We start from the raw sequence: 72,089 nt of genomic DNA, 5'->3' as shown, positions 1-72,089 counted from the left end.
TCAAGCAAATATTTTCTTTGAAATTGTTTTCTAATGAAATCCAAATTTCTTTAGCATTTTTGCATGAAGAAACTTTTTCAAATAGATGTGAGGGCAAGGAGCAATATAAGGAAATCATGGCTTTTGAGTTAGGAAAAAATAATCTTTTATCATAATCACTAATTCTCTTAGATTTGGAATTTAAAACAAAGCCATTTTCAATTGATTTAAGCAAGTCTTTATCTAGACTCTTTAAATAAGACCTCATATGGATCGACCAAGATCCATAGTTGGTTCCATCAAAACAAGGAAGTCTAGAAGCCATTAGGTTGCCAATATAGATCTTTTCTCTTGAAGAAATTTGAAAGTTCAAAAATCTATATAAGAGCCTTTAGCTCTGATACCAAGTGAAATCCCACTAGGCAACCCAAGAGGGGGGTGAATTGGGTTTCTTTAAAAAACTTATTCTCTTTAAAAACTCTTTACCAAAATTATCCTAGTTTTAACTTTTCTCAATTAAGTTAGTTTGATTAATGAAGCTTAATAGTAATGATGTAAACTTTATTCCCTAGTTGATTTTATAACTTGATTAGAATGATGAGAGGCTTAATTAGCAAGAGATGAATATGCAATTTCAACTTAAGTGCTAATCACTCACTCAAGCAAGGATATGAATATTAAAGCACATACAAGAGAGAGTAAGAGAGATGTGTACCAATCACCAACTAAGAGGAGGTAGAGAGACAAGAAGCTTTGATATAATGGCTTTTATAGTGGTTCGGTCTTAAACCTAAGACCTACTCCACTCTTCTCAAGTTTGCTCTCCTTGAGGTATCCACTATCTTCCAAGGAACTTAAATACGGCGTTCCTTTCGCCTTGTACAATCCGAGCGTCCAAGCTCCAAAGGTCTTAAATACGGCGCCCTTTGTTGCCAAATACAATGAAGAGAAGAAGATGTTGCTCACTTGCCTCTAGATAGGCTAATACAAAGTAAAGCTCACAATGCACTCTCAAAGATGATTACAAGTAATGCCTAAACCAATCTCAAATGATTTTCTCAAATCAAGGCACAAGAGGTTGGTGAGAGAAAATTAACCCAAAAATAGTTTCAAGTAGTTTTCTAGGGTTCTTTAGAGTTGGAGCATATTCATGTTTTGTTTTGGACCCTTTGAATGGGTATATATGAAGTCCCAACTCCATGTGACCGTTTGGGGGGCAAAACAGTCAAAACTGGGTCAAATAGTCAACTAGCCGTTGGCTCTCCAACGACTATATTTTCTTGAACAAATACACTGCTCGGAGTTCCGAGCTCGGAGCTCCGAGGGTATTCTTGGAGTTCCGAGAAACCAAACAGAGATTTAATTTTAAGAGCCTGGAGCATTTCTCGGAGCTCCGACAATTTTCTCAGAGTTCCGGGCTCGGAGCTCCGAGAATAATTCTCGGTGTTCCGAGACTGGATTTCCAACAATCAGTGTCCAACTTCAAAAATTCATATCTCCTTCGTTTCTCGTCGGATTTCAACGTTCTTATACTCTACGGATATGGAAAAATGAGAGCTATCTGTTAAAAAGATTTTCAAAAATATTTGAAAATATTTTAAACAAGTTATGATACGATTTAGTTGCTGGTCCAGGTTGTTCACTTGGAACTCTGTTTTGTTCAATGTTGTGTTGAATGCCATATGGGACCCAACATATTGGTGCACCACCATGGCCATTCACTTATCTATTTAAGTCCTTAAAGGGTGTGTTAGTGTCTTTGAAAAATATCTTTTTACGGGTTTTAAGGTGTGCCTTGATCAAGAAAAAATACAAGAGAGAAAGGTGATACATACTACCATTCTAAGTACTCTCTTGTTCTCTTGAGCCAATCTTCATTTGATCTTCAATGGTGTGCTTGGCTTGCTTTGGGATCTTCAAGGTTGAGCTTCTTTGCTTGACACCTTCAAAGGATGATGCCACCATTTGGTTCAAGCTCATTTGCAAGTTGTTGATCCACAAGCTTTGGCCTTCATTGATCTTCCTTTGTTTGTTCAATGCTTTGAGATGGTTGTGTGGAACTTCTCCTTGGTTGATCCTCCAAGGTATGGTTTGTCCAAATATGCTCTAGCTCCTTTGTCCTTTGTTTGGTTCATATTCAAGCATAGGCTATCAATGGTGTGTGCTAGCATGGATTGACATGTGAATTCTCTGTGTATAGCACAACACTCAAGGGAAACAATTAGTCCATAAAAGACTAATCAATTTGTGTTTGTTAATCATTAAAACAAGGTGATTGAATGAACCCATGGGGAACCCTTGGGCTAACACCCCTTGTTCATCTAACTTATTTCTATAGACCCATCTAGTGCCAATCATAGGATGATCTCTAGGTCTAGGAACTAATTTCTAAACTTTATTTCTTTCAAATTGATTTAGCTCATCTTGAATGGCGATAATCCAAAAATCATCTTTCTCCACGTCATCTATACTCTTAGGCTCTATATGTGACAAGAATGCAGCAAACTCACACACATTTCGATACCGAGACCTTGTTTTGACTCCTTGAGAGGTATCACTGATGATCTGAGTGCTTGAGTGACCGGATAGAATCCGTTTCCCTTTCCCTTGATCATCAACCTCTTTAGGAGGACTTTCTAGCTCTAGTGCCTCTAAGGTTTCGCTAAAATTATCAACATGCACTTCATTTTCAATTTCATTTTGGTTTGTGTTTCGGGGGTAACCTCATAATCTTCATTATCATGTGATCTTTTTATTTCTTCACTAAGTTTATCAAATTTTGCATGGATGACTTCTTCAACACATAGTGTTCTTCTATGTAAGACTCTATATGATTTACTTCTAGTTGAGTATCCAAGGAAAATACCTTCATTGGATTTGGCATAAAATTTGTGAAGGTTATCTTTTATATTCAAGATATAACATTTACATCTAAATACCTTAAAATATTTAATATTAGGCTTTCTATCATTCCAAAGCTCATTAGGTGTTTTGTGAGTGTGAGGCCTAATCATGACTCTATTAATGACATAGCAAGCCGTGTTAACGGCTTCCGCCCAAAAGATTCTAGGCACATTTTTGTCATGAAGCATAGACCTAGCCATTTCTTGAATAATCCTATTTTTTCTCTCCACTACACCATTTTGTTGTGGGGTTCTAGGTGTTGAAAAATTGTGATTAATTCCTTGTTCTTTGCAATATGAACTAAAGTGAATGTTTTCAAATTCGGTTCCATGATCAGTCCTAATTTTTGAAATCTTGCAACATTTTTCAACTTGTAATCTATTGCATAAAGTACAAAAATTTTCAAACGGTTCATCTTTTGATGCAAGAAAACAAACCCAAGTAAATAGAGAAAAATTATCAACAATCACAAACACATATCTTCTACCATTAAGACTACATGTTTTCATAGGACCAAACAAATCCATATGCAATAATTGTAATGGTTTAGAAGTAGATATGATATATTTGGGTTTAAATGAATCTTTGTGTTGTTTACCAAGTTGACAACCTCTACATACAATATCATTCTCATATTTCAACTTGGGTAAACCTTTCACAATTTCTTTTGAAGCAAGCTTCGACATTAGATCCATATTCGCATGTCCTAGCCTTTTGTGCCAAGTCCATGAAATGTCTTCCGTAGAGGAAAGACATTTCACATCTTGGTCATCTAGCTCTTCTAGGACCAATGAATATGGGCTTCCGTCTCTAGCCGCTGCAAATTTTATTTACTCTCATTTTCTTTCTTAACTATGCACTTGTTGTTTTTAAACAAAACTTCACAATTAACATCGCATAGTTGGCTATTACTTAACAAATTTTGATGTAGGCCTTCAACAAGAAAAATATTTTTTATGCTAAGACCTTTGAATTTAATAGTACCTTCCGCAATGATTTTTCCTTTGCCAATGTCTCTAAAGGTGACATGTCCTTGATTTCCCATGACAATGCTTGAGAATTTGGCGGGGTCTCCTGTCATATGTGAAATTCCAAGGGTATGTGGATACTTATTTATGCCTCTTAAAATCTAAACTAGGATTGGATCTTTACATTCTAAAACGACTTCGATCTTCAATTGCGATGCTTTAAGTCTTTATGCATCTTGGATCTCCGATGTCTTTGGCCTTCCTAATGCGGTCCAATGAGAGCTTTTTGGCCATAATCCAAGCAATCTTGTCTTATTATAATCATGATCTACAACTTAGACATACAAACACATTAGTGATATAAAATCACTTGTGTATTGGAATCATCAAAAGAAGATGGGAATGCCAAGGTGGGAACCATTGGGCTTACAATCTCCCCCTTTTTGATGATGACAAGCACAAGAGATTTTTCAATAAAAGAATACATATATTTCCTTACACTAGATTTTTCTCCTCCTTTGGCATCAATAAAAAAGATGGGGTAAATCAAAGGGATAAAATTTTCAATTTTAAGCTCCCCCTTTTTCAAGGAAAAAGATAAACATAGAACTCCCCTTATTTAGAGTTTTTATTGAACACAAGAGGGGATATTTAAATAACCATAAAAAGATATTCAATTTTAAGTGCAAGCCCCTAATCTAAACACATATGAAGAGAATCATATAGGGGCTTTGGGAACCCAAGCTTTCTTGGTTCCACCACAATCCCTAATATTAGATGCACATTGGAATTGGTAGTGACCATTGATTCCACAATAATGGCATCTAACATGAGGGTTAGATAGACTAGTCCTATTATAAAATACATGATTAGGTCTATGATTAGCCTTCTTCAAGATTATGTCAATAATTTTATCACCATTTAGGAATCCATGGAGACATAATCTTAACCTTTCATTTTCATTATGAAGATGTGTTATTTGATTTAAAAAATCATTATAGTCATCTTCATAAGATTTGGAAGAGCTTGCCACATTTTGGAGTTTAACAATTTGGCAAGATTTTTCATCCAAACTACCCTTTAGGGTTTCAATCTCAAGTTTAAAATTTTCAATTTTTACTTTAGCTTGAGATTTGGAAGAAGAAGACTCATTTTTCAAAACATCAAGTTCATTTTCTAATTTTGAAATAGATTTTTTAAGAACTTTATTTTTTGAAATTTGACAATGCAAGGTGATGCACAATTCATCATAAGATATGTTTCCACTATCACTACTTGATGAATTACAAGAGGGGATAGAATTTACCTCATCTTCATGGGTGAGTGGCATGAAGCAAAGATCATCCTTATTAGCTTTCCCTTCACTTGAGCTTTTTCCCGAAGTGCTAGAAGCATCCCAAGCGGCTACAAGACCCTTGTTCTTCTTCCAATCCTTCTTCTTTCCCTTGTAATTCGAGGAAGATGAGTTGAGAAGAGGGCACCCCAGTCTTTTGTGTCCCGTCTTCTTACAATTATAGCATCTTATACCACCCTCAACTTCACTTTCTTCTTTCTTCTTGTTTTTATCCTTTTTGTGCTTCTTTCTCCATAAGCTTTTGAATTTTCTCAAAGTTTTTTCTTCATCACTATCCGCCTCACTTGAGGAAGATGAGTCCGCTTTCACCTTGAGTGCTAAGGATCTACTCTCTTTTTCTTTTTCTTTTGGCTTCTTCTCCTCTTGTCGGCTAGTGAGGAGCATCTCATGAGTGATAAGAGATCCTACAAGCTCCTCCATAGTTAGCGTCTTGAGATCCTTTGATTCTTGTATGGCGGTGACCTTTGGATCCCAATGTGGAGGAAGTGACCCAAGCAACTTACCCACAAGCTCATCAGTAGGATAAAATTTACTAAGATTAGCTAATTCATTTGATATTTTAGAAAATCGGGTATACATTTCGAAAATACTTTCATTTTGACCCATTCTAAACATTTCATATTTGCTCTTTAACAAGTTTATTTTGGAATCCTTGACTTGTGATGTTCTTTCATGGGTAACGGCAAGAGTATCCCAAATAACCTTGGCGGAATAAAAAAGAGCTACTCTATTAAACTCCTCCGTAGATAAGGCGCAAAACAAAGAATTTATAGCTTTTTCTCTACAACATTCCATTCTTCAAATGGTTTGGAAGGCAAAGAGTATCCATTTTCAACAATATGCCAAAGCTCCACATCTATAGAGAGAAGATAGATGCGCATCCTTGTCTTCCAATGTCCGTAGCTGGACCCATCAAAGAAAGGAGGTCTAGTTATGGAATGGCCTTCCGGAAGTTCGGTTCCATTTATGTTTGCCATTTCATAATTAGAAAGTTGCCAATGATCTTATGATCTTTTCCTTGTTAAATTTTTTTTAAAACATTTACCAAAGATGTTAAGAAAAGAAAATCTTTTAAGAGCCAAGGCTCTGATACCAAGTGAAATTCCAAGGGTATGTGGATACTTATTTATGCCTCTTAAAATCTAAACTAGGATTGGATCTTTACATTCTAAAACGACTTCGATCTTCAATTGCGATGCTTTAAGTCTTCATGCGTCTTGGATCTCCGATGTCTTTAGCTTCCTAATGCGGTCCAATGAGAGCTTTTTGGCCTTAATCCAAGCAATCTTGTCTTATTATAATCATGATCTACAACTTAGACATACAAACACATTAGTGATATAGAATCACTTGTGTATTGGAATCATCAAAAGAAAATGGGAATGCCAAGGTGGGAACCATTGGGCTTACAATATGCCTTGAGCATCCACTGTCCAGGTACCATCTATCCGTTGTGGCTCTTGAGCTTAAGCACCCATTGAGTTTGGAGGAATCATTTTCCGTGTAGCACACAAAATTGGATTTCTCGTCTCCATTTGATTTGCTATCTGATGTGTCGCTCAGGCCATCCCAATTAGCACTAAAACTCTTCTTCTTCTTGTCATCTTTTCCTTTTCTTCTATCTTCCTTCTTCTTTAATGATGGACAGTGAGTACAAATGTGTCCCTCTTTACCACATTCAAAACACCGAATAGGATCATCATTATTATCTCTTCTTCTCCTGTCTTTATCTCTCTTTGGGGAGGCGCTTCTTCTTGAGCTCCTATTTTTTCGATTGAATTTTTCAAACCTCGAGATCCGTTTGGAGAGGAGAGCCATTTTCAAAGTTAGGTTTTTCATACTTAGCTCTCTCTCACTATCATTTTCTTCACTTTCCACCCTGGCTTTGAAAGCCACATCCTTCTTCCTAGATTCTTCATTCTTTCCTTTTCTTTTGCTTTCCCTCTTATTCATCTTCATCTCATGAGTGATGAGGTTACCCATGAGGTCATTTAGTTCAAGGGTATCCAAGTCTTTTGATTGCTCTACTGCCATGATCATTATATCCCATGAGTCAGGGCAACATCTTAGGAGCCTTTGGACCAGTTCATAATTTGTATAGGTTTTTCCTAAAGCATTCAACTCATTTATAATATTAGTAAACCTTGTGAACATGTTGGAGATAAATTCTCCTTCATGCATCTCAAAGGCTTTAAAATCACTAATAAGCATATTTACTTTGGGTTTCTTCACTTGAGTTGTCCTTCATGGGTTGTCTTAAGTGAGGTCCAAATTTCCCTTGCCGTCTTACAAGTCGAGACTCTATTGAATTCCTCAGGAGAAAGAGCATAAAATAGTAGTGTTACTCCCTTGGCATCCAATGTAGTCTTTCTCTTGTCGGCGGGACTCCATTGCTTCCTATCAGTTGTGGGTTCAATGTACCAATCTTGGACTAACTCCCAAATTTCAAAATCTATGGATTTTAAATAAAAGACCATTTTAATTTTCCAATTCCCGTAGTTTAGTCCATTAAAATACGGAGGTCAATTTGAGGCATGACCCTCAATATACCCCGAGGGAGCTACGGGAGGAGGAAGAGGATTAGATGAGGATGGAGGAGTATTGGTTGCCATGAATCTTTCTCTTATAGATTTTAGGATCTAAAATCTCTATAAGAGCCTTTCGCTTTGATACCAAGTGAAATCCCAAAGTGCAACAACTAAGAAGGGGGTGAATTGGTATTTTCAAATTTTTCTATTTGAAAAGCTAGGACAAGTGAGTTTGGCCTAATTAGTTCTAACCCTTGTTCAAGTTATATTAAAAATAAAAGGGAAAGAGATTACCAACACCACAAGAGAGAGGAGGAAGAGTAAGGAGACCACACGATGATTTATAGTGGTTCGGTCAAAACTTGACCTACTCCACTACCCAAGTACTTCGCCTTTCATTGGGATTTTCTTCACTACGGTGAGACTCCTCAACGCCGCCTCACAAATCCTTTACAAACGATCACCTCCACAAGGGGACACACTGAAATTAAGGTCTATGGAACCAAGAGGGGGTGAATTGGTTTTATCAAAAATTTATCCCATTTTAAAATCAAAGTTTTAACCTAATTCATTTTTTCTTCTCTTGCTTAGTTTTTTTTGGTTAGTTCAAATAATATCAAAGTAAAAGGAAATACTAAACCAAAAATATAAATAAGAGTGCAAGGATAAGAGAAGAAACACACCGATGTATAGTGGTTGGGGCAAAGCCCTACTCTACTCTTCTTGAGATCGTCCTCAAGAATTTCCACTATTTGAGACCTCTACGATGCCCGGCTCCGAAGCGATTACACTCTCAAGGGTATTAAATAAGGATGCCCTCGCCACCTTTACACCGACTCTCCTTCTTCGCCGAGTTCTAAGCGCTACTCCCTAGGGTATTAAGAATAGGATGCCCTAGTCAACTTTACAATGAATGGAAAGAAGATTGCTTGGCCTCACTTGAAGGCTTGATGCACAATGACTGCTCCTTGAATATTCTCCACAAAAGGATTGCAAATAAAAGCCCTAAATCCAAACTCCAATGATTTGCAAGTGCAAGGCAAGTTTGGTGGAGAAGAAAATAAAAGCTTAAGCCAAAAGGGTTTTCAAATGCTTTGAATGCTTAAGGTTGTTTTTCAAATCATTCAAGAGAGGTAGATAAACCTCTTGAATGTGTATTTATAAGCCTTTAAAATGATATGACTCTTTGGGAGTGGATGTATCAAAAAGACCCCAAAAAGCAACTAGCCGTTTGAAATAAAATGACTATTTGTTTTGCTGTCGCGACGTTCTCGGAGTTCCGAGAACATTTCTCGAAGCTCCGAGAAATTCTGGGAGTTCTGAGAAAACTACTAGAAGGCTTTCTGGATTGTTTCTCGGAGTTCCGAGAAATCAAAAAGAACTTTTAAAAAACTTCCTAGAAAGTTTCTCTGAGCTCCGGGAGATTTCTCGGAGTTCTGAGCTCGGAGCTTCGAGAAAATTCTCGGAGTTCCGAGAAGCCTAAAACAATAGTCTTTTCTTGTTTTTGTTGCTAATTAATTTTGAGCTTTTAGAACTCAATTTTAATAAGATAAATGGAATGTTATGAGTGTCCAAAAAAGTTGGTCCACCTCACAAACATTCACTTAACCATTTAAGTCTAATACGGGGGAGTGTTAGTCTTTTTGAAAAAATATTTTGAAAAGTTTGCCTTGACTTAGAAATCCAAAGAGAGAGGATGTACAACAAGTCTAAGTATAATTACACTCCTCTTTAGTCTTGGTCTTCATAGATCTTTTATTCTGTGCTTGCTTTGCTTGAGTGTGTTGAGGTGAGCTCCACATTTATTGTTCTTCCAAGGTAAGTTGTCCCATGTCGTTTCTAGCTTCTTTGACTCTTGTGTGGTACATCTTCAAATGTGTTGTACATCTTCAAACACGACCAAGTGATGTGATGGTTCCTTCTATGATCAACCTATCTTATCACAACACTTCAAGGCAAATTGATTAGTATTTAAAAAACATAATCAATTTAGTTTAGAATCATCAAAACAAGATAGGAGAGTAGACCATTGGGCTTACAATCTCCTCCTTTTTTATGATGATAAATAAAATTGATTATGAGGTGTGTGTGGAGTGACATAATAGGCAAGTGAATGCATGAACTCCCCCTCAACATATGCACCGCATAAAAGATAACAAGTAAAAGCATATAGTGCATATGGAACATAAATAGATAATCAATTTCTAAAATTCTCCCCCTTTTGTCATCGATAAAAAGGCTAATTAATTAAGTTTTAAGCGCATACATGAACAAGGATATATCCGAGAAGTGATTCATGTTGATTAGCTATAAAACTCTCCCTTAAGCTGTTGAATGAGGCAAATGAAGATGTATAGCAAATGGTAGTGAATGTAGCCTAAAAAATCCTCTCTTTAAAAAAAAAAAAAACATAGAATGAGATAGGGTATGAGTGTGAAACTAACATGATAAGCAAGAGTAAATGATGATTGAGTTAGGTACCCCCCCTAAATCAATGCTTATGGTATAAAATATATAGCCAAGTAATGCACATATACCTGTTCATGATCGAGATGCTGGGACAATGTCAAATTGTTAGGTATTTTAATTAAGGTGAAAGTACCTCTCCATCTTAGAGAACTAAGAAGGCTAAGAGTACCAATTGAGTGATTTTTTAAGATTAAGGTTCGACATTTCATTCAAGCAGATACTACAAAACAAGGATGATACATATATATACTATATAGATAAGCAAGTGAAAGGCAAAAAATATTTTTCTGGTAATTTCTTTGACTTGATCTGTACTCCAAATGTTCAAGGCACTTCTGATATAACATATTCTATCATCACTAAGGGATTTTGTAAAGATGTCAGCCAATTGTTCCTCAGTGTTGATGTACTTTAAGCAAATGTCCCCTTTTTGTGAGTGATCTCTAATGAAGTGGTGCCTAATCTCAATATGTTTGGCTCTAAAGTGTTGTATGGGGTTTTTTGTCAAATTTATAGCACTAGTGTTGTCACATTGGATGGGAATATTTTCCAATTTAATTCCATAGTCCATCAACGTGCTTTTCATCCATAGGACTTGTGCACAGCAAGCCCCAGCTGTCACATATTCTGCTTCTGTTGTGGATAGAGCTACTGAATTTTGTTTCTTACTAAACCATGAGACAAGTGATTTGCCCAAGAATTGACAAGTCCCACTAGTGCTTTTCCTATCCACTCTACATCAGGCAAAGTCTGCATCTGAATATCCAGTGAGAGTGAAGTCACTAGATCTTTCATACCATAGTCCCAGACTTTGGGTTCCTCTCAAGTACTTGAAGATCTTCTTGATTGTAGATAGATGAGACTCCTTTGGATTCGATTGAAACCGAGCACAGAGACAGACAGTAAACATAATGTCTGGTCTACTGGCTGTCAAGTAGAGTAGACTACCTATCATACCCCTATACATTTTTTGGTCCACTAATTTGCCAAATTCATCATTTTCTAACTTAGTAGCTGTACTCATTGGAATTCTTGATGTCTTACTGCTATCCATACCATACTTCTTCAGTAACTCCTTTGTAAATTTTTCTTGATTTATAAATATCCCACTTTGGTATTGTTTGATTTGGAGTCCTAAGAAGTTAACTCACCCATCATGCTCATTTCAAATTCAATTTCATTAGAGTTGCAAATTCATCACACATTCTTTGATTAGTCGAGCCACAGATGGTGTCATCTACATAAATTTGGACAAGGAGGATATTTTTATTTTCTCTTTTGATAAACAATGTCTTATCCACTTTCCCCATCTCAAAACCTTTCTCTACAAGGAAGGTGCAAAGCCTCTCATACCAAGCTCTAGGAGCTTGCTTCAATCCATATAAAGCTTTATCAAGCTTGAATACATGATTTGGATGTTTGTAGTATTCAAAACCTGGAGGTTGCTCAACATACACTTCCTCTTGGATATAGCCATTTAGGAAGACACTTTTGACATCCATTTGATATAATTTAAATCCTTTGTGACATGCATATACCAAAAGTATCCTAATAGCTTCCATACGGGCAACAAGAGCAAATGTCTCATCATAGTCTATCCCTTTCTCCTGATTGTACCATTGGGCTACAAGCCTAGCTTTATTTCTAGTGATAATTCTATTTTCATCCATTTTGTTTCTATACACCCATCTTGTGCCAATAACTAGATGATCACTAGGCTTAGGCACTAACCTCCACACCTTGTTCCTTTCGAATTGACTCAACTCTTCTTGCATAACCATCAACCAATATTCATCTTTTTCGGCTTCCTTGATGGACTTAGGCTCTAATTCGGATAGAAATGCCAAATTGTTACTCACAATTCTATAGTATGATCTAGTTCTCACCGGCGATGTGGAATCACCTAAGATTTGGGATTCAGGATGATCTACCAATATTCTCCTATCCCTAGGTAATGAGATGTCCTCTACCCTTTCAACTTCCTCACTAGGTAATGTATTACTTGTAGATGCATGGGAAGGAGCATTTGTCTTATGTAAGAGGTGTTCAATGTGTTCATCCTCATCATGTGGCATTTCTTAAGGTGTTGGCTCTCTTTTATCAAATGTAACATGTATGGATTCTTCTACAATTAGGGTTCTTCTATTAAACACTCTATATGCTTTGCTATGTGTAGAATGCCCTAAGAATATCCCATCATCCGACTTCTTATCAAATTTATGGAAGTTATCTTTGATGTTCAAGATGTAGCATCTACACCCAAACACCCTAAAGTAGCTTATATCTGGTTTCAAGTTCTTCCAAAGCTCATAAGGTGTTTTCTTAGAAATTGACCTCATATACCCCCTATTTATAACATAGCAAGCGGTGCTAACCGCCTCCGCCCAAAAGTATCTAGGGGGATCATTCTCATGCAACATGGTTCTAGCCATTTCTTGGAGGGTTCGGTTCTTTCTTTCTACAACCCCATTTTGTTGTGGCGTCCTAGGTGCCGAAAAGTTGTGTTTGATGCCATGTTTATTACAATAAGTGTTAAAGTGTACATTTTCAAATTCCATTCCATGATAACTTCTATGGTAAGATATGGCAATACCTTTTTCATTTTGGACTTGATTACACAACTTAAGGAAATTTTCATAGGTTTCATCTTTATGTGCTAAAAATATGACCCATGTAAATCGTGAGTAGTCAGTCATCCACAACAACAAACACATACCTCTTTCCACCTAAGCTACTTGTCTTCATTGGTCCAAAAAGATTCATATGAAGTAGTTGCAAGGGGTAAGTGGTTAAGATCATATTTTTAGGGGCAAATGAGCTCTTCAATTGTTTGCCTAATTAACAAGATCTACAAATGTGATCTTTAGTGTACTTAAGCTTAGGCAAACCTCTAACTATGTCTTTTGAAGATAGGGTTGAAATGAGTTCCATTCCGACATGACCCAACCTCCTATGCTATAACCAAGAATATTCACTAATGGCATTAAGACAGGTTACATTTTGGAGTCAAAGATCATATAGCTCAATTGTTTAAATGTTATTGTCTTTAGAACCTATAAATTGCACTTTTCTATCTATTTTATTCTTAACAATGTATTTGTCAGGGTTGAAGACTACTTCAAACCCGTTGTCACACAATTGACTAATGCTAATTAGATTATGAGATAAGCCATCAATATAAAGTACATCATGAATAGGAGAGGTAGAGTTACCTATGGTGCCTTCTCCTTTAACCTTTCCTTTCTTATCATCTCCAAAGGTAACTTGTAAGCCCAATGGTTTTTACCTTGGCATTCCTATCTTGTTTTGATGATTCCAATACACAAGTGATCATTTATCACTAATGTGTTTCTTTGTCTAAGTCGTAGATCTTGATAAAGTAAGATCAAGGATGCTTGGATTGAAGGCCAAGAAGCCCACATTGGACCACTAATTGGAAGGCCAAAGTCATCAAGCAAGAAGTCATGAAGACTTGAAGACATGAAGAAATTAATATTGAAGACCATTTTTTAATGTAATTGATCCAAACCTAGATTAGGTTTTTAAAGGCATAATTAAAGTAATCTCACACACCCTAAATAAACAAGTGATTGTATTTGTGGAGTTCCAACACCTTGGAACCCTCATAGCAATCCCATCTTGATTGAGAACTGGAAGCCCAAAAACAGAATTGAAAATCTGCTCTGCATAGGCTTCTCGGAACTCCGAGAGGTTTTCTCGGAACTCCGAGAATTCTCGGAACTCCGAGAAATGGTCCAGTAGACTTTTTCCAATTTCTGTGAGGCTTCTCGGAACTCCGAGATTTTTTCTCGGAACTCCGAGAATTCTCGGAACTCCGAGAAATATTCTCGGAACTCCGAGAAATATTCTCGGAACTCCGAGAACACTCCAACGGTCTGAAAAAGAGCCGTTTGGAATTTTGCTGGAATTACCGTAATGCCACTGAACGGTCATATTTTGTTTTTCCTATAAATATGGGTGTTCTAAACATACAAACGATCAATCCTAACACTCTTAAACTTCATTTGAACACCCAAGAGTGAATCAAGCTTCAATTGTGCCTCTCATCACCAACTCTAGGATTTGGATCATAGGCTCTCAATTGTACATCTTTTGTAACCCTTGTAAAGGGATTTTTTAGTTCTTTCTTTCATCTTTTAAGATTTGTATTCGGGCGAGTATTCGGAGAAGCGGAGCCCTTTTTTCTCCGTGGTGAGGATTGCCACCAAGGCTAAAGCAATTGTAATTGGCACCGATCTTCGCCAAGGTTAAGAAGATCAAATAGTGAAGCCATCAACGGGTTTGGTTGGTGGAGTGGAGTAGGCCTCGAGTTTGAGGACCGAACCACTTTAAATCTCGGGTGCACTCTTTCTATCTCTTTGCTCTTTCATTTGCATTGCACCATTAGATTTAACTTGTATGCTTAAAATATTGTTTTTGATCTCTTAATCGGTTTAAGTTTTTCAAATTGGTAAATTCTAGTTTTCTTAAACAACCGTATTCTCCCTCCTCATAGTTGCCATTTCTAAATTCAACTTGGGACCCCCTATATCGGATTTTCATAACTTTTCCACCATCCTTGAGTGAGAGGGATACAAATTGAGTGAGGTCTCCGGTCATATGTCTAGAGCATCCACTATCAAGGTACCATGTGTTCTTGTTGTGGCTTCTAAGGCATACCTACATATGAATAGGCAAGAGATATCCCTTAGGTACCCAAATCTTCCTAATCTTGCTATGTCCATTTGTTTTTACTTTTGCATTTAATTTGATTTTGTCTTATTTAGCATACATGTAAGCAACCTTATAATGTCCTTCTAGACCACAATAAAAATAAGTTTTAGTATCACTAGAAGTAGCTTTCACAAATTTATACTTATAGTTTGTAGTATCTCATTTATGTCAAAGCCCACTCTCATCATGTGACCATCTTTGAATATTAACAAGTCTATCCAATTTTAGTGAACCATTCTCAAATCTTTTAAATAGTTTATTTAAATCATCATATTCATGAGATAGTTTACTATTTTCATACTTTAGTTTGTTGTTTTCAATGGATAGCTCTTGTCTATTTTCATTTAAATTCTGGATTGTAGCATTTAAATCATGAATTTCAACTTTAAATCTTTCATTTTCATCTTCTAAAAAATCATGATTTTTCTTTAACCAACCAAATTCCTTCGTCAAGCTAAAAAGAGAGTTTTCAAGAGATGCATTTTTATCAAGTTCAACTTCAACTTCATCATGTGCACTTTGCAAGGAATCAAGAACTTCATCTAAAATAATGACATCATTTAAAGTGCTTACCTCTTTATTGTCATTTGTTGAAGCCATGAAGCACACATTCCTTGTAATCACGCAATCTTCTCCATCATCCGGCTCACATTCACTTTCATTGTCCTCATCCCATGTGGCGGTCATTCCTTTCTTGCCTTCTCTCTTTTTGAATCGATTGTTTGGAGTAGGCTCATTGTTGAGTGGATAATCCGGACGAATGTGTCCAAGTTTCTTACAGCCGTAGCATCGGGGTTGAGATGATCCGTCACCGAGCTCTTCTTTCTTCTTGAATGGAGGATTGGTCCTTATATTTTTCATGCTTCCCATATTCCTTTGCAAGAACTTGATTCTTCTTGTTAGGAAGGCTACCTCATCTTCCACGTCTCCTTTCGTTTCTTCATCATCATCTACGTTACAAGTAAAAGCAACACCTTTTCCGTTTTCCATTTTATTTTCAATTTCGGGTGCTTTTGTTTTGAAAATTATCTCAAGGGTTATCAAGGACCCTATTAGTTCATCTAGATTTAATGTGTTCATATCCTTGGCTTCGGTGATTGTTGAGGTTTTGGATTCCCATGATAGAGTTAGGGATCTAAGGATTTTGGTCACTAAATCTCTATTTGAAAATTGTTTCCCAAGTCCCCTTAGTCCATTTACTAAGTTAGTGAATCTAGTGTACTTATCGGCAATAATTTCATTGGGTGTCATTTGAAAAAGTTCATATTGCCTAAATAGATGATTCATTTTAGATTCATTAACTTGGTTAGTTCTTTCATGGGTGACTTCTAAGGTGTCCCAAATTTATTTAGCCGAATTCAAGTTTGAAACCCTATTGAATTCTCCGGGTGATAAAGCACAAATTAAAGAATTCATGGCTTTGCCATTATAGTTTGAGGCTTGTTGTTCGGCTTCGGTCCATTCATTTAGATTTCTAGTGGGCAAGGTATATCCATTATGAACGGCTCTCCAAATTTGATAATCTTTGGTTAGAAAGATTTTCATTTTGGTTTTTCAAAATTCATAATTTGTTCCATCAAAATAAGGTGGCCTGTGTTTGAGTAACCTTCTTGGTGTTGAGGGTAGTTTGCCATTTTAGGATCTTTTCTCTAGACCGGTTAAGGTTTTTTTTTTTGAAAAATAGAGACGAGGGTGAATTGGTTTTATTAAAAATTTATCCCATTTTAAAATCAAAGTTTTAACCTAATTCATTTTTTCTTCTCTTGCTTAGTTTTTTTTGGTTAGTTCAAATAATATCAAAGTAAAAGGAAATACTAAACCCAAAACAAAAATAAGAGTGCAAGAATAAGAGAAGAAACACACCGATGTATAGTGGTTCAGGCAAAGCCCTAATTCACTCTTCTTGAGATCGTCCTCAAGGATTTTCACTATTTGAGACCTCCACGTTGCCCGGCTCCGAGGAGATTGCACTCTAAAGGGTATTAAATAAGGATGCCCTTGCCACCTTTACACCGACTCTCCTTCTTCGGTGAGTTCTAAGCTCTACTCCCTAGGGTATTAAGAATAGGATGCCCTAGCCACCTTTACAATGAGTGAAAAGAAGATAGCTTGGCCTCACTTGAAGGCTTGATGCACAATGATTGCTCATTGAATATTCTCCACAAAAGGATTGTAAAAAAAAGCCCATAATCCAAAATCTAATAATTTGCAAGTGCAAGGCAAGTTTGGTGGAGAAGAAAATAAAAGCTTAAGCCAAAGGATTTTCAAATACTTTGAATGCTTAAGGTTGTTTTTCAAATCACTCAAGAGAGGTAGATAAACCTCTTGAATGTGTATTTATAAGCCCTTAAAATGATATGACCGTTCGGCAGTGGATGTATAAAAAAGACCCCAAAAAGCAACTAGCCGTTTGAAATAAAACGACCATTTTTTTGCTGTCGTGACATTCTCGAAGTTCCGAGAAAAACTCTCGGAGTTCTGAGAAAACTACCAGAAGGCTTTCTGGATTGTTTTTCGGAGTTCCGAGAAATCAAACAGAACTTTTAAAAAACTTCCTGGAAAGTTTCTCAGAGCTACGGGAGATTTCTCGGAGTTCCGAGCTCGAAGCTCTGAGAAAATTCTGGGAGCTCCGGGCTCAGAGCTCCGAGAAAATTCTCGGAGTTCCGAGAAGCCTAAAACAACAGTCTTTTCCTGTTTTTGTTGCTGATTAATTTTGGGCTTTTGGAACTCAATTTTAATAAGATAAATGGAATGTTATGAGTGTCCAAAAAAGTTGGTCCACCTCACAAACATTCACTTAACCATTTAAGTCTAATACGGGGAGTGTTAGTCTTTTGGAAATTTTTTTTTGAAAAGTTTGCCTCGACTTAGAAATCCAAAGAGAGATGATGTACAACAAGTCTAAGTATAATTACGCTCCTCTTTAGTCTTGGTCTTCATAGATCTTCTATTCTGTGCTTGCTTTACTTGAGTGTGTTGAGGTGAGCTCCACATTGATTGTTCTTGAAATAAACAAGAGGGGGGTGAATTGGTTTTAACAATAATTTATACCTTTTTAAATTTAAGTATTAAACCTAATTTGATTTTTCTTCTCTGGATTAGATTTTGGTTAGTTCAAATAAGATCAAATCAAAAGAAAATGCCAAACTAAACAAAAATGAAAGTGCAAGACAAGGAAGGAACACACCGATGTATGGTGGTTCGGACAAAGTCCTACTCCACTCTTCTTGAGATCGTCCTCAACGATTTCCACTATGTGAGACCTCCACGATGCCCGGCTCCGAGGCAATTACACTTCCAAGGGGTATTAAATCAGGATGCCCTTGACACCTTTACACTGACTCTCCTTCTTCGCCGAGTTCTAAGCGATACTCCCTAGGGTATGAAAATAGGATGCCCTAGCCACCTTTACAATGAATGGAAGATGAAGATTGCTTGGCTTCTCTTGAAAGCTTGATGCACAATGTAGTCCCCTTGAGTGCTCTCCACAATAGGTTGCAAATGAAAGCCCTAAATCAAAACTCAAATGATTTACAGGTTGCAAGGCAAGTTTGGTGGAGAAGAAAAACAAATTCTCAAGCTAAAGGGGTTTGCAAGTTCTTTGAGGCTTAAGGATGTTTTTAAAATATTCAAGAGAGAAAGATAATCCTCTTGAATGAGTATTTATAGCCCTTAGAAAAGATATGACCGTTTTGGGGAGTAAATATGAAAAACCAATTTTTAATTCAAAAACTAAAGGCTCTTTTCTGAGCTGTCGCGATGTTCTCGGAGCTCCGAGAAATTCTCGGAGTTCCGAGACAAATTCTCGGAGTTTAGAGAGAACGGTCAGAAGAAGAAAAATTCTACTGGACCATTTCTCAGAGTTCCGAGAAAAATTCTCGGAGTTCCGAGAGAATGGCCAGAAGTTGAAAAATACTACTGGACCATTTCTCGGAGTTCCGAGGGAACTCTCGGAATTCCGAGCTCGAAGTTCCGAGAAGCCTAAAATAAGCAGATTTTTATGTTTTTATTGCTATTTAATTTTGGGCTTTTGGAACTCAATTCTTATGATAATTTTGGAATGTTATGAGGGTCCCAACATGTTGGTCCACCACATAACCATTCACTTAACCAATTAACTTTAATAAGGGGAGTGTGCTTAGTTTTGAAAAAATACATTTGAAAGATTTTGCCTTGACTTAGAAATCAAAGAGAGAGGATGTACAACAAATCTAAATGTGATTACGCTCCTCTTTGATCTTGGTCTTCATAGATCTTCATGGTGTGCTTGCATTGCTTGAGTGTGTTGAGGTGAGCTCCACATTGATTGATCTTCCAAGGTGAGTTGTCTCATGTGGTCTCTAGCTCCTTTGACTCTTGTGTGATACATCTTCAAGCATGGCCAAGTGATGTGATGGTTCCTTCTATAATCACCCTACCTTATCACAACACTTCAAGGCAAATTGATTAGTATTCAAGAGCATAATCAATTATGTTTAGAATCATCAAAACAAGATAGGAGAGTAGACCCTTCGGCTTACAATTTTCCCATTTTTGATGATGACAAACAAAATTGATTATGAGGTGTGTGTGGAGTGACATAATAGGCAAGTGAATGTAAGAACTCCCCCTCAATATATGCACAATGATAAACGATAACAATTAAAAGCATATAGTGCATATAAGCAAGTGAATAGATAATCAATTTCAAATTTCTCCCCCTTTTGTCATCGACAGAAAAGGACGAAATAAAATGTATAGCAATTAGGAGTGAATGAAGATTGACTTAGGTACTCCCCCTAAATCAATGCTTATGGTATAAAATATGTAGCCAAGTAATGGACATATACATGTTCATGATCGAGATGTTGACATATTGTCAAATTGTTAGGTATTTTAATTAAGGTGAAGGTACCTCTCCATCTTAGAGAACTAAGAAGGCTAAGAGTACCAATTGAATGATTTTTAAGATTAATGTTTGTCATCTCATTCATGCAGATACTACCAAACAGGGATGATATATATATATATATACTTTATAGATAAGCTGGTGAAAGGCACAAAGTATTTATCTGGCAATTTCTTTGACTTGATCCGCACTCCAAATGTTCAAGGCACTTCGGATATAACATATTCTATCATCACTAAGGGGTTTTGTAAAGATATCAGCCAATTGTTCCTCAATGTTGATATATTTTAAGCAAATATCCCCTTTTTGTGAGTGATCTCTAATGAAGTGGTGCCTAATCTCAATATGTTTGGTTCTAGAGTGTTGTATGGGGTTCTCTGTCAAGTTTATAGCACTTGTATTGTCACATTGGATGCGAATATTTTTTATTTTAATTCCATAGTCCATTAATGTGCTTTTCATCCATAGGACTTGTGCACAGCAAGCTCCAGCTGCCACATATTCTGCTTCTGTTGTGGATAGAGCTACTGAATTTTATTTCTTACTAAACCATGAAACAAGTGATTTGTCCAAGAATTGACAAGTCTCACTAGTGCTTTTCCTATCCACTCTACATCCAGCAAAGTCTGCATCTGAATATCCAATGAGAGTGAAGGCAGTAGATCTTTCATACCATAGTCCCAGGCTTTGGGTTCCTCTACATCCAGCAAAGTCTGCATCAAATTCATCACACATTTTTTGATTAGTTGAGCCACAGATGGTGTCATCCACATAAATCTGGACAAGGAAGATATCTTGATTTTCTCTTTTGATAAACAATATTTTATCCACCTTTCCCATCTCAAAACCTTTTTCTACTAGGAAGGTGCAAAGCCTCTCATACCAAGCTCTAGGAGCTTGCTTCAACCCATATAAAGCCTTATCAAGCTTGAAAACATGATTTGGATGTTTGTAGTCTTCAAAATCTGGAGGTTGCTCAACATACACTTTCTCTTGGATATAGCCATTTAGGAAGGCACTTTTGACATCCATTTGATATAGTTTAAATCCTTTATGAGATGTATATGCCAAGAGTATCCTAATAGCTTCCATACGGGCAACATGAGCAAATGTCTCATCATAGTCTATTCCTTCCTCCTGATTGTACCCTTGGGCCACAAGCCTAGCTTTATTTCTAGTGATAATTCCATTTTCATCCATTTTGTTTCTATACACCCATCTTGTGCCAATGACTGGATGATCACTAGGCCTAGGCACTAGCCTCCACACCTTGTTCCTTTCGAATTGACTCAACTCTTCTTGCATAGCCATCAACCAATATTCATCCTTTTCGGCTTCCTTGATGGACTTAGGTTCTAATTCGGATAGGAACGCCAAGTTGTTACTCACACTTCGATAGTATGATCTAGTTCTTACCAGCGATGTGGAATCACCTAAGATTTGGGATTCAGGATGATCTACCAATATTCTCCTATCCCTAGGTAATGAGTCATCATCTACACTCTCAACTTCCTCACTAGGTAATGTATTACTTGTAGATGCATGGGGAGGAGCATTTGTCTTAGGTAAGAGGTGTTCAATAGGTTCATCCTCATGATGTGGCATTTCTTGAGGTGTTGGCTCTCTTTAATCAAATGTAACATGCATGGATTCTTCTACAACTAGGGTTCTTCTATTAAATACTCTATATGCCTTGCTATGTGTAGAATACCCTAAGAATATGCCATCATCCGACTTCTTATCAAATTTGTGTAAGTTATCTTTAATGTTCAAGATGTAGCATTTACACCCAAACACCCTAAAGTAGCTTATATCTGGTTTCAAGTTCTTCCAAAGCTCATAAGGTGTTTTCTTAGAAATTGGCCTCATATATACCCTATTTATGATATAGCAAGCGGTGCTAACCGCCTCCGCCCAAAAGTATCTAGGGAGATCATTCTCATGTAACATGGTTCTAGCCATTTCTTGGAGGGTTCGGTTCTTTCTTTCTACAACTCCATTTTGTTGAGGTATCTTAGGTGCCGAAAAGTTGTGTTTGATGCCATGTTCATTACAGTAAGTGTCAAAGTGTATATTTTCAAATTCCGTTCCATGGTCACTCCTAATGTAAGATATGGCAATACCTTTCTCATTTTGGACTTGATTACACAACTTATGAAAATTTTCATAGGTTTAATCTTTGTGTGCTAAAAATATGACCCATGTAAATCGTGAGTAGTCATCTATAACGACAAACACGTACCTCTTTCCACCTAGGCTACTTGTCTTCATTGGTCCAAAAAGATCCATATGAAGTAGTTGCAAGGGGTAAGTGGTTGAGATCATAATTTTAGGGGCAAATGAGCTCTTCAATTGTTCGCCTAATTGACAAGTTCTACAAATGTGATTTTTGGTGTACTTGAACTTAGGCAATCCTCTAACAATGTCTTTTGAGGAGAGGGTTGAAATGAGATCCATTCCGGCATGACCCAACCTCCTATGCTATAACCAAGAATCTTCACTAATGGCATTAAGACAAGTTACATTTTGGAGTCTAAGATCATCTAGCCCAATAGTGTAAATGTTATTGTCTCTAGAACCTATGAATTGCACTTTTCTATCTATCTTATTCTTAACAATGCATTTGTCGGGGTTGAAGACTACTTCAAAACCATTGTCACACAATTGACTAATGCTAATAAGATTATGAGATAAGCCATCAACATAGAGTACATCATGTATGGGAGAGGTAGAGATACCTATGGTGCCTTCTCTTTTAACTTTTCCTTTCTTATCATCTCCAAAGGTAACATCTCCACCATCCTTGAGTGATAGGGATGCAAATTGAGTGAGGTCTCCGGTCATGTGTCTAGAGCATCCACTATCAAGGTACCATGTGTTCTTCTTGTTATGGCTTTGAAGGCATACCTACATATGAATTGGCAAGTGAGATCCCTTAGGTACTCAAATCTTCCTAATCTTGCTAAGTTAATTATTTTCACTTTAGAGTTCAATTTGATTTTATCTTGTTTAGTATACATGCAAGCAACCTTATAATGTCCTTCTAGACCACAATAAAAACAAATTTTAGTACCACTCGAAGAAGCCTTTACAAATTTGTTTTTATAGTTTGATATTGTAGTATTCCATTTATATCCAAGTCCACTTTTATCATGTGACAATCTTTGAATATTAACAAGCCTATCCAATTTTAGTGAACCATGTTCAAATTTTCAAAAGGTTTCTTTAACTCACCATATTCATAAGATAGTTTACTATTTTCATGCTTTAGCTTGTTGTTTTCAATAGATAGTTCTTGTCGATTTTCATTTAAAATCTTGATGGTAGCATTTAAATCATGAATTTCAACTTTATATTTTTCGTTTTCATCATCTAAAAATTCATGATCTTTCTTTAACCAACCAAATTCTTTTGTCATGCTAGAAAGAGAATTTTCAAGTGATGTATTTTTATCGAGTTCAATTTCAAGTTCATCATGTGCACTTGGCAAGGAATCAAGAACTTCTTTTTAAATAATGACATCATTTAAAGTACTTACCTCTTGATTGTCATTTGTTGAGGCCATGAAGCAAACATTTTTTGCTATCAAGCAATCTTCTCCATCATTTGGTTCACCTTCACTTTCATTGTCCTCATCCCATCTGGCGGTCATTCATTTCTTGCCTTCTCTTCTCTTGAAACGATTGTTTGAAGTAGGCTCATTGTTGAGTGGACAATCCGGGCGAATGTGTTCAAGTTTCTTGCATCCGTAGCTTCGTGGTTGAGATGATCCATCACCGAGCTCTTTTTTCTTCTTGAATGGAGGATCCGTTCTTCTATTTCTCATGTCTCCCATATTCCTTTGAAAGAACTTGATCCTTCTTGTTAGGAGGGCTACCTCATCTTCCATGTCTCCCTTTGTCTCTTCATCATCACCTAAATTGCAAGCAAAAGCAACGCCTTTTTCTTTTTTAATTTTATTTTCAATTTCGGGTGCTTTTGTTTTGGAAATCATCTCATGGGTTATCAAGTACCCTATTAGTTCATCTAGGTTTAATGTGTTCATGTCCTTGGCTTCAGTGATTGCGGAGATTTTGGATTCCCATGATAAAGGTAGGGATCTAAGGATTTTGGTAACTAAATCTCTATTTGAAAATTATTTTCCAGGTCCCCTTAGTCCATTTACTAGGTTAGTGAATCTAGTGTACATGTCGGCAATAGTTTCATCGGGTGTCATTTGAAAAAGTTCATATTGCCTAAATAGATGATTCATTTTAGATTTCCTTAACTTGGTTAGTTCCCTCATGGGTAACTTCTAAGGTGTCCCAAATTTCTTTAGCCGAATTCAAGTTTGAAACTCTATTGAATTCTCCGGGTGACAAAGCACAAATTAAAGAATTCATGGCTTTGGCATTGTAGTTTGAGGCTTGTTGTACGGCTTCAGTCCAATCATTTAGATTTCTAGTGGGCAAGGTATATCCATTATGAATGGCTCTCCACATTTGGTAATCTTGGGTTAAAAATATTTTCATTTTGGTTTTCCAAAATCTATAATTTGTTCCATCAAAATAAGGTGGCCTAGTGTTTGAGTATCCTTCATGGTGTTGAGGGTAGTTTGCCATTTTTAGAATCTTTTTTCTAGACCGGTTAGGGTTTTAAATAAAGTAGAGACGAGGCTTTGATACCAATTGAAATAAACAAGAGGGGGTGAATTGGTTTTAACAATAATTTATTCCTTTTTAAATTTAAGTATTAAACGTAATTTGATTTTTCTTCTCTTGATTAGATTTTGGTTAGTTCAAATAAGATCAAATCAAAAGAAAATGCTAAACCAAACAAAAATGAAAGTGCAAGACAAGGAAGGAACACACCGATGTATAGTGGTTCGGACAAAGTCCTACTCCACTCTTCTTAAGATCGTCCTCAAGGATTTCCACTATGTGAGACCTCCACGATGCCCGGCTCCGAGGCGATTACACTTCCAAGGAGTATTAAATGAGGATGCACTTAACACCTTTACACCGACTCTCCTTCTTCGCCGAGTTTTAAGCGATACTCCCTAGGGTATTAAAATAGGATGCCCTAGCCACCTTTACAATGAATGGAAGATGAAGATTGCTTGGCTTCTCTTGAAAGCTTGATGCACAATGTAGTCCCCTCGAGTACTCTCCACAATAGGTTGCAAATGAAAGCCCTAAATCCAAACTCAAATGATTTGCAAGTTGCAAGGCAAGTTTGGTGGAGAAGAAAAACAAATTCTCAAGCTAAAGGGGTTTGCAAGTTCTTTGAGGCTTAAGGATGTTTTTAAAATATTCAAGAGAGAAAGATTATCCTCTTGAATGAGTATTTATAGCCTTAGAAAAGATATGACCGTTTGGGGGTGTAAATATCAAAAACCAATTTTTAATTCAAAAACCAATGGCTCTTTTCTGAGCTGTCACGATGTTCTCGGAGTTCCGAGACAAATTCTCGGAGTTCCGAGAGAACGGTTAGAAGAAGGAAAATTCTACTGGACCATTTCTCGGAGTTCCGAGAGAAATTCTCAGAGTTCCGAGAGAATGGCCAGAAGTTGAAAAATACTGCTGGACCATTTCTCGGAGTTCTGAGGGAACTCTCGGAGTTCCGAGAAAAATCTCGGAGTTCCGAGAAGCCTAAAATAAGCAGATTTTTATGTTTTTATTGCTTTTTAATTTTGGGCTTTTGGAACCCAATTCTTATGATAATTTTGGAATGTTATGAGGGTCCCAACATGTTGGTCCACCACATAACCCTTCACTTAACCAATTAACTTTAATAAGGGGAGTGTGGTTAGTTTTGAAAAAATACATTTGAAAGATTTTGCCTTGACTAAGAAATCAAAGAGAGAGGATGTAGAACAAATCTAAATGTGATTACGCTTCTCTTTGATCTTGGTCTTCATAGATCTTCATGGTGTGCTTGCATTGCTTGAGTGTGTTGAGGTGAGCTCTACATTGATTGATCTTCCAAGGTGAGTTGTCTCATGTGGTCTCTAGCTCCTTTGACTCTTGTGTGATACATCTTCAAGCATGACCAAGTGATGTGATGGTTCCTTCTATGATCACCCTACCTTATCACAACACTTCAAGGCAAATTGATTAGTATTCAAGAGCATAATTAATTATGTTTAGAATCATCAAAACAAGATAGGAGAGTAGACAATTGGGCTTACAGTTCTTTTAAGGTAAGTTGTCCCATGTGGTTTTTAGCTCCTTTGACTCTTGTGTGGTACATCTTCAAGCACGACCAAGTGATGTGATGATTCCTTCTATGATCAACCTATCTTATCACAACACTTCAAGGCAAATTGATTAGTATTCAAAAAACATAATCAATTTAGTTTTGAATCATCAAAACAAGATAGGAGAGTAGACCCTTGTGCTTGCACACACCTTTGTTTACAATCAGCCTCCGAGGACGTTCTTCTTCATTGCAGCACCGCCTTGAAGAAAGAAACTTCTCTTTGCAACTCCAAATACAATAAAGAAAAGAAAATATGGAATGAAAAGCTCTCAAGCCTCTTTAAGAAATATACAACTCTCAAGCTCACAATATTCTCCCAATGATTAAAACTAAATGCTTGGAGAGATTCTCTTGGCAAGAAGTGAATGCAAGTTTAAATGCTCAAGAGATTTGAAGAATGATCCTTTTGATTTTCAAGAAAAAGCTCTAAGTTGATTTTCAAATATTCAAAAGGTGGTAATGAAGGTCTTTGTTGGGGTTTAAATAGCCCTAGTTCATTTGGGAAGAACCAAGGGTAAAACTGTAATAAAACGGGGTGGTTGCACCTACCCACTGCAGACCCCAACGACTAATTCGCTATACCGTCGCGGTCGACCGAGCCACGGCGGTCGCCCGCTCTTATCGGGCGCCTTTTTTATTTTCAAAATCTTTATCTCCGCGGTCGACCGAGGTCAACGCGGTCGGCCGCAGAGGGCTAACTGTTTGAAAAATATTTTGGCTTGAAAAGGCTTATGCGGTCGACCGGACCCTTGCGGTTGCCTGCCATGAGCAAACTGTTTCTAAAAATTATTTTCCTTTAAAATGTTCCACGATCGACCGAGAGGGTTGCGGTCGACCTCCAATACCCATCTCGATGTTTTCTAGATTTCCAGAAAAAGAATCTGTGGTCCACTGAATTGTCCAGGTCGACCGGCCCGATAAATTTCGAGATGTCCTAGAATTCCAGGTTCCATCCCGCGGTCGCCCGGCCTAGCCCGGTCGACCGGCCCTGTGTTAAAAATGAAGTTTTAAAATATTTGTTTGAGGGACTTTGGGCCATGGTCTTTAGGCTTTAATCATGTGTTTTCAAATAAATTAATGCACTTAGAAAAATGGTTTTAAAGATGATTTGAAAACTTAGAATATAAACTATAATATATGTTGCCTGGTATTTACTCAGGATGTCCGTGGACGTACCTCGGAGCCAACAATATCTATGAATTTTTATTCTAAACAATCTAAGAATCGGACACAAATAAGATTGCGATTGGAAAATCTTAATTTAGGCAAAGTGTACCAAAATTCTAATGTTCTTTATTAACTACTTTTCTAATCTAATTAGAAAACCAAATTCTAAGGGCTTAAGTAAATTGAAAAATTACAAAAGTAATTTGGAATAGTGTAAAAATCTTAATTCAATATAAAAGAATACTTAGGGTTAGAATCCACCATGAGTTTGGATTAGATAGATTAATTAAAACAACTCTTGAATTGGGTTAAAAATTTGATTAACTAGTCAATAAGAAATAAGATCAAAGGGATGTCATTCCTTATAAGTAATTAATCAAATCTACTCTCCAATTTACATTAATTATATAGAACTTTATATTTGTTAATCAACAATCATTCATACGAAAAGGGAAAGCCAATGGCATGAATGATTGGGATTTTTCAAACACAAAATCCTATACAATTTTTCAATTGAGTAGATTGATTTAATTATAAATATTTCTCCTTCCCCATGGCTTCAACTAAATCCTATTTACATATGATTTAGTTATTCATGAAGAAAGGAAGAAAAACAAAAATAAAAGAGATAGATGGGAGAAAGAGTGCCATATATAATTACTTGAAAAGAAAACTAAAAGAAAAATAAACTCTCCACTAATTTGAAGTGAAACAAAAGTACATCAACTTGAACTTGAAAATATATAACAAAAATAAAACGAACTTATTCTTTTTCTCCTCCAATCTTTGGTTGAATCTTCCTCTTTCAAGCTTTAATGTCACCTTGAGTTTGAATGGTGGATGATGATGCCTTGGATTAAGAGTTGAAAAGAACTTGAAAATGAGCAAGAGAGAACAAGAAAACCTAAAAGAAAGAGCTTGAGAGTGGTAGAGAGAAAAGAGAGTATGTAGAGCAAAAGAGTAAAAAAAAATCAAAAAAACTAGAGAGAGAACAAGAGAGCATATAAAAAAATATATATCCTCCTTCAATAGTGGCCGGATATCCCTATTTAGTAAAAAAAAATTGGAAAAGAAATCTCCTTAGAAAAAGAAAGAACTTCTTTTATGAATTTGGCCACCACCTTGTTACTTTCTAAAGAGAAATACCAACTCCACCGAAATAGAAAAGTGGCCTCTTTGCTAAATTTGCAAATCTAAGTGGGCCCCATCCAGTGACGTTTCTTCTTGCCCTTTTCATCATCTTTTTTATTTTTAAATAGCACATCCACTTTTTAATATAGAAAGAGGCACTGTTTCGACCTTCTCTTGTATTCCATATGATTCTTCAGTTGCCTTGATTTAACATCATTCCAATAGTAAAAAAATGCCCCCCTTGCAAGCAAAGAGTATCACCATGCCATCCCTCTAATTTGCAACCTACTATTTTAATTTTCTTCATTCCCACGTTCTCAAAGGAAAATAGCAAGTGGCTAATATTAATATAGGAATCAAATAATGTTGTTATTTTAGTGTGCATGCATATGCATGTCATTCATCCTATACAGATATAGCAAGTAAGCATTGCCTTGGATGTTCGGTGGCCATGTGGGGCCCATTTGTATTGCTAAAAAAAAAAATGCCAACCTAAGCTTCTATTTCTATTTCCCTACACGTGCATGGTTGCCTCTTTATAATCTAATCCATGCAAGTCTTGCATGGATTTACAAAAGCCATGCATACGTAACACAATGCACTTCTCCCTTTTATGCCAGCTTTCCAATACCACATTCTCCGACAAAAGTTATTTCCAATATACAAGTATCTTGTTTTTTTTTCTTTTTGTGCTCAAATTGCTACTTTCCCAATTGGTAGTTTCTACATAACCATTTTTCTCATGTGGCCCCCATCAACAGCCGAACCATATTTTGGAATGGGCATTTGAATTTTTTTTTAACATGGGGCCCACTACAATTAACCGGTTTGTGAAGAGAGACTAGTGAGACCACACCATGCATTGGACACATGGTTGATCTTGTAAGTAGCAGATAACCACTTTCTTGTTTAGGCATCATGATTTGGCCAACCGTCCATTTGTTGTCCATAGGATGATCTGAACCGTCCAAATTGATGATTCCACAAAGGTTACATCCCAAAATATTATTTCCATTAGTGGGGCCACCAATTCGTTTCCATGGGCTGATCTAAACCGTTCACTTGATGGTCTGCAAAATAAATGGGCCACAATATATATAGATGGCGCCCCTCTTTTTTTTGTTGGATGATCCAAACAGTCCATTGGACAAGCTGTACTCTACATTGGTTGCACCCCTAATAATTTCCAAAAGTTAATCCAAACCCTCCATTTGTTTGTTAAGGAGAGAAAAAGAAAAAAATTAGAGAAAAAGAGTGCGGTCAGTTGGGCTCTTTCTAATTTTTGGAAGTGATAAATCGGCCCCAACTTTTCTGCTTTGGATGATCCCAACCGTCCACTTTATAGCACATCATTTAATTGGTTGCACTCCTAAAATGATTTTTCAAGGCTTATTCAAACCAACCAATTGATGGGCCACACTAAATAGAGAGAGAATCCGAGCGGTACAAATGATGATCCACAGTTGTTCTCACACTTCAATTTTCCTTTGAAATTTCATCTTTTTAGCTCCATTTTCTATGAAAATCTATAAATAACCCTGAAACACAAAAAACGAGAAAATACCTTAGTAGCACTGCTTTAAATGATAAAATATGCATGTTTCCTATCACTACCATTCACGCATAAATGTGTTCATCAAATTCCCCCATACTTAAACTTTGCTTGTCCTCAAGCAAACAAGAAGAAAAACTAAAAGAAACATAAAAACTAAATAAAAGTAAAATCCTAACTCACTTTCGTAGGAATCACGATTGCACTTAGCATGTGCAACAAGCCTTTGAACCCCTAGGTTACCCTAGTGGACGAGTTTTGTCTTGTGAGTGTTTGCAGTGAATATACACACAAAATTCTAAAAATAAACTTTTCTTTCCAAATCTCACTATAGAATAAAGCCAAAAAATTTCTAATCATTTTTCTTTGATAAATTACTCAAAATAGAAGAACAAGAATACCCCCATACTTAAACTTCGCATCCTATCCCAAGTTGAAAAAATTAGAAAAATATTTTAATCAATGAATCCTCTTTTGAATTTGTCATACTCTTCTCCCTTAAATTTGACTCTATTGTAATCATTCCATAAAAGAAATTTGATTCGAACTTAATAGAAAAATTGTAAATTTATATGGTCCACAATCCTTTCCACTTTTCCATTACTTTCTAAGAATAGAACTCGGTTTTTGTAATCCTCTACTGCTTTTGGCGTGAATGACATGCAGGGCATGCACCAGACACCCAGGCTACTAAGCAGTGTCCGACTAATCTTTGATTTGCATATGTCATAGACATTGATGCATATGCGTTCAAGCTTTACCGTTGATTACGTGCAATGCTTTGATTTATTAAGCTTTCTAATTAACCCATGTATCAAGTTTTCAGTCAGTTGCTCTCAAGCCAATTGGCTTTAAAAAACTAGGCATAAAAACCCTTCAGACTTAATAGCTCAAGTCAAAAAGGCTACAAATCAAAACAATTTGGTATCAAAGCTCTTATGGATCCTTGCCGTCGGTCGTGAAGAGGCGACTACCATGGCTCGTGGGCGTCATCAAGATTATCAAATAGATGAAGTTGAAGAACTAAGAATACAAATCCATCAACTTACGAAACGTGTAGTGCGTCTCGAAATTCGGAGAGGCTATAAAAATAGTCTCGTCTCGAAAGATTTTAACCCTTTTAATCATCGTGCTCCGTGGGGTGAGCCGGGTGAAAGGGATTTTCAAGATCGGATGGGTCCTAATCAACCTAACGAGGGATTCGATGAGTTGGTCGAATCGAAGGTTCTAGATGGAAACCCACATCTAGATTTGGTCGAAGAGTTTGAAGAGTTGGTCGAATCGACGGTTCTAGATAAACAGCTGCGTTTTGACGACTATAATGATGATGAAGATGACAAGATCACTTGGAACGATCGTGGTGAAGCATTGGTTACTCGGCGTACTTCAAATAGTAGGTGTGGTGAGGATGTAGTGGAACAAGCAATGATTGTTGTGTGCTATGAAACTACGAACCAAAAGGTAAAAGACAGCATGGAGATCGAAGTGGATGGCAAATGGCGAAATATTAATTTGATTTCTTCATCAAATTATGTCGATCCATTTTTATTAGATTATCCATTGAAGCCTATAATGGATGTTTGTAAATTCCAATCGGTTCAAGATCAAGAAAGATTATTTGATACTCTACAATTTCAAATGATTATCGTTCTTCGATACTTTAAAATTCGAGGACGAGTTTTTCTAAATCATGGGAAAATGATGCCAACCAAGATTAGTAAGAACGTGCACTCTTCAAAGATCGAAATCTGAGGCCAGATTTTCTCCAACCTGGGGAGTATGATGCAACACATATCTCTTGAATTCGGCAACAATATTCTGGAGAAGCAACATATCTTGCTACTTCCTTTCTTTTGTTAGAAAAATATTATCATCAATAGATTTTAGGCAATAGTTTAAGACTTTTACTTTTATCATCAGTCCAAAAGTAGTAGTTTTCTATTTTTTAGGAGTAGTAGTTTTAGGACTCTTATTTTGGTAATTAAAAGAACCCTATGTTACTTTGTGGGGGGGACTTTTTTGATTGAATAAAAAATCACACATTTTGTGTAGAGAAGATTGAGCTTCTTCTTGGGGTTTGTTCCCTATTGTGCTTGGATTATTGATTTCTTCTTTCTTCCGCTCGCACCAATTTGGCAAAATTCTAAAAATAAACTTTTCTTTCCAAATCTCACTATAGAATAAAGCCAAAAAATTCTAATCCTTTTTCTTTGATAAATTACTCAAAATAAAAGAACAAGAATACCCCCATACTTAAACTTTGCATCCTATCCCAAGTTGAAAAAATTAGAAAAATATTTTAATCAATGAATCCTCTTTTGAATTTGTCATACTCTTCTCCCTTAAATTTGATTCTATTGTAATCATACCATAAAAGAAATTTGATTCGAACTTAATAGAAAAATTGTAAATTTATATAGTCCACCATCCTTTCCACTTTTCCATTACTTTCTAAGAATAGAACTCAGTTTTTGTAATCCTCTATTGCTTTTGACGTGAATGACATGCAGGGCATGCACCAGACACCCAGGCTACTAAGCAGTGTCCGACTAATCTTTGATTTGCATATGTCATAGACATTGATGCATATGCGTTCAAGCTTTACCGTTGATTACGTGCAATGCTTTGATTTATTAAGCTTTCTAATTAACCCATGTATCAAGTTTTCAGTCAGCTGCTCTCAAGCCAATTGGCTTTAAGGAACTAGGCATAAAAACCCTTCAGACTTAATAGCTCAAGTAAAAAAGGCTACAAATCAAAACTATTATCAAAAGGTAAACTTTCTAAAAATATTTTTTTTTCAACCTTTCTTTCCTTTTTAACCATACCATATAAAAATAAGTTTCTATTTCTATTTCTTATTCAAATTCTTTTAAAAGAAAGATTCCAAAAGAAAACAAAACTAAGAAAGTAAAGTATTCTTTCTAATCTTTTCGGATTCCAAAATTAAAATATTCACTAACTTTGTTTCTTAAAATAGGAAAACAACTTTCTTTCTATGAATACCAAGTACTTTCTAATTTGAGAAAAAAATACCAAAAATAAAAAGAAAAGAAACTTTCTAACTTTAAATTATAGAAAAGACTAGAAAAGGAAAGTTTCTAAAAGCTACCCCCCATACTTGATTTATGCATTGTTCTCAATGCATGCAAAAGTAGAAACAAAAATATGAGGACTAAAAATAGATAGGAGGGTACGTACCGTATTCTTTTAGGTAAGATTCGAATAGGAAGGTTCATGGAGATCCATGACTTCTTCCATATTCGGCTTTGACAACTCAATAAACGGCTTTAATCGTTGACCATTAACTTTAAAAATCTCACCATTGCTTGGATTTTGAACCTCAACCGCACCATGGGAAAAAAATTTATTAACCACATATGGTCCATCCCATCGTGACCTTAACTTACCTGGAAAGATATGCAATCTTGAATTGTAGAGAAGCACTTTTTCGCCCTCTTGAAACGATTTTCTCAAAATATGTTTGTCATGAAAAGCTTTTGTCTTCTCTTTGTAGATTTTTGCATTCTCATAGGCATCATTCCGCAACTCTTCCAACTCGGCAAGTTGAAGTCTTCTATGATTACCTGCATTAGACAAATCAGAATTTAGTTTCTTAATAGCCCAAAAAGCTTTATGTTCCAAATCAACCGGGAGGTGACAAGCTTTTCCATACACAAGGCGATAAGGAAAATGACCAAGATCAGTCTTGAATGCCGTCCTATGAGCCCACAAGGCATCCACTAATCTAATGGATCAATCCTTGCGGTTTGGATTTACTGTCTTCTCCAAAATTTGCTTAATTTGCCTATTTGAAACCTCCACTTGGCCACTCGTTTGAGGATAATAAGGGGTGGCCAACTTATGAGTAATACCATATTTCTTCATTAGAGCTTCAAACGGTCTATTACAAAAGTGCTTACCCCTATCAGTAATGATGGCACGTGGTGTACCGAAGCGCGAAAAAATATTTTCTTTAAGAAACTTGACCACCACCTTGTGGTCATTCGATTTGCAAGCAATGGCTTCAATCCATTCTGACACGTAATCTACACCTAACAAAATAGACAAGTTTCCAAAAGAGTTGGGAAACGGACCCATATAATCAATACCCCACACATCGAAGATTTCTACTACTAAGATCGGGTTAAGGGGCATCATATTTTGCTTTATAACTCTTCCTAAGGATTGACATGACCTACAAGCTTGACAAAAATCAAAAGAATCCCTAAAGAGACTAGGCCAATAGAAACCACATTGTAAAACTTTGTGCGCGGTTTTCTTTGCACTAAAGTGGCCACCACAGGCTTGATCATGGCAAAATGATAGAATCGATTGGTGCTCATGATCGGGCACACATCGTCGGACAATCTGATCCGAACAAGTTTTGACCAAATAGGGATCATCCCAAAAGAAATACTTTACCTGTGAGTGAAATCGATATTTGTCTTGGTTGGACCAATGATCCGGTGTAGCACCTGTAACCAAGTAATTCACAATATCCGCATACCATGGCTCACTAGATATAACAAACAATTGCTCATCAGGGAAGTTTTCATTAATTGGACCTTCGTCATTCTTTGCATTAGGAAGTCTAGACAAGTGATCGGCAACCAAGTTTTTCGTACCCTTTTTATCTCTAATCTCCAAATCAAACTCTTGAAGAAGTAAAACCCACCTAATTGCCGAATGGTCGGTATAAATTATCACATGTAATCTAATCAAGTAGGACCGAAACTTCTCTAATGCAAACACAACCGCTAAGAATTCTTTTTCCGTAGTGGTGTAGTTGATTTGTGCATCATTGAGAGTCTTACTTGCATAATAGATTACATGCGGTAATTTATTGAATCTTTGACCCAACATGGCTCCTATTGCAAAGTTGGAAGCATCAAACATAATTTCAAATGGTTCGATCCAATTGGGTGCTTGAATGATGGGAGCCGTAGTTAACTCCTTTTTCAAACACTCAAAAGAATCGAAGCATTCTTTGGAAAACTCAAATTTTTAATCCTTTGCTAACAAATTGGTTAAAGGCCTAGCAATTTTAGAAAAATCTTTTATGAAGCGTCGGTAAAAGCCCGCATGGCCCAAAAATGATCGAATATCCTTCACACTTTTGGGCTGTAGAAGATGGACAATGAGATCCACCTTGGCTTTATCAACCTTAATTCCCTCTTTAGAAATCACATGTCCTAGAACGATGCCCTCTTTTACCATAAAATGACATTTTTCCCAATTGAGGACAAGGTTCTTTTCTCTACTCCTTTCTAAGATAAATTTTAAGTGATATAAACATTCGGCATAGGTAGAGCCATGAATAGAAAAATCATCCATAAAACCTCTAAGAAGGTCTCCACCATGTCAGAAAAGATACTCATCATGCATCTTTGGAAAGCTGCCGGTGCATTGCATAACCCAAAAGGCATGCGTCTATAAGCAAACGTTCCAAAGGGGCATGTGAATGCCGTTTTCTCTTGATCTTCAGGAGCTATGGGAATTTGGTTATACCCGGAGGCATGCGTCTAACATTTGATCAATAAAAGGCAAAGGAAAGTGATCCTTCCAAGTTACGGCATTAAGCTTTCGGTAGTCAATACAAACCCGCCACCCCGTTTGAATACGAGTAGGTATAAGCTCATCGGTGGAAGATTGTATAACCGTGACTCCCGACTTCTTAGGCACTACTTGGACGGGACTCACCCATTGGCTATCCGAGATGGGATAAATGATCCCATTATCTAACCATTTTAAAAAAAAAATTTGGATGGCTTCCTTCATCATAGGATTAGCCCTTCTTTGAGGTTCCCTTGAAGGTTTGGAACCCTCAATGAGATGGATGTGATGTTGCACAATCGAAGGGCTAATTCCTTTGATGTCGGCCATTGTCCAACCTATGGCTTCCTTGTTATCTGTTACCAATTTAATGAGTTCCTCCTCTTGAGTGGAGGTTAGGTCCGCAGTAAATATTACAGGCAAAGTACAATTATCACCCAAAAAAGCATAACGTAAATGAGAAGGCAAGGGCTTCAACTCCAACTGTGGGACTTCTTCGATTGATGGCTTTGTAAGAGATGTTGCTAATGGTCCAATAGGCTCCACGTTTTGGATGGCAAAAGCTTTGGAGAAGAAATCATCTCCATCATTTCTGTAAGCCCAATGGTTTCCACCTTGGCATTCCCATCTTATTTTGATGATTCCAATACACAAGTGATTTATGATCACTAATGTGTTTGATTGTCTAAGTTGTAGATCACATTGGTGCTAAGACAACATTGCTTGGATTAAGGCCAAAGAAGATCTCATTGGACTACATTATTAAGGCCAAAGACATTGGAGATCCAAGACGAATGAAGACTTGAAGAATCGCATTGAATATCGAAGTCAATTTAGATTGTATAAGATCCAATCTTAATTTAGATTTTAAGAGGCATAATTAAGTTAATCTCACACACCCTAAAATGTATAAGAGATTGTTCATGTGGTGTTCCAACACTTTGGAACCCTCATAACAATCCCAACTTAGTGTTGAGTTGGAAGCCCATAAACAAAGATTGAAAATCTGCTTGTTATGGCTTCTCGGAGCTCCGAGCTCGGAACTCCGAGACATTCCTCGGAGCTCCGAGAAATGGTCCAGTAGCCTTTTTTCAATTTCTGTTTGTATTCCCAGAACTCCGAGATTTTTTCTCGGAACTCCGAGAAATATTCTCGGAACTCCGAGATCACTATAACGGCCAGATTTATAGCCGTTGGGAATTTTGCTGGAATTACCACAATGCCACTGAACGGTCATATTTGGGTTTTTCTATAAATAGGGCATTCCAAACATACCAATCATCAATCCTAACACTCTAAAAACATACTTGAACATCCTAAGAGTGATCAATACTTGTTTATGCCTCTCATCATCCAATATTAGGATTTGGATCATTAGGCTCAATTTGTACATCTTCTACAAAGTTGTAAACCCTTGTGAGGGATTTTTGTTTCTTTCTTTCTTATTCAAGAAACGTGTATTGGGCGAGTGTTCGGAGAAGCATAGCCAACTCTCTGTGGTGAAGATTGCCACCAAGGTTAAAGGCGGTCGGAATTGTAATCGGCATTGATCTTCGCCGAAGTTAAGAAGATCACATAGTGAAGCCATCAACGGGTTTGGTTGGTGGAGTGGAGTAGGCCTCGCGTTTTGAGGACCGAACCACTTTAAATCTCAGGTGCAGTCTCTCTTAAACTCTTGCTCTTTATTTGCATTGCACCTTTAGATTTAACTTGTGTGCTTGAATTTCATTGTTGATCTCTTAATTTCCAAAATTAGGTTTGAGTTTTCAAAAGGTTAAAACTTGCTAGCAACCTAATAATTTTCACTCCTCATAGTTGCCATTTTGGGACCCCCCTTGTAATTTCACTTGGTATCAGAGCCTTAACTCTTAAAAGATTTTTGTTTCCTTAAAATCTTTGGTAAATTTTTCTTTAAAAATTTTAACAAGGGAAAGATCATTTGATCTTTGGCAACTTTCTATTTTGTGAAATGGCAAATACAAATGGAACCGGACTTCCGGAAGGCCATTCCACAACTAGACCTCCCTTCTTTGATGGGTCCAACTATGGACATTGGAAGACAAGGATGCGCATCTATCTTCTTTCGATAGATGTGGAACTTTGGCACATAGTTGAAAATGGATACATGTTACCTTCCAAACCATTTGAAGAATGGAATGTCGTAGAGAAAAGGCATGCAAATTTAAATTACAAAGCTATAAATTCTTTGTTTTGCGCCTTATCTACTGAGGAGTTTAATTGAGTTGCTCTTTTTGATTCCGCCAAGGTTATTTGGGATACACTTGCCGTTACCTATGAGGGAACATCACAAGTCAAGGATTCCAAAATAAACTTGTTAAAGAGCAAATATGAAATGTTTAGAATGAGTCAAAATGAAAGCATTTCCGAAATGTATACCCGATTTTCTAAAGTTTCTAATGAATTAGCTACTCTTGGTAAATCTTATCCTACTGATGAGCTTGTGAGTAAGTTGCGTAGGTCACTTCCTCCACATTGGGATCCAAAGGTCACCCCAATACAAAAATCAAAGGATCTCAAGGCGCTAACCGTGGAAGAGCTTGTAGGATCTCTCATCACCCATGAGATGCTCCTCACTAGCCGACAAGAGGAGAAGAAGCCAAAAGAGAAGGAAAAAAGAAAGTCGATCTCTAGCTCTAAAAGTCTCCAAGATAAAAGCGGACTCATCATCCTCAAGTGAGGCGGATAGTGATGAAGAAGAAGCTTTAAGAAAATTTAAAAACTTATGGAGAAAGAAACATAAAAAGGATAAAAAGAAGAAGAAAGAAGAAAGTGAAGTTGAGGGAGCTATAAGATGTTACAATTGCAAGAAAATCAGACACAAAAGACCGGAATGCCCTCTTCTCAACTCATCTTCCTCGACGTACAAGGGTAAGAAGAAGGATTGGAAGAAGCATAAGGCTCTTGCCGCCGGTTGGGATGCTTTAAGCACGTCGGGCAAAAGTTCAAGCGAAGGGGAAGATAAAAAAGATGATCTTTGCCTCATGGCACTCTCCCATGAAGTTGAGGTAAATTCTAACTCCTCTTGTAATTCATCAAGTAGTGATAGTGAAATAATATCTTATCATGAATTATGCTCAACCTTGCATTCTCAAATTTCTAAAAATAAAGTTCAAAAGAAATCTATTTCAAAATTAGAAAATGAACTTAATTTTTTGAGAAATGATTTTTCTTCCAAATCTCAAGCACAACTTGAAAATTTTCAACTCGAGATTGAAACCCTTAAGGGTTGTTTGGATGAGAAAACTTGCCAGTTAGCACAATTTCAAGATGTGGCAAGCTCTTCCAAATCTTATGAAGATGAATTTAATGATTCTTTAAATCAAATAACACATCTTCATAATGAAAATGAAAGGTTAAGATTATGTCTCCATGAGTTCCTAAATGGTGACAAAATAATTGACATAATCTTAAAAAAAACTAGTCGTAATCCTCCTCATGCATATTATGATAGGACTAGCTTATCTAACCCTCATGTTAGATGCTATTATTGTGGAATAAATGGTCATTACCAATTCCAATGTGCATCTAAAATTAGGGATTATGGTGGAACAAAAAATCTTGGGTTCCCAAAGTCCCCATATGATCCTCTTTATATGTGCTTAGATTAGGGGCTTATGCTTAGTATTGAATATCTTTTTATGGTTAATTTAATATCCCCTCTTGTATTGAATTTGTTTTCCAAATAGGGGGAGTTCTAGGTTTGTCCTTTTCCTTGAAAAAGGGGGAGCTTTAAATTGAATATTTCATCCATTTGTTTCTCTTTTACCCCAATCTTTTTTATTGATGCCAAAGGGGGAGAGAAATCTAGTGTAAGGAAATACATGCATGCTTTTATTGGAAAATCTCTTATGCTTGTCATCATCAAAAAGGGGGAGATTGTAAGCCCAATGGTTTCCACCTTGGCATTCCCATCTTATTTTGATAATTCCAATACACAAGTGATTTATGATCACTAATGTGTTTGATTGTCTAAGTTGTAGATCACATTGGTGCTAAGACAACATTGCTTGGATTAAGGCCAAAGAAGATCTCATTGGACTACATTATGAAGGCCAAAGACATTGGAGATCCAAGACGAATGAAGACTTGAAGAATCGCATTGAAGATCGAAGTCAATTTAGATTGTATAAGATCCAATCTTAATTTAGATTTTAAGAGGCATAATTAAGTTAATCTCACACACCCTAAAATGTATAAGAGATTGTCCATGTGGTGTTCCAACACTTTGGAACCCTCATAACAATCCCAACTTAGTGTTGAGTTGGAAGCCCATAAATAAAGATTGAAAATCTGCTTGTCATAGGCTTCTCGGAGCTCTGAGCTCGGAACTCCGAGACATTCCTCGGAGCTCCGAGAAATGGTCCAGTAGCCTTTTTTCAATTTCTGTTTGTATTCCCAGAACTCCGAGATTTTTTCTCGGAACTCCGAGAATTTCTCGGAACTCTGAGAAATATTCTCGGAACTCCGAGATCACAATAACGGCCAGATTTATAGCCGTTGGGAATTTTGCTGGAATTACCACAATGCCACTGAACGGTCATATTTGGGTTTTTCTATAAATATGGGCATTCCAAACATACCAATCATCAATCCTAACACTCTAAAAACATACTTGAACATCCTAAGAGTGATCAATACTTGTTTATGCCTCTCATCATCCAATATTAGGATTTGGATCATTAGGCTCAATTTGTACATCTTCTACAAAGTTGTAAACCCTTGTGAGGGATTTTTGTTTCTTTCTTTCTTATTCAAGAAACGTGTATTGGGCGAGTGTTTGGAGAAGCGTAGCCCACTCTCCATGGTGAGGATTGCCACCAAGGTTAAAGGCGGTCGGAATTGTAATCGGCATTGATCTTCACCGAAGTTAAGAAGATCACATAGTGAAGCCATCAACGGGTTTGGTTGGTGGAGTGGAGTAGGCCTCGTATTTTGAGGACCGAATCACTTTAAATCTCGGGTGCACTCTCTCTTAAACTCTTGCTCTTTATTTGCATTGCACCTTTAGATTTAACTTGTGTGCTTGAATTTCATTGTTGATCTCTTAATTTCCAAAATTAGGTTTGAGTTTTCAAAAGGTTAAAACTTGCTAGCAACCTAATAATTTTCACTCCTCATAGTTGCCATTTTGGGACCCCCCCTTGTAATTTCAATTTCCTAGTTCGTCCATGCATTCTTGGAATCCTGCATCAAAATCAATTTCAAAATTAGAAACAATATCGTCAGGAAAGGAATGCAACATATTGATTTCTTCATGAAAATTTGGTTGTTACCTCGTCTATACTTACCTGTTTGGGCTCTTCTTCTAAGCCAGTGGAGGGAGGTTCTTCACTTACCACTTTTTTAAGGTCTTGAGCAATTTTAGAAAGTTCGGTGCTGACCTCCTCTTTGTGATATTCTTTTCCACTTCTCAAAGCATAAACTGCATTGTATTAATTCGCAGGGTCCTGCTGTGGCAAACTAGATTGCATGGCATTCAACTGATTCACCTGTGGTTGTTGATTCCCATTCATGGCCACATTCCTTGGGATAGGAATTGGTTGACTTTGCACTTTTCCTTTTTCCCTTTCACTTAGGGCCGTGCAAGTTGAGAAATTTGCTTTTCTAAGTTGTGTTGGCCCGTCATGAAGGTACTCATAAGAAGCTCCATGTTCTTCTCTAAAGATGCAATTCGTGCCGACTCCCTTGTTTTTGAAAACCCGGAGGGGGCTGATTTTAAACATTATTAATCATGGGATTTTGAAAAGTAGAAGGGGGAGGGGGTGGCTGAACAAAAGTGGGAGGGGAGGTGGGCCTAGGTTGGCCGAATTGGCCTTGGCCTTAGAAATTAGATGGTCCACCTTGACTCCATGAAAAGTTGGGATGATTTCTCCATCCCGGATTATAAGTGCTAGAATAAGGATTATTAGCTTAAAGAGCACTCACATTCTCATTAGAATTACCAAATTTAACAAGAGTTGGTCACTCTTCCATGACATGGTCCGTGGCTTGACACCAATTACACATGGGGACACTATGTGCAATTTGATTAACTTGTGAAGGTCCTTTGACAACTATTGCTTCTAGCGTTTTGATTAGGCTATCAAGATGTGCCTTTTTTGCCACGGCACCCTCTATTAGAAATCCCTTGCTTGAAGTGGCTCTCTCACCTTCTTTAGTGGATTCCCACTCTCTTATTTTTTTCGCCAAATCAAGTAAGAAGTTCCATGCAAGGTTCTCATATGTGAAAGATGTAAAACCGATAGGACACATGGACTCAAGAAGTTGCTTTGTTTGGTAATCTATGCCCTCATAAACAATTTGGCATAAGTGCCACAAATCAATTCCATGGTGAGGACACTCTTGGAGTAGGTCTTTGAACCTCTCCATAAACTTAGAAAATGACTCTAATGGCTTTTGTTTGAATTGTAAAATATCGTTCCTAAGTTTATTAGTTTTATGTAATGGAAAAAACGGTTTTAGGAAAGCGACGGCGAACTCCTCCCAAGTGGTGATGGAGTTCGTTGGTAAGCCATAGAGCCACTTTTGGGCTCCATCCTTGAGTGAAAACGTAATAAACCGCAACTTTACCTCATCATCAGTAAGTTGTTGCAACTTAATCAAAGCACATACATCTTCAAACTCACGCAAAAATAAATAAGCATCCTCCGAAGGGAGGCCATGAAAATGAGGAAGCAAAGAGATAAATTGCGATTTTAGCTCAAAATTATTGCCCTTCGCAACCGGCAATCGAATGTAAGAAGGTTGCGCGGTTCGGGCCGGACAAAAGCGATCACACAAACTCTTGGGCGGCTCTTGTTCTTCCGCCATGACTACTTGATTTGGATTTGGTTCGATGTCTTCCGCCGTCTCTAACCGGTTTACTCTTTTTAATCGATTGGCCGAGTTCCTCACCCAACCTACGGTCATAAACACAAGAAAACCAAGTAAGAGAGATGGATAGGCAAGAAACCAAAAATATAACTAAACTAAAAATAACTACGAATCTAACACTTCGAATAATTAAGATTCTAATGCAACTCTCTTCCTCGGCAACGGCGCCAAAAACTTGATTGTGATTTAAAAAGTAACCGCAAGTGCACGGATCGCATGTAGTCACGGGTCGAACTCAGGGAAGAGAAATCTTGTTTGTGAATCCTATTCTTGGATTGTTTAGAATAAAAATTCATAGATATTGTTGGCTCTGAGTTACGTCCACGGAAATCCTAAGTAAATGCCAAGCAACATATATTATAGTTTATATTCTAAGTGATACAAGAATAGGATTCACAAACAAGATTTCTCTTCCTTGAGTTCGACCCGTGACTACACGCGATCCGTGCACTTGCGGTTACTTTTTAACTCACAATCAAGTTTTTGGCGCCGTTGCCGGATTGTGATTTAAAACTTTATTCGCAACAGCGCCAAAACTTGATTGTGATTTAAAAAGTAACCACAAGTGCACGGATCGCGTGTAGTCACGGGTCGAACTCAGGGAAGAGAAATCTTGTTTGTGAATCCTATTCTTGTATCACTTAGAATATAAACTATAATATATGTTGCCTGGCATTTACTCAAGATTTCTGTAGACGTACCTCGGAGCCAACAATATCTATGAATTTTTATTCTAAACAATCTAAGAATCGGACACAAATAAGATTGCGATTTGGAAATCTTAATTTAGGCAAAGTGTACCAAAATTCTAATGTTCTTTATTAACTACTTTTCTAATCTAATTAGAAAACCAAATTCGAAAGGCTTAGGTAAATTGAAAAATTGTAAAAGTAATTTGGAAAAGTGTAAAAACCTTAATTCAATATAAAAGAATACTTAGGGTTAGAATCCACCATGGGTTTGGATTAGATAGATTAATTAAAACAACTCTTGAATTGGGTTGAAAATTCGATTAACTAGTCAATAAGGAATAAGATCAAAGGGATGTCATTCCTTATAAGTAATTAATCAAATCTACTCTCCAAATTACATTAATTATATAGAACTTTATATTTGTTAATCAACAATCATTCATATAACCTTGGGTCTTCTTGATCTTCAATCTTGTTGGGCGCTTGCATGATCTTCTCCTTATCTTGAGATAGTCTTCGAACATGTTCTTGCACTTGTGGTTCCCTTGATTCTTCAATATACCATACGGCTTGAAGGGAGACCACCAAGACTTGACTTCAAGACTAGCCCTTGTTTTTCTTACTCCAAGTGTTGACATGAATGAACCTTGTCTTAATCACAATACTAGAGCAACCATTAGCAAACTACCATCAATTTGGGTTTGTTGATCATCAAAATAAGAGAGGGATGTACCCTTGGGCTTACAAATATTTATATGACTTGCAAGACATATTTAACCGCTTATGAATAAGAATTAATAATGTTAAAAAAAACTGATGAAGGACACCTTACAATAAAACCCTGAGACCCAAGCACCAATTCGAACTTCCTACATGTAAACAAAATCAAACTAGAGCAAAACTATGACTGATTTTTCAAAAAAAAATGGAACTGAATGAATCACAAATAAACAATTCTACGTAATTTTTCTTCTACTTTGCAGTCATATCGACACAACAATATTCATACTGTTTATCAAAATTTTGATAATGTATTTAGCCTAAAATGGAACCTAAATGCCATTTCTACTGTTTTCCTATGGAAAAAGGTTACCTAAAAGGCTTGCTATAATTATATCTCCCATTTGAACATGATAAAAACTTGATTATAATCCCAAAATTTAACAAACAAATACCAACTCATATCACAGAACAAAAAAAATGCATCCATAGCCCTTATATAACAAAGCCTTGATAAGCACCCTCTGAAAAACAAGATAATTATTCGTGAAAGCATGATAATATTATTAACAAAAGAGAAGTCAAGTAAACCACATCCAGAACATGAACAGTTGGATATTATTTTAGACATAACATCAATAAATAACCAACTTTGCTTTGCACATATCAAAACACCATCCATATAATATCATATATCAACAATAGATAAACCAAATAGACCAGGTATACATCACAACATACCTAACCTGTATGTGCATCACCAGTGAAAGAATCCAATAAGCTAAATATAAATAAGAGTATGATAGCCCTACTGTCATTTTACATGTACGGAGTTATATATTCAGCAGAAATTCTTCATGTCATGAACTAAAATCTATGATTAAAATTAACAAAATACATGATACATCTTAACCATGAGACAACCAATAATACAATCATTTAATGGCTAAAAAAAATAGTATACCAAGTTCCATCTTAATGAAGTATCCGGGCCCTATCTAAAGATGTATACAAAAGACACACCATATATCGTTCAATGATCTAACAGAACAAACCTACATTTTTTAGTGATCCACAAGAAAAGTACTTTAATCTACAGTTCATGGAAGATTCACTAAAGTTGGTTCAAAAGACAACAAAATAATTCACCTGAACATTACAATGCTTATAACTTTATTAGCTTCACTTATTCTTTTTACCATGTTATAATTATATTAACAAATCACAACTATATTATTTTCCAGTCAAACTAAAAGAGATGACACCATGAAAATCAAATAGAGCCTGTGAAGCAATCACACACAGTTGTACTAATATCCTTTCCCAAAGCAAAGGAATAATGCATAGAAATTAAAATCAAAATTGAAGCCCACTATTTATGGAACCTAAAAAATTCAAGATATTATGACAGACAGTGTACAGTTTAGACAAATTAGTTCAAGGAAGAAAATGAATTAAGAGTTAGTGGTTAATGTTTAAGCTTGTCACTCTTTGGCATCATTTTTCAGTTCTATGCCTGTTAAATATGTATAAAATTGACTCAATATTAACAAACATAGTTGAGTTACATTTACACGAACAACATAATATTTAGACCCTAGCCTCCATTCATTTGGATTCATATAAATGCACAATACTTCTAACCTGAATGAGGCTAACCAAACTCAGTCCCATATAAAAAAAATGACATGCTATCCTAATTACATTGCAGTCGTTAGCACAATACCATCTAACTAAAATAGTATGACCTGCATGCTTAAATACATTTATATTACTCAATGTGTAGGACTAAAATATAATCCAAACATATAGAAGACTAAAAGGCATAGACCTGAAAAAGAAACTCATATGTGTACAAACTGGTGGCAATTAAATTAAAGAAAACATTCCCGTAAAAGAAATGTGTTAGCCCAAGGGTTCTCATCGGTTCATTCAATCACCTTATTTTGATGATTAACAAACTCAAATTGATTAGTTGTTTATGGACTGATCGTTTGCCTTGAGTGTTGTGCTATAGACAGGTAATTCACAGGTCAATCCATGCTAGCACACACCATTGATGGCCTATGCTTGAAGATGGACCAAACACAATTCAAAGGAGCTAAAGCATACTTGGATCAATCATACCTTTGACGATCAACGATCAACCAAGGAGAAGCTCAAAATTAGTCATCTCAAAGCATTGAACAGACAAAGGAAGATCAATGAAGGCCAAAGCTTATGGATCAACAACTTGCAAAGGAGCTTGAACCAAATGGTGGCATCATCCTTGGAAGGTGTGAAGCAAAGAAGCTCTACCTTAAAGATCCTAAAGCAAGTCATGGACTCAAAGAGAAGATCAAGCAATGGCTACCTCAAGAGTTCATTCAAGAGAGTGGTAAAAATGGTAGATTGTATCACCTATCTCTCTTGTGTTTTCTCTAGTCAAGGCACATCTTAAAACTCCTAAAAATATATTTTTTAAAGAGGCCAATAAGCTTAAAGAAGGACTTCAATGGATAAGTGAATGGCCATGGTGGTGTACCAACATGTTGGGACCCATATGGCATTCCATCACATTTGAACAAAAATTGAGTTCCAAAGGCCAACCTGGACCAGCAACTAAATCCTAGGAAAACATGTTTAAAATATTTTTAATTATTTTTGAAAATATTTTTAACAGAAAAATCTCATCGTTTCCATTCAAATCAATAATAAGAGCGTCAAAATCCGATAAGAAACAAGTGAGTTATGATTTACAAAATAGAAAATCCTGCTGAAAATAGCCTACTCGAAATTCTGAGAATTATTCTTGGAGCTCCGAGAAAACAACCTGGACTCAAAAAAATATAGCCATTGAGGGTCTAACGGCTAGTAGTTTTTTGACCCGAAAATAACCGAAATACCCCCAAAACGGTCATATTGAGTTGGAACTCTATATATACACATTGTATGGACGCAAAACTTGATGATAAACATATTCCAACTCTAAAAAATCTAGATTTCAACTTGCTTATGATTTTGGGTTAAAACTCCCTCCAACACTCCTTGTGCCTTGATTTTGATAAAATCATTAGAGGTTGGATTAGGCTTTACTTGTCATTATGTTTTAGAGCTTCCTGGTGAGCTTCACATTTGTAATCAAGCCTATCTAGAGGCTAAGCTATTCTTCTTCTTTATTTGAGAGGAACATTGTAAAGGTGGAAAGGGCACCGTTCTTAAATCCCTTGGGAGATTGTGAGGGCTTTAATCTTGGCCGTGTAGAAGAGATTGTAGGCGAGTGTGGAGGACACAGAGCCATTCTCGGATTCCTTGTAAGGAGCCTTGAAGCCAGGCGTTGTGTGGACTTCGAATAATTGGATATCCTTGAGTGAGACCTCAAGAAGAGTGGACGTAGGCCTTGGGTTTGAAGGTCGAACCACTATAAATCTAGTGTGTATGTTCTCACTCTCTTTCTCTCATTTTACATTATCTTGTTGTGGTGTTTGTTCTTTATTTTGTTTTACTTGTATGAACCATCCACAAAGTGTTTGTCAAAAGAACTAAAGAGAGTAGATCAAATAGGGTTCCACCAAGTGTTTGATAAAGGACCTAAAAGAAACCATTCATCTTATTCCTTTATCTTGTTGTGGGATTTGCATTATATTTGTAATATTTAATCATCCACCAAGTGAACCTAAATATCTTAACCTTACTTATTAAGCCATCAATCTTGTTAATTAAGTTTGTTAAATAACTTGTGTTTTGAGCTTGGAAAATTGGCATTTGTTTTTAGCTCAACTAATTGTACTTAATTAAGAAGGGATAAAACTAGGGTATTTTGGTAAAAGTTTTTAAATGGCAAAAGTTTTCTAAACAACCTCTTCACCCCCCCTCTAGGTTGCCAAACCGAGACTTAAATCGAATTTCAAAATGAATATAGTATCTAAAATAATATGCTCTCTGTACTCAAACCTGATTGAAATAACCTTTGATGAAATAGTTCTTTAGTTAAAATAATCAGCCCTAAAGATGCTAGGGTGTATAAAAAAAACTACATTCTTACATGACCTATTTAAATAGTGTAACAACTTTGGAATATAAAGAAGTTACACAACAATGAATGCCATAATCATGGTTCTCTAAAACAGGGTTAAAAGCATAGCAAATGCCAGACCCATTTTTAAGCCAATTCATACATTAAACTCTCATTCTCAAACAGTGCGCTCGATGGATTCTTAAAGGAGTAAACAGGTATTGAATATATAAAATCATCCTTTTTATAACCATAAGGATACAAATTAGAACAAGAAATCCTTTCTAACAAGTTAACTAAAAAAATCATCTTGGTAAATCCTTGAGGGAAAAGGAACTCATCATCATTTTAAAAAAAAACTAAGCCATTGACCTTTCCCTTTTTTTTTACTTGGATGAACATTTCTCTATAGGTCACTAGAAAACTAAGATAAAATATACCTCTGAGCACTCAATAAGTGATTAATTGCTAATCAGCTCAAGCTAAACATATATGAGTCACGATCTACAGCAGAACACAAATCCAATTTTTTCAAAAGTAAAATTTAAAAGGCATAAAATCATCCATCGGTCTTTCAAAGAAATTTCACGAGAATAACCTACAATCTTCTTATGTCTGAAGCCATCTAAAGCTCTTATAAAGAAGAAAACAAGACAATTAATCATGAATAATGAAATTAGATGAATGTAAAACCATACTTTAGCAGAACCTACAGATTTGTTAGAAGAAACCTTCTTGCAAACAAGTGATAGTGATGAACACTCCGACTGAAGCAATTTGATTCCTCTTTTCTTTGGCTAATCTTCTTCGTGCTTGCTTTACTAGATTATAAGGCCACGAAATAGATTGTAGCTTGCACAAGATGTCTAGATTTGAGGTGGAAGATCTCAGGTTCACAAGGTAAGAACAACTTAGATCTAAAAAGAATGGATCTAGGGATTCAATTTAGGATTTAATGAGTAGAGCAAAGAAAACTCAGTGACTTTAAAGATGAACAAAAAGGAAACAAGAGCAAGAACATGCTGGCCGGAGTTTTCCCTGAGCTCCGGTAAGGTCAGCCAGAGAAGAAGACAAGATAGAGTTAGGGTTTGGGATTAGCTAGGGTTCGGTGCTTTCTTCTCTCTCTCTCTCTCTCTCTCTCTCTCTCTCTCTCTCTCTAATTTTCCAATGAAAAAAAAATGAGAGCCCCCCCATTGGTGCCCTAATCGATTGGTATTTATAGTAAAGTGATAAATTCATACTCCCCTTTTACATAAGCAACCCCCTTCTTGGATAATTGGCTCCCCCTTTGAAACCCTCATTTAATAAACTTATAAAGAGAAGTGATATATTCGATCCTCCTTTATTCCTGGGGACAGCCCTATTTAGTGTATTTTATGACTACTCTTTTGCTACAAAGAGTGGCTAGGTAAGAAAAGAAAGAAGGCATTTAACTCTTGCTGTTATGGTTATGGGATTGGTATTGATACTCCTATGTTAGATGTTTCACCCCCCTTTTGCACTACAAGTCTAACTACACTACGAACTAAGCTAGTCTTGTTAAACAATTGTTGACAGAATTTTACGGAGACCTACTTGGGATCCTAACCTACTCTAGGATGAAGCTTGGGACTCTAGTTCACTGATATAAAAGGTTTTTATTCAAACAAGGGTATTTGGGGTTCTGTCAAAATGGGGTGTCTACCATTGGCAGCTATAAAGAGGGGTTATAAGGGAGAAATAGAGCTTATCTATTACATATATGGCCTTTCTGCTACTTGTCAAAGTCCTATCAACTATGTCAAGTCTATAAGGGATTTTAGAGAGTATTCATGTAAAACAATAACAATTTCAAGAAGGATCTGGACATCTAAACTGGGTTAATAAACATAAAAAGGGGTTATCTATTGGAGACCTGGCCTATCTATTATTTATCAAAGTCATAACCCTTATGTCTAGTCTAGAAGAAATTATAAAGACTATACATTACAAATATCACAATTGTAAGCAGATTGGCAGCTCTAACCAAGGGGTTATGAAATACACAAAGGGGTTATCTATTGGATACAAGGTCTATATGCTATATACCATTGAGATAGCAACTATGAATTGTGTACAAGGGTGTTTTGGAACACAAATGTAAAACCATTACAATTTCAAGTAGAATTTGGACATCTAAGCAAGAGTTATTATGTATAAATAGAGCTTATATATTGGATACTAGGTCTTTAATTCATTTATCAAAGTCATATCAACTATGTTAAGCCAATAGGGGATTATAAAAACTATAAATAAAGGAAATTCCAAATTCAAGTAGGATTTTGTCATCTAAGAAAGGGTTATTAGGTATAAATAGGGATTATCTATTGGATACTAGGCCTATCTTCTATATATTAATCACATATCGAATTTTTAAAGTTTATAAGAGATTATAAGTACTAGACATAAACAATAATCATAATTTCAAGAAGTAGAGACAGCTCTAACCAGGGGTTATTAGGTATAAATAGGAGTTATATATTGGATACTAGGTCTTTATTTTATTTATCAGTCATATCAACTATGTTAAGCCAATAAGGGATTATAAAAACTATAAATAAAAGAAATTCCAATTTCAAGTAGGATTTCGTCATCTAAGAAAGGGTTATTAGGTATAAATAAAGATTATCTATTGGGTACTAGGCTATGGGACCCAATCCCGAGAGAGAGGGTGCGGCCCGCCTCCCTCTCTTGGTCTCTTGTACCCACGCAGTTGGCGTGTGCCGTTTATTATTGATTTAATTAATATTTTCTGTGAACTTGGGATCACTAAAGCAATCCGAATTTCACGCAAAAGAGAATGACAGAGTCGCCATCTAGATGAGAGATCTAGGACCCGTAAGTGACCAGAAATCTAGATTCGTTACTTGATTACGAGCATGAAAGGAATAGGGAATTACCACCACATGCATCATTCTTGCCCGATAATCCGGTCTTCAATTTTAAAAGTTAACTCTCTTGAAATTTTTTTAAATGGCTCATTTAACTCTATATTAATGTGCGAACTATGTGGCATGCATCCTAAAATCTAATTTCAATATAATCCTTAATGTATCTCTTGATTTTCTTGATTGGTTTGAATTCAATCTATGTGAGAGTTCTCCTAAATTCTAATTTCAGAATATCCTAAGTATTTTAATTAATTCAATTAAGAGAAGAAATAAGTAAACTATCCTAAAACCCCCCACCATATGAGGAGGGCCGACTCGTGCTCGGTATGCCATTCAAAGCATCCAAAGCTGCCTACGTATCCAAGCCTCACTGGAATCAGAGTCGATCGTAGTTCGGTGCCTAAACTAAGCTATATGCCTAAACATCTAGGACACCAATCTAGACTGGAAGGACTATTTCAACAGTTTAAAACAGGTTATTTAATTCAAGTTGAATAGCTTTTATTATCTTAGGACTTCATCTAAAATGCTATATGGTCCTATCTAAATGCAAGACACTCCCTTAGACTAATGTAGATGAACCTACATCCTAGGCAACTAGGCTTGTCCTTTGGGAAGAAAAAAAGGTAACTAGTGTAACTAGATCTATGACTCAATTGCTAATAATAGCAATTGGTCGTGATGTGGCTGAACTCCCTAACTCTAGGACACCCTAAAACCTAGAACACAACGTGACGTAAGTGTTCATAATCAGCTCTAAGGGTCCCTACGAAGTGGTACCGTTATCTAATGGTTCCAAAAACATGGGTTTGATTAACCCAGATTTTGAAGTTAATGATTTTTCAGTTCTTTAAAGGTTTCTAACTCCTAAAATCTAAGGAATACCAATGGCTCTAAGGCTGACAAGTTTCATCCTTGGGTTGCATCCATGGAAGGGAATTGGGCTTTCCACCCTTGCATAATTTAGCATGTAAGTTATAGTATATTATTGCCTGGCATGTTTCTCAGGATTTTCGTGGACTACAACCTCGGAGCCAACAACATACTATAATTTAAATACTCAAATTGTCAATGATTGATCGCAATTAGGATACGATTATGAATGCCACCTTGGCATCTAAACTATCCTTGTATGGCAAGTTTACAAAGGAGATCCATGATTCCTAAGGTTTCTATTTCAGTGGCTTAAGGATTGAATACATGATGAAAAATTATAGTTTTTTAAAAAATTTCATGACACTTTGAATTAATTTTAATTTTTAATTGATTTTGACCAGTTTCAGGCCAGGTAGGTGATTTTACAACGCAACCCGTAGCAAACTAAGTTCTCTATTCTAGAAACTTTGGAATATGATGTTTTCTATAAAATTATGTTCTTGAATTTTGCACGATTTTAGAGATTAAAATTCGATTTGTAATTGATTTTACCGATTTTAGGCCAGATTGGTGACATTATAAAGCAATACATAACAAACGAATTCTAAATCAAATCAAAAGTTTACTAGAACATGCTCATAATAGTAGAAAATCATAGTAAAATGTGTACATATTATATCTGGATTTTACTATTTTAACAGATTTATTTATGTTCTGGTCAAATCAATTAAAACTTAATACAAAATATCAAAAGATGCACAAAAATCGCAAGAATTCACAATATGATTTTGCTGAGCCAATTCATCTTACTATTAAATTGCAGCTTTTGAAGAGTTTATTTGGTAGTATCTCCTTTATATATGAGAAAATCAGTGATTTTATTTAAAAATTATAATAAAAATAATAAATAAACTCAAAATCTTTTGAAATTTTTTTATGATGTTTAAATATTAAAAGGATTCTGAGAACAAAATTTTGTCCAATTTCGAATTGTTTTGATACATGAACGGATTTTTATTCCGAGTATTTTCCATTTCTTAGTATTTTTTTAACGAATTTTAGAGTCATCAAAATAAATGAATTCTACTGGAACTTTTAGATTTTTGGTATTCTTTTAACCAAGTTAGAACTCAGAAAATATAAATTTGTGAAAAATCCTTTGTTTCGAAACACTTGCTTTGTAAAATGATTCAAAAGCCACTTGAAACCCTAATTGGTTAAACACCCAATTTTCACGTATAACATGGTTCTTCTTTCACCAAAATCGGTAATAAAGCAAATTACCCATAAAAAATCATATTAGATCATGCAAGATAACTTCTCATGAGATTCACTAGAAAAACATGAAGAAAACGAAGAAAAGACAACCCTAAACATGCTTTTCTAGTTCTCAGATAACAAAAAGGAAGAAAACCTACAGTTGATCGCGAATCCTTGTCTCTAGGGCTTGTAATCCAAGATATACGCTTTGTCCAGCCCTTTATATGCTTTAGAAAATTCGAAGACTAAAGAATATAGCCCAAATCGATATATATTGAAGAGGAGAAGAAGATATCCAAGTGTGTTTTCACGGAGGACACTTGAAAGTGATGAATTGTAGCCAAAAAAGAAGTGGGATGAATTTTCTTGGAGGGGGGTGAGTGTTGAACGAATTTTCCAGCCCTTTCCCAAGGTTGAATTGATTTGCTTTATAGAAAAAGCTAGGGTTTACAAAGAATAGGTAGTTTCCTTTGTAAGGAGTCTCACATTAGCTAGTTTCTTATTTCTCTTCCTTATCTTTCCTTCCTTTTAGTTTTCAAATCAACTTGAATTCTAATTGTGATTACTTGCAAACCAAGGCATACTATTTTACATAAGGTAGATCTTTCAAGACTCTTCTAGAAGCTTTCACACAATGAAAATAACATATATATGAAATATTCCCGTCCAAAAGGACTACCCAATGTTGGAGCTCATTTTTGTCCTATTTAGGTGCAGAATCAAGAAACGTCGAGCGTTAACTAAAAAGTTGTAGATCTCTTTAAACCGTTCGAAACAAGTATAATAATAAATTTTTGGGATAAGTAGGTAAAATATTATGGCTATTTTACTAACCTGACCATACTAGCTCTTTCTAATTATAACTCTTCCTTCTTTTCATTCTTTTTTTTTTCAAAACACATCAAATACGACATCACCATCCCACCTCATCCATGTGTGGCGCCCAACTATGTGGGGTGCCCACTTATGTGGCCGACTCCACTTGGGTTCCTTCCTATGTGGGCTTTCCCCAATGGGCCTTCTCACATGGGTTTTGGGTTTTTTTTCATAAAAATTTAATAAAATTCTTTTAAATTCAATATTTTATGGATGGACCTGACCCATGTGACCTTTATGGTGCACCCCTAACATATGGTTGAGCCATCTCTCTTGGAAAAAATAAAATTTTGGACTGAAACGCTCTCATTTGACCAATACGCACCCGAAAAGGGACCAAAGTGCATTCAAATCAAGTTGCCCTTAAAGGAGGAGTTAAAAATGAAAAGTCTTCGTGGTCAAACTTCAAAAATAAAAACTTTTTAAGATGACTCCTCTTGATGGGTGATATCAAACATGATTATTTGGGATTCCCTGAAAATGCCCAAAATGCCCTCGTTTCACAAAATTTGCAATTCAAGTAAGTTTCTAAATTTAGCAACTTTTTTCAAAGTTAATGGATTCACTCAAGATTTCTCAAACATGGTCCAGGGATCGGATGAATCATTCTGGGAATGACCGAAATACCCCTGAAGTGCAAAAGGGCAAAAATGAGGGAAATCCTGAGAAACCCAAAAATAGCAGGTTTTCTTATTTGATTGGAAACTTGAATTTTAATCTTCCGGAGATCAATGACACCCCCTAGAGACCTTTAGGATTGCGAATCAACTTCAAAATTCCTAAAATGAGGTGAAATTCATCCTAAAATGCAAGAATACCTAGTGCAGATGACTGACACAAACTAAACAAACCTTTTGCTTTTTAAAGCGTAGCAATATGGAGGTGTGTACATAGGCCTATCTTTTATTTATCAATGACATATCAATTTTTTAAAGTCCATAGGAGATTATGACTACTAAAAATATACAACAATCATACTTTCAAGAATGAGTGGCAGCTCTAACGAGGGGTTATTAGGTATAAAACAGGTTACCTATTGCTTATCGGTTCTATGTGCTATTTATTATTGACATATCAATTACATGAAGGATTTGGAAACATAAATGTATAAACATCGCAATTTCATGAAGGATTTGGACATCTAAAGAGGGGTTATATGGTATTAATAGGGGTTATTGATTGGAGACATGACTATGTGCTATTCATTAATGACATATAAACTTTGTCAGTTCTATAACGGATTATAAAGATTACAAGTGTAAATCAATAATAATTTCAACAAGGATTTGGCCATTTAATGATGGGTTATGAAGTATAAACCGGGGTTATCTTAAACTGACATGTAAGCTAACAACTTTTTCGGGTATAGATAGGATTATAAAGACTATACATGTAAACTAACACAATTTCAGGAAGTATTGTGACATATAAACAGGGATTATTAAATACAAACAAGGGTTATAAGGTTTAAAATGGGTTTCTACAAGTGAGCCGACACTTACCAGGCAGAAAACAACGCCTAGGTCGTCGGAAGACGAGAACGGAGCAAACGAAAAAAGAAGCAAAAAAAGATGGTTTAAGAAAACTTCAACTGCCTGTAAAAATTGTGGTAAAAATGCCTTGGAACGAGGAAGAAGATGAAAACTAGATTTACATGCAAGGGAGTAGGTAAAAAGCATCTTGAAAATTTTTCGACATGTGCAAATTGGGTGGCCCCAAACAAATATTTCCCTATTTTCCCGACGCCAATTGGAAATTTTTTCCAGAGAAAAAGGAGAGAGAGAGAGAGACTGTTGGCCATGTAGAAATTCCTTCCCTTATTTTGTCTGGGTAGTCATTTACAAGAAAAGACAAAGGAAAGGGGTTGGAAGTATCATTTCCTCTTTAGTAAAATCCCATGCCCCAATAAAGCGCGGTGTCATTTCTGTAATTATAGGCTTGCATGGGTTCCTTTAATATACATGTACAGTCGAGGGAAAATGAGATACAAGCATTCAAACGTTACTGAACAAAATCACCCCATTTTCAGAAGAGAATCCTATATTGTGTTTTGGTGTGTATTCTCATCTGAAAATTTCAATGGGGATTGGCAAATGCTACAACAGAAAGAGAAATATAGATGAAGAAGAAGCAGAAAACGAAGACATGAACCAATCTCCTGGTATACTTTTCTTTTCATGGTTTATTTCAAAGATTGAGAAAATATATTCTCCTTGAATGTTCTTGATAACTGAAACCCTTGATCTAAATACCTGAAACTGGTAATCTAGAATGATGGCTTTTTTGGATACTGAAATTAGAAAATGGGATTTTTCTCTGACAATTCTTTAGACCAACATTTCTTGACCAGGATAGTATTCAACTATCTGGAAGGAAGTTCAAAATTTTAATGGTTCATCTTTCTGAGAAACTGGCCCAACCACCATTGCATCCAAGGCTCTTATAAGCTTTTAGGTGCCTTTCTAGGACATAGTCTTCTTATAGAAACTGCACTTTCTGACGTTTCTACTTCTGAATGCTTCTGAGCTGATCTTCTTTGAAATGAAGCTCTTACTCGTGTTGGCCTCTGTTCTCACTCACACCACTTGGTAGTGTGGTGGTGTGCGGAACGGGTCTATCCAGGCAAAAAGTTCAAGATGTATGCCCTTCTAGGTGACGATATTATCATCGGTGATGTCAAAGAGCCGTATGCGGGGAGAGGAGGAAATGCCAGGTCTTTTCACTGGTAGGGCATGGAGTCGACCTCTCCAATATAGGAAGGAGGTAAACCGCTTCGAGCAGGAGGGTTTAGATCCAGAGGTAGCACCGGGACTCCTGACACATTCATGCTCCATCCTCTAAAGGTCTATCTTGATTATCTATCTCCATGACTAAGAGAAAGATTCGCAAGTAGAAGCCATCTCTCTCGATACAGCCAAGCAAGCTGAGTCTATTGAGCCTCCGAAAGCCCATAATGCAGAAGGCGAGCCAGAGCCAGGAAGAAGGCGGGTGATAATAATCTACTATATCCGACTAATCTTGAAGCAGAGCATTCCTTCGAAAGAAAGAAGTTGGATCTATCTATTCCTTTCCACAGCTGGGTCGTTTTCCACATAAGGCTGAGTCCGGGGAATGCTTTATCTCATCAGTGCATAGCTTGAATTCACCGGTTATCGATCTTCTGCGACTGACCGTAGGACTATCTTGCTCCTCTCCTTCGAGTCGAGACTCCTCGTCATCCTATTCATCGGTGGTTGATGCCGGAAGGCAAGAGGTGCAGGAGTGATAGGTGGATAATTGTCATCTCTGGAAATAGCCCCACCTATAAAGTCCCATCCCCTTGAATCCGATTTCTCGGGTGTCAAAGATTTTATTGAAGGTTGAATCGGTCACTCCTCAGTAGAGCCAGATAAAAGAGAATGAAGAAGGGGGGATTCGATCCTGGCTCAGGATGAACGCTGGTGGCATGCTTAACACATGCAAGTCGGACGGGAAGTGGTGTTTCTAGTGGCTGATGGGTGAGTAACGCGTAAGAACCTGCCCTTAGGAGGGGAACAACAACTGGAAACGGCTGCTAATATCCCGTAGGCTGAGGAGCAAAAGGAGGAATCCGCCCAAGGAGGGGCTCTAGATTCTCGATGTCTTTCCTTCAGGATTAACTTGGCTCTAGTACCATTGCAGGGAGTTGACGATACCAGACCTCTTTTACCGAGACAGTTGCATTACAAGGGCGGCGATTTGACTCTTCTTAAAAAGGAAATTTGGGTAAAGGACACTCTTCAAAAGATTGAGGAACTCTGAAAGAGTGAACTTAGAATGGCAAAGATTGACTGACTATACTGACGAACACAATGACGCTTCTGACTTAGTTAATATTTTGTTTGGTAAGTCTATCCTTTCAAGGAATAGTTTCTTAATTCTTAAACACTAGACTTTTTTCTTAAAACAGTAATGCCTCAAGCATCTGATTATAATTTCTAAGACTGCTTAGTTTCAATGCCCCCAGTTTCTAGGATGTCATTTAAGCTTACTTGAAGTTCTATTTGATCTTTTGTCTTGATACGGGCTGTAGCCTTCTTATAATGATTCTCTTACCGTGACCAAGTCACCTTTTCAAGGTTTTTAACTTGGCGGACCGTTTGACCTTAACTTTTGCCTGAGTCACCCTTTCGGGTTTTCAACTCAGCAGGTTATCCCCTTAGCTTCTGCCTAAGCCACCCTTTCAGGTTTTCAACTTAGCAGGGGAATGATTTTAAATTTTGCCTAAACCGCCTTTCCAGATTTTCAATCTAGCAGATCTTCAAACTCAGTTCTTTTTTTCTTTCTTCATTTGTTTTTTAAATTTTAGGTCCTAGATCCTTAATTCTGAACTCCAGAGGGACTTTATAGGTACGATGGGGATTTTCAAAGAAAAGGCTTAAGACTTTGCAAAAATTTCGACCGAACCCGTAAACAGGTTGCCTACGTATCCAAGTGTAGGAATCAGGTCGCGTGTAGTTCAGGGCAGATGCCCCTAGTTTGAAGGTAAATTGATTTTTCTCTTCTTCTTTTTATTGACTCTCTTTTTCCTTTGTTTTTCTGATTGACTTCTTTTTCTCTAATTGATTGACTTTTTTTTTCTTGGAATGATTGACTTCTTTTTCTCTGATTCTCCTTTTTCTTGGAACGATTGAATTTTTTATTTTGGAACGACAGAACTCTGTTTGACCGAACTGCCTACGCACCACAGTGTAGGGATCAGGTCTCACGTAGTTTGAGGCGGATGCCCCTAGTTTGATAGGTTTTCAAAGGAATTGTATTCAAGCTACAAGGGGTTTGCAAACGGGTATTCTTTTTTACACTGGGTCATGAATTTGGGATTTGTTCGGCCAAAGAAAGCCTTCCAATGTTCAGGGTTGGAATTGATCTAGGTTGATAAATTTTCTATATTATTTTATTTTTTCTTTTTTCACAGAGTTTGACGGCATTTCCAGGTAAGAGACGATTGATCTTCTTCTTTCAAGATTTGGATATGTGCTTTCGTTTTCGATCGGACGAACTAGTTCTTTGGCATCCTTCTTCTATGAATAGGTAACTCTTGATACTTGACGATCGCTTTTTGATGCTTGCTTCTGAACTTTCTTATTACATAATGAATTTGGAAACCAAGGTCATCGATTGGAGATATGAAAATTATTTTCAAACCATGCCCCTTGTATATCATGTGTCGCTCACTTCCTTATAACTCTGGGCTTCATATTTACGTCTTGCTCCTGGTATAGGTTATAACGCTTCTAGACAATCCTCTTACCCTCGACATGGGTGTATCAATTCTTTGCGTTCTTTTAGAGGGTAATGTACTTCCAATTAGCATTTATTGAATTAAAGTTTCAGTGTCAATGTTTATCATTTCAATTCAACTCTTGAAAGGCTGAGGTCGGCGCTCCTCCTCTTGTTTGAGCATATGCTACAACCCAAGGGGAGTTTCATTGATCTCTTTCTCATTTGAGGAGGGACTCTTATCTTTATTGTTATTAAGATCAGGAGCATCCTTGAGAAACAAACACATATGAGCTTTTGGGACAAAACTTTTATTTAATAAAAAGCTATTACATCAAATGACCTATCCTGAACATGCTCAGGATTCACAAGTTTCAAACTAAGAAGGAAAGCAAAAGATAACCTGCCTGGACTAGGCATTGACTCTGACTTTGCAAGACCCGACTTAATAATTGGACTGACCATAATGACTTGACGCAATAAGAAGTAGTAAAGGACTAAAACTGTAACTGCTGCAACCATCTGGCTTTGGAGGCTCGACGAAGACTGGTTCATGTCTGGTGCTTTCAATTTCTGATTCTTCTTCACTACAGATGATGGTGTCTAAGCATTATTTGGAGGTGGTGCAGCAACATGATTCAGCAAAGGATTGTTAACATTGGGCCTTTGCTGGAAGGCAAGCTCCTTGTCGTCAATTAAGCTCTTGATCTTATATTTCAAGGCTATGAACTTATCTGTACGATGGCCAAGGCCATTATGGTATTCACAATGTTCATTTGCTCTCCAGCTTCTTGGTAAGGGATTAGGATGATCCCTGATAGGGAGTAAAGTGATGTGGCCCGATACTAAACATTGTTTCAGGATCTCAGATGGGGGAATTGGGAGAGGAGTAAATTCTTTCTTTTCCTGCAGTTCAGGTGAGGCCGCAGGATGGTCGTAATCTATGACCATAGGATTCTGAAATCTGGGTGATTGAAAGTTAACATGAGAGAGATTGCTGATTTGAGCTGGTGGAGACTTCTTGAATTCTTTTGAAGCAAAACTGCCCCTGTCATAAGCCCCATATGCTGTGGCCCCTTTGATTTCTTGACCCGTGGAGATCGGACTTATAGCATTCACAGCGCATTGACGATTCTGATTCTGATAATATTCCATGGGTTCTTCTGGCGGCAAGGGATCAAGGAATCCATCTGGAAACACTACATACAATTTTCCTTCGGCATATGAATCACTGTCACTGCTACTACTGAGTTCGATTATCGAATCTGGTTTGGAGAATTCGAATCTCTGATTTTCCATATCTGAAATTTCTTGTCCCTCACTTATACTCCACCATTTTAGATCATCGGATCATGGGATTGGGAGGTTGATGAATTCCCTTCTTGGTTTCTTGAATGATTCTTCCCGATCATGTTCATAAGTAAGAGGCCTGAGAGGTTCTTTTGAACTTTGATCCGCCAGCTCCGTATAACAAAACCTTGTGCTCTACCATTCTGGTAGTCGGAGTCTTGAGGTTGGGAATAATTCATCTGTATTTACTGCTTCATTTGATGAACCTCATGCGCCAGGGCGGCCACTTGTCTAGAGAGATTCGTAATTAGCTCTTCAGAACCTATAACCATGGAACTTTGAGATGGCTCCAATGTTTCCAGGAGGCTAGGACCATTGTCTTTACAAATAACAGCGGTTGGACCAAATTTCTTATTCAGTTGAGTCTTGATGTACTGATTCTCTTCCTTAAGCTCTCGCAATTGCTTGAGAACCAAGGCCAAGGTATCGGCAATGGTATTGGACTAGGTATTTCAGAGATTTCTGCCATGGGAACAGACAGAGGAGATGGTGCAGAAGCTGGATCAATAATAGAAGGTTGTGGAGAGACAGGTCTCTTTTCCAATAATGAAGAAATCCGAACCGAAGGGGTAGTAGGCTTATCTATGGTGCCAACTTCCTGTCATGGAAACAATGAACACGAGGTATATGAGCTTGACATTCATGGAAGGTTTTTTCTCAATGACTGAAAAATGATTATGGAGTAAACTTGTAATGGAGATGATAGGATGAATCCTGAAAGACCAAGACATAACAATGATGATAGAACCGTGCAGGGGAATGCCTCTAGTTCAAGGACTATCAGAATGAACTCTGAAGGGCCTAACAGATGATCTTGAACAGGGTTGCCCCTAGGGTAAGAAGGAATTGTCCTTAAACTAGGGAAGCAATGAATCCAAGAGAATGATAACCTAAGCTGAATGAACGAGAAGGGAAACCCTATCCTAAGTGACTGAAATAGTTTAGGAAAACTCTATGACACCGGATGCATGACCTATAATGATAGGAAAAGGAGAATTAAATCACACATAGAATAGGGTCTAGAAGATAAAGACTGGATGGATGACGTTAAGGTAACGATCCACGAGGAAGACTAGATATCCCAAGAAATGGATTTTCCTAGCCTAGGCTAATGATATTAGACAAATTGGGATTGCCTAAGACTAAGAATGATGGAACATATTGATAGAGAATGACATATGTAAATGAAAGAAGGAATTTATAGAATTTGAGAATTATGGAATTGAATGAGAGGGAATTTTAAAATGATGGAATTGAACAGGAAGAGATGAGGGAGGACACAGGTATGGTTAGACCATTAGGAGAGAAACCACAATTTATAATCGAATGATTTAGCGAGATCACGCATGATCGATGTTGAAGGATAGATCAATAGGAGACTAACCTATGAGATCTTGGGAAAGATGAGATTTATATCCCAATCTCAATGGAAAAGCTTTTAATCTTTTTACATCTTATCGGGTGTTACCTGAAGGCATCACATCCTAATCCTAATCTAGCTGAGTGGAGAGGGGATCTTGACTCACGACTTTGTTTGTATACCTAAAACCGACCGTAACCATTGGAAGATGGACTACGGCCTAATCTAGACACAAAAGGGGATGATATCCTAATCTAGGCTCACAAACATGGTGCACGCGTGTTCGTACTATATGCATGTGGGGTAATCTAGGGGTAAAGGCCAAGGGCTCCCTTAGTGCGAATCCGTGTTCGATATACTGTACCAATGTCCGGCGTATCAGTACGTGAACAAATAGATACGTTTACGTACCATAAAGGTACTAGGCTAAGAGTGAAATGCTTCTTTAATATAGAGGAACCAGGTCATGACCTCCCAATCAACCATGCTAGATAACACTCCGGGTTCCTAAATAAGACGTGTGCACATTAGATAAGCAAGGGTTTGGATGCAAGTGATGTAAGTGTGTGCAATAAATTCTCGCAATCTATGATGCCTTCAGGTTTTGTTAGATTTAGTCGATAGTGTAATGTGATAAAAAATAAAGCATAACATACAAACTAATTTATCAAAGAGCAATATAAGCATAACAGATAGAGTTTTTATGAGCCAATTAAATTAAATCCAAATGAGTTATCCTTTGAAATATTTATGAAGTTAGGTGGTCCCCAGCAGAGTTGCCAATCTGTGAGATCCGATCCCGTGAGGGGGGCATGACCCGCCCCCCTCTCTTGGTCTCTCGTATCCACGCGAATGACGTGTGCTTTTTATTATTGATATAAATCATCTTTTCCGTGAACTTGGGATCACAAAAGAAATCTGAATTTCACACAAAAAAGAATGACTAGAGTCGCCACCTAGGTAAGGGACATAGGACCCATAAGTGACACTGTAATGATTTGCGATCCCAGAAGTCTAGATTCGTTACCTGATTACGAGAATGGAAGGTATGACGAATTACCACCATATGCACCATTCTTGCCCGATAATCCGGTCTTTAATTCTAAAGATTAACTCATTTAAATTTCTTTTAAAATGCTCATTTAAACTCTCTTGATGTGCAAACTACGGGACATATATCCTAGATGATCTAATTTCAATGTGGTTCCTAGATGCAGCTTTTGATTTTCTTGATTTGTTCGGATTCAATCTATGTAAAAATCCTCCTAAAACTCTAATTTTGGAAAATCCTAAGTGATTTAATTGATTTACATTAGGGTTTGAGAATGATAAAGAAATAAACAAAATAAAATCATAAAACCCTACTAAAATGTGTGTAGGGTCGACTCGTGCTTGGTATGCTATCTAAGTATCCAAGTTGCCTACGTACCCAAGCCTCATTGGGATCAGAGTCGACGTAGTTCGGTGGCCTCGCCTAAACTAAACTACATGCCTAAGACATCTAGGACACGGATCTAGACTGGACTGACAGTTTCAACAGTTTAAGAGAAATTATTTAATTCAAGTTGAGTAGATTTTATTATCGTAGGACTTCTTCTATGCTCGTTTGGATAGACAAACACGGCATCAGCCATATGTATGAAATTGAAACCGGGCATCAGATGCTATAAGGTCCTATCTAGGTGCAAGACGTTCCTTAGACTAATGCATGTGAGTCTTACATCCTAGGTTAACTAGGCTTGTCCTAGAGGGACAATGGATCACCTAGTGAAACCTAATCTAAGGCTCAGTGGCTAATAATAGCGACTGGCCGTGATGAGGTTGGACTCCTAACTGTAAGACACCCTAAAACCTAGAACACAACATGACGTAAGTGTTCCTAAAGCGGCTGTAAGGGTTCCTACGAAATGGGACCGTAATCTAACGGTTCCGAGATGGACTTGATCATGGGTTTATCCAACCCAAATTATTAGGTTAATGATTTATCTGTCTTTTAAGGCTTACTAACTCCTAAAATTCAGGAAAAACCTAAGGCTCTGAGGATTGATTGATTCCATGCTTGGATTGACTTCAAGGAAGAGAATCGTGCTTTCTACCCTTACACTTTTCGGCAAATGAATTATGATATATTGTCGCCTGGCATTTTTCTCAGGATTTTCGTGGACAAAAGACCTCGGAGCTAACAGTATATTTAACTTAGATGCTAAAAAGCCCAGGATTGATCGCAATTAGGAAACAATTATGAATTCAACCATCGCATCCAAACTAACCTAGAATAGCAAGTTTATGAAGGAAGTTATAGATTTTAAAGTTTCTGCTTACGTAACTTAAGTATTAGATGTATTCTAAAAAATTACGATCTTCTGGAATTTTGCATGATTTTTAGAATTAAATTCAATTTTAAATGATTTTATCAAAATTAGGCCAGATCGGTGACTTTAGAAAGCAACACATAGCAAACGTATTCCAAATCCGTTCAAAATTTTACAGTAACATATTAATCATAAACAACACCTACTGTAAGCATTTCATCAATTTTTATTAGGATTTGCTATGTATTCCAAACCTATTAATAACTGGCTACTTCGAAAGAAAAAATCATAAAGCACATCTAGAGTAACCCTAAAATCATGAAAAACTCATAGTAGATCAAATATGAACCATATTAGTTTACCTCCAAATTTTAGCACTCGAAAATCAGTATATCTCCAGAAACTCAATTTTCATTGAATATAAAACCATATAGGAAATTGACTTTTAAAAATTTTATTCCACAAAAAATTTTAAATACATTTAAACTAATGATCTGGAAAGTTTCGTGAATTTTCGAATCTTTTTGATATTTATTAAGGTTTAATAAATTTTAAAATAATTAAAAATAGGGTTAAATTAATTTAAAAAATCATAAAATTTCTTAGATGATCTGGGAATATGGAAAAACGGCTGAAAACCAACTTGCATCTAATTTTGACTTAGTTTGCTATATATTGGATTTTATTCTTTGAAAAATACCCATTTTCTTTATTACCGTTCGAAGAACGAAATCGATGTCAAAACAAATCAAACTTGACTGGAAATTTGGGTTTCCAGAAGTTTTTTAATGTATTTAAATTCAGAAAAATCAGATTTTGAAAAACCCCATAATTCAAACTACTTGCTTTGAAAATCGAGTTTAAACCCACATTGAAAGATATTTGAAGAAAATTAATTTTTAATTATAGAAAATTAATTTTTCAGCAAAAATATAGATGTAAGAATAGTATGGTTTATACTTCATCATAGCAAAATTTCAATAAATAATACATCCATATGCATCATGTATGAAAGAAAACCCAAAATTTAACCTAACATGCTTTTCTAGTTCTTAAATTACATGGAGAATGAATACTAACCGTTGATCGCTTTTCTTGTGTCTAAGGTGTGTAAGTCCAAGGTATACACTTTTGACACACCTTGTATACGCAATAGAAAACCCGAAGATCACTGAATATCATCCAATTCGATGTACGTTGAAGAGAAGACGAAGATATCTAATTGTTCTTTGTTGAAGAACAATTAATGGAAGATGATCAGGAGCACCACCAAAGGGGGTACGAATTTTTGATAAGGGAACATTGTGTCGTTTTCTCCCGTATCCCAAAGGGCTGATTTGTGGTGTTTAAATAGAAAAAGATTAGAGTTAGAAAAGAATAAGGAGTTTCAAATGTGAGGACTCCTACCTTTAGTTAGTTTCTATGTTTACACCCCAAGCTTCCTTTCTTTTGAGTTTCCAATTTGTATTTGATTCTAATTGTGATTCCTTGCAAGCCAAGGCATTTTAGAATACTCCATATTACCTCTTTTGAAAACCCTCTTATATATGCAACATTTCCCCTTCTCTTTCTTTCTTTCCTTTTCTCTCTTTTTTCTTTTTTTATTAAATCAAATATTCAACCTTATCCAAATAGGGTGTGGCGCCCAACCAAGTGGGACCACTCATGTGGGGCACCCCTTATGTGGCCGACCCACATGCGTTGGTCCACAGGGGCCTCCCACCTTGTGGGCTTTATCCCAATGGGCTTTTAATGTATATTTTGGGTTTTTCTAGTAAAAATTCAATAAAATTCTTTAAATTCAAATTTTATATAGATGAACCCAACCCATATGACATTTCTGGTGCATCCACAATACATGGTCGAACCATCCTCTTTAAAAAAATAACTTTTTGGACCAAAATACCCCTATTTGACCAGTTTGCACCTAAAAGCGACCAAAATGCCCTCAAATCGAACCGCCTTTAAGAGGAAAGTTAAAAATGGAAAGTCTTCATGGTCAAACTTCAAAAATAGTAAGTTTTTAAGTTCTCTTATCTTGGTGGGTGATATTAAACAGGACCACTTGGCATCCCCTGAAAATGCCCTCAACACACAAAATTTTCAAGAAAAGTAAAACCCCTGAGAAATTCTAAATCTAGCAGGTCTTTCAAAATTCATGAAATTACTCAAGATTTATTAGACACAACCCGGGGATCAAATGAGATACATTGGAAATGACCAAATTACCCCTAGGGTGCAAAAATTGATAAAATTAGGAAAAACCCTGAGATATTCCAAAAATAGCAGGTTTCTTAAAACACTTGAAATCATTCATAATTTCTCAGACATACTTTCGAGATAATCTCAGACACATGGTAAATGACCAAAATACCCCTGAGGTGCAAAAATAGAGTAAACCTTGAGAAACTCCAAAGATAACAGGTTTTCTCACTTGATTGGGAACTTGAATTCTCATCTTCTAGTGATCAATGGAAGCCCCTAGAGACATTCAGGATTGCGAATCAACTTTAAAATACCTAAAAAGAGGTGAAATTTACCTTACATGAATGCTCAACCTAATGCAGATGACTGATTCAGACTAAACAAACCTTTCGATTTTTAAAGCGTATCAAAATGGGGGTGTCCACACCTATCTACAAGCTATTCTAATGTGATCCTTATCAGTACGCAATCTCATTGTCGTACCCATTCTATCTTACTTAGGGTCCACTACTCGAGTGATTGAGATAAGTCATTCCACATCTCGTGCATGTTGGCAAGATAGATGTTAGTTGTTTTAGACACCCCATTTTGAGCGGGCCCTAAAGTTCCCAGAATAGAGTCGAAGTCTTGAGGTCTAAGAAATTCCTGAAGGATGGACCCAAAATGAGAAGAAGGCTTGAGTTTTTGAGCATCTTATTGTGCGCATTTGTGGGTACAAATTCCTCAGAAGATTGTTAGTGTTCTCAGGGATACCCCTGCAAAATTTCATGGCAATCGGGCGAAAAATGTAAAATAAGACAAGCGGAGTTTGTGCAATAATCAAAGCTGATTGTGCAGATATCATCCTCCTTTTTCTATAAAAGGCAATACTAAAAAAAGGGGGGGGGATTTGCCATTTGTTACAAGGGTAACTTTGGCATTGTGGTATTGCTTTTGTTGCGAGCAACCCGTAGTGGCCATTGGATCGAATTAGAGGGTTAGGATCCTTTGAAGTGAAGAGGATTTTTGCCCTATTGTCTACCTGGACCACGCCTTTATAGATTAAAAATATTAGTCATAAATCACTATGGGGTTGTCCAAGAAGTAAAGGGGGGGAAAACTTTCATCATCTTCCTTTACATTCGTCGAATTAGGGCAAAGAAGAAAAAAAAAGGGGGGGTTTTCTCATTAAGGAAAAAGAGCAGAGAAAGGAAGAGAGATTTCAGAGCTTTTCTTCCTCGGCCTCCCCATCTCCTTCTCCCATTCACCATCAACCCCCACCTCTCCCAACTCCGGCCGTGCCTCTACCATTACTAGCCGCCGCCTTCTTCCCCTTCCATCTCTTTTCCTCCAAACCCTAGCTCCGGCCAACCCCAACCACCACCTCTGCCATCATCATCGTTTACACCCAAAACCCACTCCATAAACCCATTTCATTTTCCATCATCACCATCTTCAACCTCCTCTGCTACTACTTCTATTCCATTCAACGTCATTTCTACCCCAATCCAAACCCATCTTCTTCTTCCTCATCCCCAAGAAAGAAACAGAGAGAGAGGAGAGAGTCTGATTGACTTCTCCGGCCATCTCTCTCACTGTCGGCAAACATCTCTGATTCCATTTCCATCTCCTTACCCTATCAGACCTTCTTTTCATTTTCCTTCCATTTCTTTTTATTTCTAAAACCCTAGCCGCTCATTTTCTCCAACCACCGCCTTGAGCCGCCAGCCGATTACCCTTTCACGACCATCATCACCACCATCAACAACCTTCACTCCACAACCATCATCAAGCCCAACTTCTTCTTCTTCCCCTTTACCACCTCAGCAACTTCTGACCAAACCCCATTGTTGTCAGCCATTGTTTGAAGCCCACACTGATTTTTCCCCTAAACCCATTTCCCTTTCCTTGAAACCCCATCCCACATCATTTTTCTAATTTCCCCAACAGCCACCCCTTAAATCCAAATCCTCGAATCATCATCTTTGCCTTGAAGTGAAATCCAAGAGGGGTTGTGAATGCTCGGCCATTATTACCCTCTTTCAATCTGGCTAGTGCCCTGAAATCCGAGCAATTACGAGTTCAGCCGACAGTGGAATATAGGGGGGCGATATTGATGCAAAAGCTTTAGAACACACCGGTAATTGCTACTCTCTTTCTTTAAATTCTAATGGGTGTGATTCAACCAATGTTCTTCTCCGCCTTTCTTGTAGTTGAGTGGTTGTTTTCATGTTGATGCTTCGATTGATAGCAAATGTTAAAGAATTAAACTCCAATGTTGATTCCCAACATCTCTTGTATGATTGAAAATAGCATGATCGATTACCTTGTCTTCTGATATTATAGCATTAGATCATGAGTTAGATGGTAATGGGATCTTTGAATGTAATCTAGGCATTAATCCCTTGGGTAAATGGATTAGGAAGCTGTCTATATGAGCTGCAAAGTGCAAATTAGATGACAATTTTGCTCCATGTCATGGGCATAAGAGTCATCTGATTTCGTTGATGTGGGACCCGATCCCGCGAGAGGGTCGCGAGCGCGCGAGGCGCTACACTCTCTCTTGGTCTCTCATACCCACGCGAATGGCGTGTGCTTTTTATTATCAATTTTAATTACCCAACCAAGCAGGCAGCAACCAAGCCATAGGGTACAAACAAACGTGCAACCCAGTACCCATAAGCGCAGGGGTAAGCCGCCGAGCCTAGCAAGGTGTGATTTAATTCATCTTTTCTGTGAACTTGGGATCACTATGGCAATCCGAATTCCACGCAAAAGAGAGTGACAGAGTCGCCACCTAGATGAGAGATCTAGGACCCATAATTGACCAGAAATCTAGACTCGTTACCTGGTTACGAGAATGGAAGGTATGGAGAGTTACCACCACATGCACTATTCATGCCCGATAATCGGTCTTCAATTCCAAAAGTTAACTCTTTTGAATTTCTTTTAAATAGCTCATTTAACTCTATATTAATGTGCGAACTATGTGGCATGCATCCTAAGATCTAATTTCAATGTAATTCCTAAATGTGTATCTTGATTTTCTTAATTTATTTGAATTCAATCTAAGTGAAAGTTCTCCTAAAATTCTAATTTCATGAAAAGTCCTAAGCGATTTAATTACTTTTAATTTAAGGATTAATATACATGACTCCACCGCTTATGTGTGGAGCCGACTCGTGATTGGTATGTCATCAAGCATCCAAGCTGCCTACGTACCCAAGCCTCACTTGAATCAGAGTCGACGTAGTTCGGTGCACCTGAACTAAGCTACTTATGCCTAACTCATCTAGGACACCGATCTAGACTTGATTGACTGTTTCAACAGTTTTAAGAGAAATTATTTAATTCAAGTTGAAGATTTTATTATCCTAAGACTTCATCTAAGATGCTATATGGTCCTATCTAAGTGCAAGACGTCCCTTAGACTAATGCAGGTTAACCTACATCCTAGGTAACTAGGCTTGTCCTATGAGAAAAGTGAGGTGACTAGTGTAACTAGATCTATGGCACGGTTGCTATCTATAGCAAACGCCCGTGATGAGGCTGGACTCCTAACTCTAGGACTCCCTAAAACTTAGGACACAACATGACACAAGTGTTCCTAAATAGGGCTCTAATGGTTCCTACGATGGAAACCGCAATCCAACGGTTCCGAAAGACATGGAGTGAGTTAGTTCAATTTGTTGAATTTGATGATTTTCGATTTCTGAAGATTTTTTATTCCTAAACATCTAAGGAATACCAAAGGCTCTATGGTTCGCAAGTTTCGGCCTCGAATCACAACCATGGAAGGGAATCGTGCTCTCAACCCTTGTATAATTTAACACGTAAATTATAGTATCTTATTGCCTGGCATATTTCTCAGGATTTCCGTGGACAGTGAACCTCGGAGCCAATATCATACTATAATTTACGCACTCCAATTATGCAGGATTAATCGCAATTAGTATACGATTACGGTTGCGATCTCGGCAGTTAAATTGTCACAGAATAGCCAATTTACAAAGGCAATCTATGAACCCAAAGGTTTCTGTTTCAAAAAAGTTAGGGATTGCATTTATGATGAAAACTTAAGATTTTTTGGAGATTTTCACTGACTTTTATATTGATTTGCTATTAAATTGTGATTTAATATCATTAAGACCAGATTGCTAGGAATACACAGTAACCCTAAGCAATTAAACTCTAAATCAGTTGAAACTTTTCCAGTAACAAGATTTGGATGATTGTGGCTTACTGGAAAATTTTCATGAATTATCATTAAGAGTTGATATCAATTCCTGATTTTTCAAAATTTAAATCAGATTATAGATTAACACAGTAACCTATAGCATGTCAATTTCAAATCAACTTAAACTCTTAAAGTATAAATATAATCATGATATTAGACTACTGTATGACTTTTATAAATTTTTATGACGATTTGATGCCCTTTTAAATTCACACAAAAATTAGATGAAACTAAAGAATTACTTAAAAAGCAAACCTAATAGTATCCTAAAATCAAATAAAAAATTTCAGTAGATATATAATAGATTATAGAATTTATTACCAAAATTTTAAAACTTAAAACTTAAATCTCCTCCATAAAAGTGGTTTTTAAATATAAGAGATCAATTTGTTTCCTAGGCGTTAAAACCAGTTTATTAAAATAAATTGTAAAACCTTGTCAAATCTTTGCAAAATTAATTGAAAATATTTCTCTAACATTCCAGTAACCAAAGTTACTGGTTTGTAAAGAAAAATTTTGAAAATATATTAATTTAATAAGAAAAGGAATTATGGCACGTAAAACGGGGAAGCGATTAGAAAACAGTAAAAACCATATTTTGTTTAAAATATTTTTCAATGGAAACTTCCATTTATTATTAGGCTTTAATTCTGGAAAGTTTAATCAATTTTTAAAATTATTTGGTATTTATTAAAAATAGCCGAAATTTAAAATAATTAATAATCCAATTAAATAAACTCCAAAAAATATGAAACTTTTTGGGTGAACTAAAAACCTTGTGAAATTATGGGAAAAAAAATTTCACTAAATTAGGACATGATTTGATATACTTTTGGCTCCATTCATCAAGAAATAACCCTTTTCGGGGTTATTCTTTGAAAAATAGAACGAAAAATAAACGGCCAAACCGCAGTTGGAAATTAAGTTTCCAGTAGTTTTATATTTTACATAAAACGCATAAAATATCATTTTTGAAAAAGAACCATGTTTTCAAACACTTGCTTTGATAATCTAATTTAAATCCATATTGAATAAAAACAAAAGAAAACCATTTTTAAATGGAGGAAAATTAATTTTTGGATCAAATTTTGGGTTTTGAAAACTCATAATATATATTATAACATATTGGAATTTCAAAGAAAAACTCATTGATTTGATCCATTAAAATTAAAACCCTAGCATGCTTTTTCTACTTCACAAAGATGAGGAATCCTTACCGTTGATCGCGATCATTGTCTCTAGGGTTGGTGATCCAAGATATACGCTTTGTCCAACCCTTTTATATGCTAAAAAAAGGTAGAAAGAACACGCCAATAATTCTTGATTGTGTGATGCCTTGGAGAAGAAGAAGGAATTCAAGAATTCCTTTTGTGAAGAACACTTGAGAGAGATCACACTTAAAGAGAGAAAAAAAATTTCTTAGGAGGAGAGAGAAAAAGAACGAATTTGGATTTTTTTCAATTTTTTCTAGGATTGTTTGCTTTGATTTTTATATAAAAGAGCTAGGGTTAAGAGAGAAGTAGTAGTTTCCAATGTGAGAGCTCTCTTTTTGGCTTGTTTCCAATTTTTCCCTATTGCTTTCTTTCTTTCTTGTTTCCAAATTGGATTTGATTCCAATCTTAATTTCTTGTCAATCAAGATATGCTATTCTTTATTCCACATTGCTTCTTTGGAAGAAAACTTTTTTTAAGCAATCATTCCTCTTTTCCTTCTTTCA

At 36.6% G+C, this 72,089-nt stretch overlaps 1 non-coding gene across 1 annotated transcript; it reads left to right on the top strand.

Moving 5' to 3' along the window:
- Window positions 1-41,813: 41,813 nt before the first annotated feature.
- LOC143847597 (small nucleolar RNA R71) lies at window positions 41,814-41,920 on the top strand. The gene has a single exon (XR_013235127.1). It is a non-coding gene; the product is annotated as a small nucleolar RNA R71 (small nucleolar RNA).
- Window positions 41,921-72,089: the final 30,169 nt, after the last annotated feature.

Source organism: Tasmannia lanceolata, unplaced genomic scaffold (genome assembly GCF_043159265.1).
Source record: "Tasmannia lanceolata isolate RefF3 unplaced genomic scaffold, GAP_Taslan_0.1 ptg000015l, whole genome shotgun sequence".
In the NCBI taxonomy this organism is placed as follows: domain Eukaryota; kingdom Viridiplantae; phylum Streptophyta; class Magnoliopsida; order Canellales; family Winteraceae; genus Tasmannia; species Tasmannia lanceolata.
The sequence above is the reverse complement of the archived record's forward strand: the minus strand, read 5'-3'. Positions and strand labels throughout refer to the sequence as shown.